Source organism: Camelus dromedarius, chromosome 28 (genome assembly GCF_036321535.1).
Source record: "Camelus dromedarius isolate mCamDro1 chromosome 28, mCamDro1.pat, whole genome shotgun sequence".
Taxonomy (NCBI): domain Eukaryota; kingdom Metazoa; phylum Chordata; class Mammalia; order Artiodactyla; family Camelidae; genus Camelus; species Camelus dromedarius.
The window spans coordinates 18,630,239-18,700,917 of NC_087463.1; the positions used below are offsets into that span (position 1 = coordinate 18,630,239).

General features: G+C 43.4%; 3 protein-coding genes and 1 long non-coding RNA gene across 12 annotated transcripts; 3 read left to right on the forward strand and 1 right to left on the reverse strand.

Moving 5' to 3' along the window:
* The first annotated feature begins 1,581 nt into the window (after positions 1-1,581).
* On the forward strand, positions 1,582-14,998 carry SERPINB2 (serpin family B member 2). Its single transcript, XM_010993458.3, has 8 exons — positions 1,582-1,608; positions 5,038-5,214; positions 8,502-8,621; positions 9,890-10,018; positions 10,212-10,329; positions 12,529-12,671; positions 13,285-13,449; positions 14,034-14,998. Exons 2-8 carry the CDS (start codon positions 5,047-5,049, stop codon positions 14,436-14,438), a joined length of 1,248 nt encoding a protein of 415 aa, XP_010991760.1. The 5' UTR covers positions 1,582-1,608; positions 5,038-5,046; the 3' UTR covers positions 14,439-14,998.
* Positions 12,631-37,531, reverse strand: LOC135319533 (uncharacterized). Its single transcript, XR_010378200.1, has 4 exons — positions 37,397-37,531; positions 35,399-35,586; positions 30,012-30,117; positions 12,631-12,715 (listed from the first exon to the last, which is right to left on the reverse strand). It is a non-coding gene; the product is annotated as an uncharacterized LOC135319533 (long non-coding RNA).
* On the forward strand, positions 19,245-33,870 carry SERPINB10 (serpin family B member 10). The gene is made up of 8 exons (XM_010993465.3): positions 19,245-19,285; positions 23,224-23,400; positions 25,208-25,273; positions 25,725-25,862; positions 27,701-27,818; positions 29,991-30,133; positions 30,954-31,109; positions 32,675-33,870. The coding sequence occupies exons 2-8, from the start codon at positions 23,233-23,235 to the stop codon at positions 33,077-33,079; spliced, it is 1,194 nt and encodes a 397-aa protein (XP_010991767.1). The 5' UTR covers positions 19,245-19,285; positions 23,224-23,232; the 3' UTR covers positions 33,080-33,870.
* LOC105100463 (serpin B8) lies at positions 36,178-51,883 on the forward strand. 9 transcript variants are annotated; one of them, XM_064480421.1, is made up of 8 exons: positions 36,178-36,341; positions 38,404-38,572; positions 42,463-42,640; positions 43,854-43,991; positions 45,701-45,818; positions 47,506-47,648; positions 49,010-49,162; positions 50,733-51,883. In XM_064480421.1, the coding sequence occupies exons 2-8, from the start codon at positions 38,487-38,489 to the stop codon at positions 51,135-51,137; spliced, it is 1,221 nt and encodes a 406-aa protein (XP_064336491.1). In that variant the 5' UTR covers positions 36,178-36,341; positions 38,404-38,486; the 3' UTR covers positions 51,138-51,883. The 9 variants fall into 9 exon arrangements, with proteins under 9 accessions (XP_064336491.1, XP_064336492.1, XP_031297641.1 ...); XM_064480422.1 differs by lacking the exon at positions 38,404-38,572 and adding an exon at positions 39,799-40,078; XM_031441779.2 differs by lacking the exons at positions 36,178-36,341; positions 38,404-38,572 and adding exons at positions 37,487-37,603; positions 39,799-40,078.
* Positions 51,884-70,679: the final 18,796 nt, after the last annotated feature.

Sequence of the window (70,679 nt, forward strand, 5' to 3'; positions counted from 1 at the left end):
GTGAATGGGCCCTCCCAGACCTGGACCAGTGGGAATAAAGGTGGCTAAAGTTCTAGGCATGTTTACTGCTGGCTTAGTGGGCTGTTGTGCTGCCTCTGGGTGGTTAAAGAGCAGAACAAACTGGTTGCATCGCCAGAGGAGGCCCTCCAGGGGACGAGGCTGAAAAGGGAGAGAGACCCGGACCACCGAACGACGGCACCTGCCGAGCCCTCCCTGAGGCCGAGAACTGGCTGAGTCCAAGGGACGCGGCTGCCTGAAAGGTTTCTTTGGTCCAATGGAGGAACTTAGGATTTGAAAGAGCATTGTTGATGTGGAATTCCAGCTTTTCTTCTTTATGTAACCTGAGATCTGCCAGAAAGTAATAAATCAAATAATTTGGCTTTTGTCTGCCAGACAGAGATCCTGAAGAACAAACCTATCTCACTGTCTCCTTCATAATGACAAGGGGTCTGGGTTAAATCAACCTATTCCTTTTCGACCAGAGAGTCACGTTAGCAAGGATGAACCTGGCTCTGTGGACCACAGTCAAGCTAAGAGGCTCACGCAGGGCTCAAACCCCCAGGCCTGCTTCAGTGACACTCTGGATTGTCAAGCCAGCTCTCCACACACAGCCAGGGAGCTCGCCACACCAGCAGAGAAGGAACATGCGGCTTTTATTTCTCTTCATCCCTATCCCTTTGGGGATGTCCCATTCAGGAAAGTAAAGCGCACTGAAGGGAAGCCATCTTTACGTGTCGCAAACATTTTTCAATAAGCTCTAACAATACGAACCTTCTCAGGCTCAAACTCTATTTCATCATGCACCGTCTTTGACCTGTTTTTACTCCTCCAGTTCCTTTGGTTGTTGTCTAAAAATCTAGTGCTTTTCCGAATAAAGTTTCGACATCACAATTTCCAATTTACACCTATAATTTACCCAGAGTGAAAAATCAACTTAAAGTACACAGTGTAATTTCACTGTTTAATTAAAGATAAGATCTGTGTTCTAAATAGGGCAAATGAAAAGCTCTTTGGGTGTGGTCTGTGACAGGAGATTAGGGTGGCACTCAGAATTATTTAGGAAATTATAGCTTGGGAAAATGTAAGACAGTTTAAAATAGAGAATTTCTAAGGAAAAAAAGCTTTTCTTTTTTTCCCCTTTCTGTGCCCAAAGGGTTGCTTGGGGGCCACCTCGATTCAAGAGAGAAAGGATTCCATTGCCTTTAAGTACTGCAAAGAGCTCCCAAGCCATCCTTGTCAAAAGGTAGAAGGGATATTTTGTAGGACTTGGTACTAAGAGCACAGTTACAGAGGGGACTGTTGACACTGGGGCTGAAAGTTTTTAGCTAATTTTAACAGGCATATGTGGATATTGCCAAATTCGTAGGTTTCTCAATGACATCCTCCTCCCAAGAAATTTCTGAAATGATGCCTTAGCAAACAAGCATTTCTATTCAAGTGATGTATTTCTGAGTAAAATGTTGAATCACTCGAAGGATACAGATTAGAAAGAGGCAGGGAAAAAAATGGTTTGTGGGAGGGGCAGAGGTTTATAAAACCTGTCATCTCCATGTCTGACTCTAACTCTCTGAAGACCTTCCGCCCGGCAGCACCTCAGAGAAGTGCCAGGTACTCCAGTGGTTTCCACGTCTTTCTCTTCATTTTTTAAAGTATGTTATTCATTCTCAGTTTGTTTCTGAAACATTACTGAGATAATTTACACTATTAGTGTAATGAAAGTTAAAATGTGGGGTGATTTTAGAGGATGAGTAAAAATTTAATGGTGTTTTCTTGCTTAGTTGTTTGTTCAGTTGAAAATATTTTAGCTGAAGATTTGAATTAAATTTATAGTAAGATTTATAGTAATCGTGAATGGCAGAAGCCAGCAGACGCCTGTGTAACATTCATCAAACTAAAATGTACATTTAAGTTGTGATGTCAGTTTTATCCAACAGCTTAGTTAGTATGTGTGTATTCTTCACTAGCTAGTGTTTGCACTTTTGATGAAGACAGCTGTTATCTATTAAAATATATTAATTTAGCAATAGAAAGTAATTCATAAATTGTACATAAATATAATAAAGGTAAAGAGATGGCTCAGTTTTCATCTAAAACAATTAGAAATTAAGCAGGAATCTGGGTTGGGTCAGTTCAATACCAGAATATATTTATAATCAGTCAGTTTAGTGAATGAGAAAAATCAGCCGAATCAGTCACTGGATTGACTGACTAAAAGTGCAATAAATTATTTAATACCCTACAAACAAACAATTATTCATTGTGAAAGTTATCAAATACCAGAAAATGTTTTTAACTTTGTGGGGGGGAAAGTTTGGTAATTTTGAAAATGGGGAATTTCCTTGAAGTTATTGTTTTCTCTTTGTTCTCATTAATTTTTTTGTGGTCAATTTCAAAATACTTGCACTGTATCACTGCAAAAAAAAAAATTCATTTTAAATGCTATAGCAAAAGTAAATCCTACATTCAGTGCCAGCGAGCAGAGGGACTGTGGCTGTGAGCCTGCAGCACCTCCCGAGTTCTTTGTCACCTGTGCCAAGTTTCAGTGACACATTTGTCAACTTGTGTTGCAGGAACCGACACAGACTCACAGAGCCCAGCCCCACACATGCCATTCTTCTAGAGATAGCATTAAACACGGATTAGCAGTATCGTATCTGAACGTCAATGAGGAAATTCTAGTGTGAGGAAATTCAGGACAGGTGTTACCTGTTCTGAGCGATTATGCTATTTGACTTCAATTTTACATCTTCTTAGGCAGATTCCCACCCAAATGTAAGGCATGAACTTATTGGAAAGTGAGGGAACACTGCATACCTATATATATGCATATATACATATGCCTTCATAGATTTCTAAAAATATAAAAATTTCAAGCCTTATTTGAAAGGTCTGTAGAAAAAGAGCTAGAGTTGGAATCAGAAGGCTGAGATTCAGTCTAGGCTTTGAAACTGGCTGTGCAATTGACATCATATTTTCATTGGTCTAACAGGAGTTACTAAGTTTACGGGGCAAGTAATTACGCAAGTTAGGTAAAACAGAGAGGCTGAAGGAATTTGGGAATGGCACTACAGACAGCAGATATTATTTTTTATGTTAAGTGTAGTTAATTGCACCTTAAACATAAAATTTAGACTATTTTTAAAAGTAAATGCATCTGGGATGACTAATTCTGTCCTTATTTACTTATTTCTTTATAAAGTCAACTGAAATCCTAACTTGGCATTAAAAGCCTTCTGATAGTTTGTCTTGACACAAATTTTAGTGTCAAAGTGAATGACTATTAGACAGGTCACTATAAAGAATTAGGTATAGAAATCTACATGTATTTTTCTGGCTCTGATCCCTTACTAACTTTTTTTCACACGCAGTAGAGAAATATTTTATTTATGTTATTAATTCTCTGTTTCTGAAACATTATGGAGATAATTTACAAAAAAAGATCTACCCGAGATTAATTAATGTAAAGACGATTTTAAATTGGTAGGAGGAAGAGGAAATGAATTTCTGAGTCACCCGAGCGAATCTGAAACTCAGTGATGACGCAAGAGAAAAAAATAGTGATACTTTAAAAAAAAAACTTAATAAGCCTTCTAGGAGTATTACAAATTTGCTTCCTTCTTCATTTCGTTTCCTCTTTCTAGCATTTCTCAAACAAGTAGCTTGCCTAGACTCTTGCACAGAGTAGTGAAGTTAAGCAGCAGCAGGCGGGGCAGGATGGGACACTGGGTATGGTGGGTTTCTGAAGCAGACCTAGGCTTGAGTTCCTGCATTATTACATTCAAACTCTGGGACCTTGTACAAGTTACTTAACGTCTCTGGGTGTCAGGACGTAACCTACACCATAAAGATCACAATAGTGACCTCATACAGATCCTGTGACTATTAAGTGAAGAGATGAGAAGATGTGTCAGAGTTTCAGGGACAAGGTTTCCTCAATTTACTATCTGGTCTTGATAAAATACAACTGGGTTGGTATTTCACATGGCAAATTTTGATACCAATTGCAATCACTTTCTTAGAAAGAAATGTTCATAGAAGACAGCCGTGCATTAGGGAGAGACGAGACCGGGAAGCCCTTCTGCGTGAGCTCAAGGCTGTCGAGCTACAGGACCAGGCTCAGCCGGGGCCTCTCCCAGTGGCTCCACAGCCACTGTCTTCCCGTAGGATGATGAGAGTCAGAGTCGTTTGATATATTTATGTATTTTGGTAATTGTAGGGTGTGTTGTAAGCCATTAGGAAAGCATAAGATACTGTCTGTTGGCCTGAACCAACAGGTACCCACACACATCTCGGGTGTGTCCAAGTATTTGGCTGCATGCGGAAACTTAGGTCATGGAAGGCGTGTCTGTCATTCATCTTCAGATGGTTGATAGGGTGTGGGTGTGTGTGTGTGTGTGTGGTGTGTATTTGCAGGTGCAACATACAGTCCTCATGCACGACCCTGGAGGCCACCCCCCCACCCATCTAGCTTCAATTTCCAGTCCTGCCCCTTATAGTTGAGTGGCCTGGTCACTTTTCAGATTCTCTCTAGACAGCAGTTTCTTCCTTTGTGAAACAGGAACAGCAATGCCTTCCTCATTTCTGTAAGGATTAACTGGTTAGTTCAGGTGGAATGTTTAAAGCAGCAACTGTTGTACAGTAAGAATTCAATACAGACTATTTATTGCTGTTGAGGTGATTATCATGATTATCATGTGGAGTGTCACTATTCATCATGTAACTGTTTCCTCTATCTTGGGACAGGCTACGTAATTTGCAGGATCCAGTGCAAAACGAAAATGCAGGCAGGGTCCCTTGTTTAATATTATTAAGACTTTCCAGACGTTGACAGCTGGGCATTGTATCGAGCATGGTACCCATTATGGGTGCACAGGTCCCAGAGTGTTGCTGCCCCTGCTCTGCTTCGTGCTGTTCAATGAAGAAAGAACGGAGAGGGAACCCCTTCCCTACAGGGTACAGCTTGTGATACTCTGCTGACATCACCCAAAATGTTGAGTCATCTTTTAGAGTTTTCTTTCCCCCTCACTTTCCTTCTAGATTGAAACAATGGAAGAACTTTATGTGGCCAACACCATCTTTGCCCTCAATTTCTTCAAGCACCTGGCAAATGCAAGCGCCACCCAGAATCTCTTCTTCTCCCCGTGGAGCATCTCATCCACCATGGCCATGGTCTACCTGGGTGCCAGGGGCAGCACAGCAGACCAGATGGCCAAAGTAAGTGTCTGTTAAAGCTCCGAATTAGAACCGGATGATTCCTAAACTGATCTGTAGAATTGCTCTGATTTTCTGCTTGTCGTATCTGGACTATAACAAGGTCAGCCATCATCACAAGCCATTACAACAAGAGTGCCTTAGATTCAAATCTATAAAACAGCCAAACCACGGAAGCCCTCAATGGTACACTTAGCAGAAGGCGTATTGGAGTTTCTTATCCTGCAAGGTTAGAAATAGTTAATAGTGACAACATGTTACATTTTGATAACATAATGTTCAGACTTTTCAAAGTATTTGCATGCTTTGTCTCTCGGTTTTAAGACAAGTGTCGTTTGACAGATGAGAGAGTGGCAGCGGGAACGAAACACCTTTCCCCGGGGTTTCACATGGTTTCCTCCTCCTCGTCCAGGCTCCTTCCATCGCTCTGCCACGGTGATGTGTTTGTTCCCCATTTATGGAAAGAATTCCTCCTAGTGGTTTTAAGAGAATGTCACCGAGAGGGAAAAAAAGTGTCCCAGAGCTGTGGTCTCTGCACTCTTGGAGACTTGAGAGGGCCTCAGCCAGTGTTCTCAGCCCTGTGAGGTCACGCCAACAAAATGGGGCCGGACGTGATGGCAGGTCTTCAAAGCCAAGGAGGACAAGGTGTGGGGCACCATCGGGAGGTATTTCTGTCAAGGCCACCGGCTTCCTTCCTTGGTGAATGGATACCAGCTCAGTCAGGGCACGCTTTCTCTGAGTCTGGGGCCATGAGAGTTCAGTGAACTACTTCACCTGTACTCTGCAATAGTCCTATGGTATAAATCCAGCACAATTAAAATGCACATGAGCCTGTATGTCCTGGGTCAGTGACCAGACAAGGCAATCATATAATTAAAATTCTTTCCTATTCCCATGCACGCAAACATGAAAACTGAATGCTTTAAGTACAGGTTCTGGTTCTCACGAGCATGGATTCTGCTTTCAGTCACACCAAAACGCCGCTGGCTACTTTCGAGTTTCCCACAAGAACTGTACCTGAGTGTGTGTATGTAGACAGATGATATATATAGCCTTCCAGGGACAGGGTGAACTACTTGAGACAGGCCTTGTTTGGAGTGGCTCACAGAGTGCTAGCCAATCTCATCGCAGGAGGAAAAGGGATGGGAGATCTACTCCCGGAGTTTGTGGCGGTTTAGACACCAACACTTAGAGCAAAACTCAGTTGCTCAACTCACTGATACCAGCAACATTTTGCAAAACTCCTTTCCCTTTATTTCTTTGCCTTGAAAGAATAAATGCAGTGGACTGCACTGAAAACTAGAAAACATCAGGGTCTTCATTTTTTAATGTAAAGGAATCAGAAGCAATATATTTTGAGGACAAATGCTAAATGAAGGGCTCTGCGTGCTTCAAGTGAGAAAGCTGACTTTGATACCAAAGGAAAGTTAACTTAGTTGTCACTCTGGGCACCACACAGCTTTTCTCTATCTGGAAAGCACTTTAAGCATTTTCTATAGTTTTCTTGTAACTCTGCTGCACGTGCGGATGTTAACGTTCGAAGGCGAATCTGGTTAATTCTCTCCTATGAAAAGAGGAGACACTCTCTGGCTTGGAGGCCGAAGCACGGACCCCGGGGACAGACCTGCGGAGTTTGAGTGGGGGCTTTGCCGCTTACTAGGGGTATGAGTGAAGCCATTTCAACTCTCTGAGTCTCAGTTTTCTCATGTTTAAAACGAGAATGAAAAAGCATAACCGGCAAGATCCTCATGCAGGTTGGAGGTGACAGGAGAGGCACCTGGTCGCAGTCACTGTTACAACAGTGGAGACGTTTTAGCACCCTCGCCAGGCACCTTTCTTCTCTGACTTACGAATTTACCCACAGAGCACAGAGTCCTGGGAGGCAGGTGCTGGGATGACCATAGTCATTTTACAGATGAGAAAATTAGGGCGAGACGAGGCCACGCAGGTGGGAATGGATAGAGCTGGTAAGGCTGTCGTGGAAAGACAGGGGTAGACAGAAGGGATAAACTCGCACGGAGCGTAGGCCACGTGCCACCAGCAGGGGGGTCTTCACCCAGCTCCCATCTTTCGGACACACCCACACACCTGCCCAGGTGAAGCTGCCCCTGTGGGCAGGGTGCCTGCCTTGCTGTTTTCTCCGTGGCCTCAGCACGGCCCAGGGTCACCTCACATCCCCCACTCCCGCAGGGACTTTTGCAGTGATTCAGGAAGGCTTTAGTGCTGGCCAGGAGACCCCCCGACTTAAGGGTCAATAAAAGGGAGGAAAAGCAGAGAAGCTGTTACAGGAAGTTGTCTCCCCTTACATGGGGGCAGTCGGACCACTTGTTTTCAGAGAGTATTAGGTACGACTTACAATGTATGCTCTGAAGAGCAGAGAAAGACCCCACGAGCCCTAACGCCTCTCCTTCCAGCCTAGAAACTGCCTGCCTGGCTGGACAAGTCCGCCTTTCCTTCTTTAGCAGAACCTCCACCAAAAGTCCATTTACCAGACAAGCTCCCCCTTACCTGAGGCCCCACAGGGATGCACTGCAGGGACCTAGGGGACCCAAAGAAGGTTGGAGGTGAGAGGGTAGGTGGCAGGGCCAGTCTGGGGGTGCTGAGACTGGCTGAGGCTATGGTGCTCCAGGAGGGGACCTGAGGCACCTTCCAGGGCCAGCCTTCATCTGTCAGCCTCACTGTTATCTGGACCTTCCACCTACAACATAGAGATTTGTATTGTCATCTGGCTTCTGCCATCTGCCCCCCACATGGACAGTGGTGTGGGGTTTCTTTATGTGTAAATAAGGTACGTGCAAATATTTTAGGTCACCCCCCGCTAATATTAAGTGATCTGTTTTTATGCTTAAGCTAACTTTGGCTTGTAGTTTTTGACAGATTAGAAGTGAATAATATATAAGGCCACTGAAAAGAGAAATACAAGGTCAGGAGTTAACCTTATTACTTCCTTCAAAATACTGACATGTTTTCAAGGTAACTTATGAGTTGGATGGTAATTTACATAATTTAATGGAGAGGTTATAAATCAACCCATAATAACAAATTGTTGTCAAAATGGCCAGTATATGAGTTATAGGCAGTATAAAATAACTCATGCTGTCTCCTACAAGGGGAATTTCAGTTGGCTGGCACTTACATATTACATATGAAAAATACCTACCTAAGCTTGCTGCCCAGACACCAAAGCAGGGAACTAGGCATACGACCGTTAATAGGTACCTGATAGCCACTGGCTCAAAAGTTAAGTAACTTAGCAGAAAAATGTCCCCATTTTCTAATTCTGATTGTAGGTGCTTCAGTTTAACAAAGTTGGAGTCCGTGAAGGCACCCCAATGACCCCAGAGAACGTCACCGGCAGTGAATCCATGCAGCAGATCCAGAAGGGTACCTACCCTGACGCTATTTTGCAGGTATCTGACTCATCCATCCCTATTTCTTTGGTGTTTTGTTTCCAGAATCTTCTTGTCTTAAAGTCACAATGCCAGACTGGAAAGGAACCTAGTAAAACTTCCCTCAGTCACAGAGAACAAAGACCCACAGTCCTTAAGCAAACATCCTAGTCACCCTGATAAGTCAGCACAGAGCCAGGGTAGAATCCTGACCTCCAGGCCAAGACTATTTCTAAATTCTACCACACCACTTGGCCATTAGCTGGGTGTGGATAATTTATTCTAGAACCAAGCATCTAGAAGTAGAGATGCTTTGACTACATATACAAGGAGGCAGATTTCCAGAGGGGAGAGGTTAAGGAGTGGAAAGCAATTGAGAAATGGAGATGGCCAGGCCTGGTGACAGCATGAGAGGTCACTGCCCCTCAGATGACCCTTCTCTCCCCTCCTCCTCTCTCTTCTCTATCATCTATCTATCTATCTATCTATCTATCTATCTATCTATCCAATCTACCTCAGGTAGTAATATCTCTTCTCAATCCTCCACCTCCTTGAACACCAGCTCCCCAGGTAAACCACAGGAGCATCACACAGATGCACTCTTATCGGTAACAACTCCCACAATCGCACTCCAGAGTCAGGTTATGGGGAGACACCTCTTGGGAACACTGGTGCTCCATCTGCCTGTCACCCAGGGATTCTGGACTCAGGAGCAGGAAGGACGTTTGGCCAGGTCTGAATGGACAGCTGGCCGTCCCTCTGCAGGGCTCTGACCTCTGCTTCACCCAGCCGCCGCCGCTGTCACTAAGCCCTGTGTCTGTCATCGTGCTCACAAATTTCAGTCTGGGGACTGGAATTCCCCTCACTTTCGTGGCTTTCTAAAAACCCAGATTTTCCACTGTACAGACTACCCCTTAATTATAAAATGGTATTTGTAGAAGTTACATGAACTTAAAAAAAATTTCTAAGGTAACATTTTATTATAAGAAAAATTGCTTAGAGACTTTGGAGTTTAGGAAACTATAAAAGGAACCTGACTTTCTTCTAGGATCTTGGTTCCTTCATGGTTAAATCCAATCCAGAGGCACAGTAAGATATGAAATAAGTGAAAAATGACCTGATTAGTTTTCATGTATCATATCCATATCAAATTATTTCCTCGGAGATTCCTCTGAAGCGCCAGAGGAAAAGCATCCTTTAATACAGCACTTTATGGATGTATTGAAAAAAAAACCCTTTGCTTAAGAAATACTGTGTTATACAATGAGAATCCCTCCTTTCTGTTTAAGGCACAAGCTGCAGGCACCATCCATTCATCCTTCCATTCTCTCAGCTCTGCAATCAACGCGTCCACAGGGGAGTATTTATTGGAAAGTGCCAATAAGCTGTTTGGAGAGAAGTCTGCAGGATTCAAGGAAGTAAGTGAAGACTGCGATTTAAATGACAGGGCCCCAGACTTGCAATGATGACACTTCCAAAGCTGTTCCTTATGATTGGCTCCCCAGTCTTGATAGAGAGCTTATAATTTACCATTACACTAAGGCTTGTTCAGTACAAATTCTATGTAACCCTTGGCACTTTTTTTTTTTTTTTTTTTTTTTTGCTTTAAAGGAATACATGCAACTCTCCAAGAAATATTATTCTACCGAACCCCAGGCAGTTGACTTCCTAGAATGTTCAGAAGAAGCCAGAAAAAAGATTAATTCTTGGGTCGAGACTCAAACCAAAGGTAAAACCAAGGACATATTTTCTGTTCTTCTTTCCAGTTAGATAACTCTGATCTAGTTTTTAAAAACCATCCTTGAACTGAGTCCTTATTCCCTTGAAAATCACCCAACCTTAGCTTTTGGGTTAATATAACCTCATTCTTGTTGAGCCGTGTAGTGTTTAAGTGAGAAAAAACAACTGAGGTCCGCTAATAGAAGACATATATTCAGTACTTAAATAATTTGATTTTGGTTATTACCTTAGAATATAAGAGGAGACACTTGTTTTCTAATATAGGAAATACAGCCTTGAAATAATTGTGACTCTGTGTCCACTGTGGACAAAAAACAAAGAATAAAAGGCTTGACTTTCAGCTGAGCGATGGGTGTGAGAATACTGGCAATGGACGAGGGGGATGATAAAATTATTTTAACCCCTTCTTCTATTTCACCATTCATAGTCAGTTTATTGTTGAGTTCCTGTTTCACCTCTTTGTGATTGTCTAAGCTCCTGCTACCATTGGAACTCACATTCCTGATTCTTAACTGACTCATCCAAGATCCCAGTAACAGTGGTGAAGCTGGAGTCCCCTCTTCTTCTGAGCTTTAGTCTAATTCTGGGATTCTTCAATTGGATGTTTAAAGAGTTTGATAACTTAATGCAAACCATCTCCCTCCCCCAGGTTTTTATTTACTTCTTACGTTTAAAACATTGTTTCAAGCAATAGTGTGGTGTCTTGTTTTCTTAGCTACAGTAATGCAAAAAAAAACCAAAACCAAAACAAAACAAAAAACACCTAAACTAAGTTCTATAGAATTAAAAAAATATTTTTGTTTCTCTGAAAATAGTTGATCTACTTTGGTTTTTCATTTTGAGATTTTTAAATTACTGCTCTGAAACACTGACACAACACTGACAAAAAGGAAGCAGAGAAAGAAAAGATTAACAGAAGTGAAAGTAAAACTGGATTGCAACATTACAGACGTGACAGTTTCCCTTTTTTGAGAACAGCAAGAAGTTATCTTCTCTTTGCGCATTTGTGCTGAAGAGCTGTAATTCAATCAGTTAAGTTGCCAAAATGCCTGGTTGCCATTTGTGTGCACTCTTTTACCAAATTTTATAATAATCTGAGAAAATTTTGTTTCGTTATGATCAAATACTAATTTTGTCACATGCATCACAAAGTTAAATAAAATCTTAGTAGATTTCCACAGCAACCAAAAATTTAAATTGCCTAGGGGATATACTGAATGGAGATACTGAATGAGTATACTGAAAACAGTGACCTTTTTATTCGAGTCCTATGTCTGTCAGCAGGAATGGAAGACGGCGGTCTTGCAGAGACAGAATTCTGACTACTTTATAAGCACCATGACCTTGGGAAGATTGCTAACCTCTTTCACCATGGTGTTCATTTATGCAAGATGACACTAGTAACAGTCACCTCCTAGAGTAGTTGTGAGGATTAAATAAAATAACGTATTTAGTGGTTGAAATACTGCAGAGCAGGCATTCACTATAAACGGCTGTTTCTTAAACCAACTTTTTTTTTTTAAAAAATGGCCACACTCAGATGTTACCATTTCTGGGCAGCGTCCCTGGCTCACTCTCTGTGTTGTCATAGCTCTCTGAATTTTTAAGTTCTCTTGTAGAACTTGTCACATGTTGTTTCCCAACTGATTTAATAATCGATAATCTCAGCCCCATCAGGACGATTCTCCCTTCTCATTTCATGAATCTGCTCTACTCCCAGGGTAGGTCTAGCATAACTTCCAAAAAACCTGTTTTTGAATGAATCAGTGGGTCAGACCCATAGACTCTCTGGAGCAGATCTGGAAGGAGCCCGAGTGACTTACTGTGGAAAGGCACCCTTACGCCCCTTAAGAGACTCATTTTCACTTCCATCGGAATTAAGTAACTTTATACAACTACAAAACTTTGAGAAAACAATATAAAAAGAAAACACAATTTTTTCCAAGTCTGATAGTAATTCTAAATCTTAACTGCATTCCTTCTCTTGGATTTTGCAAACCTGAGCAATTTGGCCTGAGGTTTACCTCTGATTTAAATAAATCAGGAGAAAAACTTGAACTTGAAGATCAGCATCTCTGCAGTTTGACAAATGTGGATGCTGAGTTTGATGGTGACTCAAAAGATTCAAGAAATCATAACTTCACAGTTCTTAATCATAAAACCTAAACATGTATCATATTTTCTGCAGGCAAAATCCCAAACTTGTTACCTGAAGGTTCTGTAGGTGTGGACACGAAGATGGTCCTGGTGAATGCTGTCTACTTCAAAGGAAAGTGGAAAACTCCATTTCAGAAGAAATTAAACAGGCTTTATCCTTTCCGTGTGAACTTGGTATGAGACAATGAGACAGATTTTCTTAATATACATTTTAGGGCCTTTGACAAGAGACAGAAAGAAAAATTAGGGACCACTCACTGACGCCCATTCATCTTTTGCTAGTTGTAAGTTATGCACGCTGGACAGTTTATTGACTCTTTCGAGCTACTGAATAGCACTCAGTAATTCCACATGAGTAGTGGTGAAAACCATGGGCTTTACAGTTACACAATCCTGGACTCACATGCAGGCTCTACCACCTACCAGCTATGATGTTACTCGCGGTCCACGCATTCCACCTTGTGATCTGTAAAACTATGGTAACAATAATACCCAACTCAAGAGGTGGTTGTAAGGATCCTGTGGGGTTTTGCAGTGTTCTTGGCCCCCAGTAGGCACTGAACAAACGTTCTAGTATTGCTATAATTGTAACTGTCCATCTTATTACTAATGGATATAATCTTGATAAAACTAAATAGGTCAGAGAAAGGGTATACAGGTATTATTTTCTGTTGATTTTTAAAAACATAGTTTTTCAGTATGAAAGCAGAACCCATTCACTTTTATGTCTGTCAACCTTTTGACCTTTTAGTATCACCTTTCACCTTTTACTGTTTAATAACTGCAGACTCAGAGCACACCAGTGCAGATGATGTTCTTGCACGAAAAGCTGAACATTGGATACATAGCAGACCTAAAGGTTCAGATTCTAGAACTCCCCTACGCTGGTGATGTCAGCATGTTCCTGCTGCTTCCAGATGAAATTGCTGAATTCTCCACTGGCTTGGAGCTGGTAAGGTGTTCCAGCTTCAATTGTTCCGAACTTTTGGAGCTAAACTGACCTTTGCACGTGTCTACACCTTAGGAAATGGTGTGCAACTTCTCACAGAAAGATATGAATTGGTTGAGAGTAACTGTGACATGTCTCAAACTTTCATTCAAAGCCTTAAACATATGTCATACAGGCTACCTTTCTTGCAAATCTTGACCAATCTGTTAAATTATGGTTACCGAGGGGAAACGGGGTGGGAAGGGATAAATTGGGCGTTCGAGATTTGCACATATTAACCAATGTATATAAAACAGATAAAAAACAAATTTCTTCTGTATAGCTTAGCAAACTATATTCAATATCTTACATTATCTTATATCTATAATGAAAGAGAATATGAAAACAAATGTATGTATATATGACTGAAACATTATGCTGTACACCAGAAATTGACACGTTGTAACTGACTACACTTCAATTAAAAATTTGCATATCACCCACAATATAGTAAAGTTAAAGTCACTGATTTTCAACGTTAGTCTTAGAAGTTGTTTTCCTTCTCTTTTAAGCACTCATTGATTTTGTTTTGTCTTTTGGATTTGCAGCTGGAAAGTGAAATAACCTACGACAAACTCAACAGGTGGATCAGCGAAGACACCATGGCCGGAGACGACGTGGAGGTGTACCTTCCCCAGTTCAAATTAGAAGAGCATTATGAACTCAAACCCATTCTGAAGAGCATGGGCATGGCTGATGCCTTCAGCAAGGGCCAAGCCAATTTCTTAGGGATGTCAGAAAAGGATGACCTGTTTCTGTCCGAAGTGTTCCATCAAGCCACTGTGGATGTTAACGAGGAGGGCACTGAAGCAGCTGCTGGCACCGGGGCCATTATGTCTGGGAGAACTGGCCATGGAGGCCCACAGTTTGTGGCAGACCATCCTTTCCTCTTCTTTATCATGCACAAGATAACCAAGAACATCCTCTTTTTCGGCAGATTTGCATCTCCTTAAGTTCAGAGGTTCTGTTTCTGCACAGGACTTTGTAATATGAGGTTAAACCTCAGAATTGCTACAACGGCCAAAACTTTAGAGATCTTTTCTACATATTTCTGTTTTTTATGAGCATTTTTTCTTACATACTGAGTATAAACACAGACATAGCTTGACAATTGTCAAATTATAACATTACCACTCTATTAATCACTTCGTCTCCTAAAATGGGAGGATGTTCCACTTAGATCTTCCTTACTCTTGACTTATTTTATAGCATTAACTTTTTTGGCATTATTTATTATTTTATATAACAGTTTTTTGTTATTGTTCACTGTCTACTGTAGCGGGTACCGTTACAGAAGCAGGTCATCACTTATTTTTCTTTCTAAGGAAATGGACTTATTTGTTCTTATAATGAAGGGTGACTAGGTGTCTTTCCATGCCTTTCTAGAATAAGAACCTAGAAGAAAGCACTGAACAACAGGCACATGTATGCTGTGTGCATTTTTAGCATTAGGTATCACACAGATGTGTCTGTAACTTACACAAGATTGCAAATATATGAAAAATAAATGTATTTTCACACAACCATTTGTCTGTTGCCATTCCATTAGGTCTTTCGATCATAAGACCTGTTTATCCTGATTCTCAGGAATCAGGCATCATGGCTCATTTGTGGGAAACATGAAGAAAACAGATAGAATAAAGGAGCCAGGGGAATAAACAATCCTCTTGCAAGGAGCCCCAGTGTTGGGGGTGGGGTGGAGTTGTGTGAAAAATGGATTAGAGCCACCTTCTCACAGCAGCAGAAGCTACAGCAACTCACAAGAACAGTCTGGGTCAGAGTCCTTTGCGGACGTCCGTGTTTAAACCTCAAGGACATCGAGAATACACATCAGGTCTAGCGGTCCAGACAGAATCAAGGCTATAATCACTGATCAGGGTGAGAGTTCAGAGTGGGTAGAGATGGACTGGGTGCAAGACAGAAGGGAAACATAAGATGGCTTCAAGTGTGTTTGCTTCAAATAGCACGGAATGCTTTTGAGCGGCTTAGAGGCAGAGAGCAACGTAATTTAAGCTGAGAGAACTAAGGGAGATCTGAGGTTCGGGGAGTGTGAGCTGGCTGCAGATTCTGGCTGGATCCTGCAAATGTATTCCAGGCATCATCCTCTCTGTGACGGAAGGCAGGGATGATGACCCTCCGGAGCATGGTGGCTAAAGAGGTAGCCTTGTCTCTCTGCATCCAAACCCCAGTTCTAACAGTTATGAGTCATCTAACCACCGGCCAGGACTGGTGCTTCTTCATGCTTCAGTCTTCTTTCAGTGTAAACTAGAGAAAACATGCTTTTCTCATAAAGTTGCTGTCATGGTGAAATGAATTCATACATAACAAGCAGTGAAAAGAAGGCTCAGCATACACAGTACTTCATTGCTAGTGATTATGATTACTATCTCTGCCAGCAATAAAACTGCCTCACTGTCAGCTGGTCGAACAGAGAATCCTAGAAAATTTTTCAGTTAATTTTTTTAAGGCTTGAATTGTGGTGTATTTCCTCCAAATCAGACATTCTTGACAATTAAGGGTTCTTCCTTGCATTTTCCTACTTACAATTAGATTCATTTTTAAAATGTACTTTAATAATTCATTCAGCAAGGCAGTAAGTAGTAACTTTCTGAACTGCTGTGAGTCCTAAGATAGTCATACTTTGCCGTCATTATTGAATTAGAGCACAGGTGTACAATTCTAGGTTCAAAGCATCCCTCAGCACTTTTTAAGGGTACAATTTTATTATTCTGGTACCAAAGTGGCAGATGAGAAAGTCGATATCCAGGTAATTCTTGCTTCTTGTAGTTTTAATAATCTTATTTTTGTTCTTGATGGTGTTCTTGATACTTCACTGTATTAAGAGCATTTTAAAACTGTTTTAAAATTTTATCTTGCTCATCAGTAGATGCTTGTCACCTGGAAACTTGTATCTTGCTTCAGTTCCGGACAGTCTCAGTCATTGCTACGGCCTGAATGTCTGGGTCCCTCCGACGTCTGTCTTGAAATCTCAATCCCCAATGTAATGCTATTTGCACGTGAGGTGTTTGGGAGGTAATTAGGGTTAGAACTGGTCATGAGGGTGAGTCCCCATGATGTAATTGGTGTCCTTATAAGGAAGTGAAGGGACCAGAGCTCTCAACCAAGTAAGCACACAAAAAGTAGGCAGCGTATGTGAACCAAGAAGAGAGCCTTCGCCAAGAAACCAGCCAGCCACGCTGGTGCCCTGACCTCAGACTTTCAGCCCCCAGAACTGCGAGAAAGAAACAATGTTTGCTGTTTAAACCACCCCGTCAGTGGTGTCCCGCAGCCCAAACTGAACAGACAACCATTATCACTCAGTTGTCTCTGCCCTATGGTATTTACTCTCTTCTTCGGGGTCCCTATTAGATCATATTGATGCACCTGGAGTTCTTCTTTCTGTTTTGGAAGTTTTTTTGAATACCTAATAAATTCATGCAGTCTGAACATCAAACATCATAAGAGACTAGCGCAGACACTCTCCCCCCAACCCCTGTTCCCCATTCATATGGTTCCTGTTCCTCCATCCCCATTAGTAACGTCTGTACATATTGCTAAACAGACAGATGGTAGGCCACAACTAACGACAGCAACACACAGAATTGTGCCAATACTATTCTATTATTAACTTAGGACACAACTACCTCTTTCTCTTTTTCTGCTCCCTTCAAACAGGCAACAAAATAATGCAGAACCAAAAGTTTACCAACATAGGTAATATATCTGTATATAAAGGTTTTATTTTATTTTTTTACTGAAGCAGAGTTGATTTACAATGTTGTGTTAGTTTCTGGTGTACAGCACAGTGATTCAGTTATATATATATATATATATATATATATATATATATATATATACTCTTTTTCATATGCTTTCTCATTGTAGGTTAAAGATTTTAATCAAGAGGTAAGTATGAATGGAATCAGAAGGTTTGTGGGACAAATGAGTAAAACTAAGTCTGTGCTTTTAGAGGGGATGAAACAATTTCTTGGCTGGTTCCCCAGAGTCTACATCGAAGCATCTGATGTAACACAGATAGCCAGAGCTGTGCGGTGACACAGCCCAAGTCACTGTCTGGTGAGCCACTGTCAGTCAGGTTGGCAGTCCCTCCTTCTGGAGCCTGCATGCGACACTTTCAGCTAATAACAATCTGGAAGCCTCCGTGGACAACAACCTCTGCCCAGCACATGTCAGGCAGGCTCCACGGAAGGTCCAGACACAAGGAGCACTGCCCAGCGAGCTCTGGAGCAACCCTCTGCTCTGGGTTCCACATCAGCATGCGAATACTACACTCCGAGCCAGTCTACCAGAATTGTGCACCCCACTCAGAGGGTGTAGGGCGCAACCATGAAAAGAATGACACAGCAAGTTAGCCCTGAGTTAGTAGAAGATTCAGCTCCCAGCAGACCTGGAACTTCAATATCCGCTAAGATACAATAGCTGTTAACTGGCCCTCCCACAGGTGCCGGGACAGTTGCAAGGTTGCCCAGCAAAGGTCCAACAATGGGTGATGGCCGAGTCCTGGGATGCCTGCCCCTTCCCCAAAGCAGCTGGAATAACCCTCCCACCTGTTAGCATATGAAGTTACCGAGCCCATAAAAACGAACCACCCCAGCTCTCTCCCCCCCACCCCGCCTTCTCTCTTGCCCGCCTGCACTCTGTCTCTGGAGCGTGTCAGTCTGCTTTTGCTTTACCCACCCCCAGGCCTCGTGGACTCTCTGGCCTCTGAGACGGCCTGGGCTCTGTCTATGGAGTACGTATCCCCCGGAATAAAACTGCCTTCACTGTACTGTGCCTCACTCTTGAATTCTTTCCTGTGTGAAGCCAACGACCTTCACTTGGCGGGGTGCGTCCCAGGGACTCGACTTAGACCTGGGACACAGCCATCCTCTTGTGCCCCATTTTCCCCGTGTCATGAAGAGGAAAATAGAAACCGCGTGAAGAATAACACACAGATGCGTTACAACAATCTCCCCTCCCTCAGTCCCCTCTGGACTGTCCTCCATTCCCATCTCTTCTCCGCTCCCGTCCTCATTCCTCCATGTACCTGCATCCCGTGACAGATGACGAAACCATTACCTGCTGTTTCCTCTGACTAAAAATAAGGAGGAACATTCACTGGGAGAAATAAAAGAGAACCAGAAAGTGACGAGCCAACATTTGACCCAGGAACTGTGTCTAAACCACGGACGCAGACCCCATGTCCCTGAGGCGGGGACAACAGACGTGGAACTAGCTGGAGTTATGCTTGGGGTTCCACGCCAACATCCAAGTAAGAAGAGCAGAAGCGTCTGCTGGATGCTTCACTTGGTACCTTATGAGAAAGTTTAACATTTTAACAGTAAACAGCTCACCGATAATCTCCATTTCATTGCCCGTTATTATTCCACTAATTTGAAGCTTTCTATTTTTGCTGGGAAAAAAAAGTCTGGCTGGGGAAAAACCACTAACTGCTGCCAGCTGGCAGACGAGAGAAGACATTAAGCCAGGGAAGTGGGAGCTACGATTTGTCAGAATTCAGGTCTCTACCTGCAGACAGACATGGAAAATGTGGGTAATGAAGTCATTCAAGCAAAACCTTGACTATCTTTCTGTCTTTTCATTTAAGCCTCTGGCCAAGATAAATTTGAAAGGAAGAGTGCATGGGCTTGTGCAAGTGAATCAGAGGGTGGGGATGAGAAAAGGGTGGTGCTAGAATTTAAAAAAAAATTAATTTCTATGGTTAAAAGTTACTCAGCCCAGCCACAGTCTCTTACTAAAGGAACCCACCGCCAGCTCTGCTCCAGTGGACGAAAACAAGGTATTGTAAGTATTTATTTGTTTAAAAAAGTTTTCTTTCTTTGTTGCAGTGCCTAGCTAAATAGCAAATGATCGAGACCCCTAGACAGAAATAACAGACACAGACCGTCCCCCAAGAGCTCTGTGCAAGTCTGAGCGATTTAGCCCTGAGCCAGTTTGTACTGGAAAGAGGGCTAAGCAGGAGAGAACATTCCTTTACAAAGATGTTAGAGAAACTGTTCTACTGTCAATTGTGAAACTATGATTGGAGTCACATTTCTGGATTTTGCCACCTCTGTATCTGTCAGCATAGGCAGAGTAATCGGACACTCTTAGAATTACTGAGCCAACACCCTTCAGAAGAGTGCACTTGGCAACGTGAATTTCACCCTATTATTATCATTACTATTATCTTTAATGTAGGAAATTGATGATTTGACTGTCTCCCCTTCACCTCCCCCACCTTCCAGTCTGGGCCCCCACTGCATGGGCCATTAGCTTTCTTCTCTTCCATGGAATAATCTAAGCTCCTAACTTTATACTAGATGCTCATCATAAAACACCCCGAACTGTGAATTCCCTCTGAAAGGGCTTTAGGGGAACAGAGAAGTGCTGGGGTTGGGGGACGTCATCCTCTGACACGCACAGCTCCATGAGCTAGGCAGTGTCATCAGTATCTTCGGGCAGTCGGGACGCCTTGAGTACCCTGTAATGGCAAAGTGGATGAGAATCCTTCCCACTTCCTCCTCCCTCTCTCCTTCCTCCTCCTGTTCATCCTCTTTCATTGCCCAATCCTGCCCTTCTACCACTAAAACCTTAAAGACAATAAGCTATAATGACAAAGGCATTTGTGTTCAGAGTCCAGAGAATGGGACTGCAGCGATAACTCTGCTGTGACTTCACTGTGTATGTTACTCAGCACTTTTGACCTCTCTGGGCCTTTGTTTTCCAGCAGATAAAATGAGGCAACCCCACTAGAGGCATTCCAAGGTTCTTTCTGACTCTGATGTGCTGGGAGTATGTGTATCTAGGATGAGACATTCTGATGAATGAAGCTATTCTTACTTTCATGTTTCTCTAGCTAAGCCCCTTTACAGATTGAGATTTTAGATACTTCACACACACACACACACACACACACACGTAACTGACAGATCTATGTAACTCCTGAAAACTGCAAAAAAAAATTCATTCTGAAAATGGCACAGCAGGCTTCTGATCTAGATATTTATCGCCTTCTCTGAAAAGATCACTGTTCAATCCCCGTAATGGATACACTATTTCATGTAAAATCTCATCCTCAAATCTGTAGCCTTCAGAAAGCACTTTTCACTGCTGGGTGAAATTTTTTCAACAGCCAGCTTAGCACTTATAAATTTCTTTCTTTTTCTTTTTTTTTTTTTTAAGGCAGGAATTGTTTTCCTTGTATGCTCTGAGCTATACCTGGTATATTAATGATGATATTAATGAGAGAATTATTGACGCTGAAGAGAACTGGGTATTAATTTTCCATAAGGAGTGATCTCTTTCATTAGAATCATTCTAGAGAAATTTGTTGCAAGTAACTAAACTCTAGAATAACCATAAATCGTAGGTAGAAAGATAAAAACCCTTAGCCCTGAAGCAGTAGTTTCTCCTTCCCTGGTGAATATGGTTTGACCACGGAGGCAAGCGTTTTCCATATGAATATAATTCATGAGTTCTAAAGAGACAGAGCTTAATACATAGACAGCAAACGAAGCATCATTTGAATAAGTATAGCTGTAAAGAATATAGGGAGGTTATTTCCAAGACGGCACTGGGTTTGTTAAGAAAAGGTATTTGCATGCGTTTTGAATATTTTATGAAGGTGTAGAATTACTACAGAACTAGAGTTGTTGCTTTTTTCTTTAATCAAACAATGTGAGCCTAGCCTAGGGTGGTCGTCAGCTACTGGAGTAGCTGGGAGCTACGATTAGGCATGGTTTCGAGGCTGGGAAGCTGTCTGGTTAAGCGTAAGCCTATGACTAGGAGGGATTTCAACAGTATTACTGCTAATCCAAGTCACGATGAAACCAAAACTTTGTCTACAGACGCCTCTGCCTTGATTCAACCATTTGACTAGAGAGAGCTCCTGACTTTTCTAAAGTTCTCATCCTAGGGTTTTCAGAGGGCCAGGTGATGTCAGCGCAAGACCAAATTCTACACAAGTCTGGAAGTAATGGGAGTTTCTCGGCCTACGAATTTGGTCTCTTTTTAATCATTTAAACATTTATAGAAATTATTTGGGTATAAAATGATAATAGATTGAACTTGCTATTTCTTTGATAGAGACTCAATCTTAAAGGACTTAAATTAAAATATCAGGGTAATTAGAGGTGAAATTTAGAAGTTGAATATAATGTTTTAAAAAATGAGAAAGGCTGAGTTCCTCTGTTCACGAAGACTGGCTTCAGAGGGTCTCAAGTGAGTGAGAATAAAGGCAATAGTCTTGGCTTCTCTACTTCTCTGAAAGCATTTACACTAAATTGTGAAAGGTTTTAAGTTCAAATAGATTAAAACACTGTGGCTAGAGCCCAAAGAATTAAAAGAAATAAAGAAGTATCTGTAAGTCTCCATTTTACGCAAAGTCCCGATCTAGGCGCTGCTGGATGCACTGAGCAGAGTGAGAAAACTGAGCTCTCAGACAACTTACCTGGAGTTGCAAATGTTAGGTGCACAAGCGGGGGCACAAGGCAGATAAGGTGGAGGAGAGGGAGGACGGTCCTGAGGATGGCGTTTTCCCGCCTTCAGCAAAAAGGGGCTTGACTTCCTCTAAATGAGTGTCAGCAAGAAACCGATTAGAACCTGACAGCCACGACTGCGCGGCAGCGACAACCTAACGGGACAGGATGCAGCGCTCATTGCGACGTGCTCATCACTGCGGTCTGGGCCCCCGCGCTGGGTTTGTCTCGGTGCATCATGGGTAAGGACATGCGCAGAAGGGGCCCAGCGTGACTAAGCACTCCAGGGGCAAGAGCTGTCAATCAATCAAGAGACCACCTCTAAGCGAGGGTGCAAAATGGTACCAAGCAGAGACCGCTGCGCATCCTCCCCTGGGTCAGCCCGCCTCCCGCTCTTGGAGGGGTACTTTTCCTTTCCGAAACAAATCCTTTAAAATCTTTCGCTAGACAACGCTCCAACTCCTGTCTGATTTCTTTCGGGTGTGACAAGAACTGGGGTCTTTTCCCTGCCCCTTTTGGGGTAACAGAAAGATAGAAAGATGGCAACAGAACCAGCAGTGTGGTGAACGCCAAGCAAGTGGCAAAAGCTGTATTGTGGGACTTTGGTGGTGGACATACTGCACCTGAAAGGTCAGGACAAGCCTCCAAAGGAAAAGAGGAGCGGAAATGGAGCTGGATTTTAATAGAATCACGGAGGATCGAGGTATTCCAGGAATCAGGATATCACATACCAAGGTGTGAAGGAATAAACAAGGTTAAAAAGTGTGAAAATATGGATGAAAGATGAGTGAGAAAAAGTCTTATGTTGAGAAGATGTAAAATTATTTCTCATTTACTATGTAAAGTCAGCAGGGATGTGGTGTATGGAAAACAAACACTGGGCTGAGAGGTGGGAGACCTGGTTTTTTAAAATCATGGCTTTCTCAACAAGGAGCCACTAACTCACAAGAATCTAACCGTTCCTCTTGTGCATTAGCTTTAGAATTTGAGGCAATTCTCTTAAACTCTCTGCACTCAGTTTTCTGGTATTTAAAATAATGTTGGAATGAAATTTTCCTAAAGTTCATCCAGCTCTTACGACTGTGTGTGTGTGTGTATATATATATATAATCAAATTGCATAATATATTCTTTTGTTATTTTAATGAAAGGTGATTTACAAAAAGATAATTGTGGAAGCTAACAAATCCTTTTACAAAAGTAAAAATAAATGGGAGGGATTATTAACATGTCCTGTAACTCTGCTTTATTTTTCTTAGATTTTCCCAATGGACTCTCTAGCAAAATCAATCAACCAATTTGCTCTGGAGTTTAGCAAAAAGCTAGCTGAATCTGCTGAGGGTAAAAATATCTTCTTTTCTCCCTGGGGCACCTCAACCTCCTTGGCCATGGTGTATTTGGGCACCAGAGGTACCACTGCAGCCCAGATGGCCCAGGTGAGTAGAAAGGTCCATCATCCTTCTGTTGCCTTAAAACGAAATGCTTTTCTCGCCTTTTATCTTCATTTCTCTCCTGAAACCCAAATAGCCCACGTTTTACAACTACATCCTCCAAAATAAAAGACATACTTAAAATAATTTCTAGACCATAAAAAGAAGTCTGAGAAAGTGAGTCAACTTGAAAACTGTTTCTAGGAAAACCATTGAAGAACCTGTGTTCTCTAGCAAAATCAAATGGAGAGACGATGAGATTATTAAGTTTGACTCAACACCAAAAACAATTTTATTTTGATTATTAAAATATTTCAAGAAAGTAATGGCTCATATTTTAAATAACAGAGTTAGTCATCATTGTTCTACTCTCAGAAGGATTTTCTTGAAGACACAAATAGAAAAATCAGGTGAATTCTGTTCCTTCTGCTTTTTTTGGGTTTTTTTTTTTTTTGTTCAATCCTTGTTTGGATGAATTTAAAGAACCCATTAAGAGCATTAATAGAGCAAAACAAAATTAATATAGTGTGTATATGTGTATGTGTGTGTAGCCTTAGCAAAACATATAGTAGCCATATATGTGTATATACATTTGTGCATGTGTAAACATGTAAGTATGTGTGTGTTAAATAAAAATAAAAAAAGAAAAGAGTCAGCGCAGTTCTAAATCACACAATAATCAAAAGGCCAAGTGACAGAATTTCCACCCAAGAGGGTGCCCTCTGTGCCAAGTATGGAGATGAACACAGCTAGGAATTCAGAATGAGGCAGCCAGAATGCATGATCTGTCAGTTTGGGCCTAGCATATCCCCCTTATTCTTGTAATTTATAAGATATTGAGTGGTTTAAAAACAGCAAAAACAAAATTCTGGTTCACAGGAAAATTCTGGTTCACAGCTAGTTAAAAACTGGCTGATTATTATGAGGCTAATTATTAAATTGGCTAATTATTAAGGCTATCGCCATGCAGGTGACAGACTTAATCTTAAGATGGATTCCAATTTGGGTCCACTATGTATAAACATATTGCTGGGTGTTGCTCGCCCTTCTTTTATTTCAGTGTTTCTTAACAGCTTCAGTGTGCAACTGAGACTCAGTTGCCTATGCTCCCCTTTATTTCCCTGGGCAAGTGGTTACCGTCTGTCACCATGTGTCAGCAGAAGCTTTGGTAAAACACACTTCATTCCTTATTCTGAATCTGGGTCCAGGATGCATGTGGAAGATGGAATTACTGTTGTGCTGACTTTTCTCGTTGTACAATTTAGAGGAAACTAAAGTCCACATCCTTCCTGTTAACTTTCACATGAATTGCTGGGACGAAGACAAGGACTCTGTCTCCATATGTCACGTAGTGGTAGGCAGTGAGAACTGAACACTTAAGTAGGAAAAACAACTGAAATTTCTGATTTTTCCCGATAATTGGGGCAATGGTGGCTTTTGCTTGAAGTGTCTAACTGATGCTCTCAGTCGAACACCTAGCTTTCTTTTCAAAACAACTACAGATAAAAATGAAACAGAAAACAGGAGACTCTTACCTCTAAGGTTATTCCCAACAACATCCTCAACATCCCATAAAAAGTATTAAAGAGACTGGCAACTTACATTCGACTTAAACATTTATTTAAAAGCAGCTCTTGGCTTACTCTGTTAGTTCATGTGACACACCATCTCAGCCAAATCAGAGCCCCCTTGGCTCATTAATCATAGGTTTTGTAGGTATAGGGATGGCTGGCTTGTAGTTACTGATGTGTATTTCATACGATTACATCACTGCAAAGTGTGCTCACATATTCCCTCTTTACTAAAATTACAGGTTCTACAATTTAGCAGAGACCAGGACAGCAAATCTTGTCCTGACAGTGAAAAGAAAAGGAAAATGGTATGTTTTATTTTTTAATATCTGTTTGATATACAAGGAGAAAGTACTTTTAGCACGTATATTTTAGTGGCTACTTTTAGCAACCTTCAATAGGTAACGTTTCTTAGAAGCACATGCTAAAATTATGGAAAATTTCCAGAGTACAAAATGTCTAGACTTATTGGAAGGGTCATGGGTCATGTTCTTCCCCCTTAATCTCTCCTTTTGCGTCTCCTTCAAAACTACTCCACTTTCAACCTCGCTCTTGCCTTTGCAAACTCAACGTGAAGACGATGCCCCAACGACTTTTGCATTCCTGCACGGATAATATTTAAGAAAAAAATTTTTATCTACCATACAATCGATTTCAACTTCTGTTTGTAGTAGGTCAAATTGTTTCTTTTACTATAAGTTGTTCATAGATACGTAGTTCTTGTTCAACATTTTTATTTGACCAATTTATCTTTTAAAGGAATTACACTCAGGCAAGGTTGAAGAAATACACTCTGATTTCCAGATGCTTATCTCAGAAATCACCAGTCCCAGCAACGCCTGCCTACTCAAAACTGCCAACAGGATCTACGGGGAGAGAACTTACCCGTTTCACAAAGTAAGTGCAAACATTGTAGGCTGATAGGAAAGAAAGAGCCATATGAGACCGATCAACAAACTCTACACTTCTCTAGGGATCCCAGGGACAATCTTAATGTATATGGTGTATGTGGTCAGTATTTCTGATAAAACATTTAGACCAACCGATGTGTCAAGTTGTAATGGAAACCAATAATGTATGTCAAACCAGATCTAGTGATCAGATCTTTCTGCTCAGAAGAAGGGGGTCCACCCCAGGAACAACCCACAAACATGCATAGAAATGTGGTTTAGATAATCCCTGGGCCAACATTTGTTTCATGGGAGATGGAGCAGAAGTTATAGAATAACCCAGTACTGTAAGTCTGAAGGGGCAGGGGGTGGTGTGGTCACAGGAGCGTGGCTGGAGACGGCGGACTCAAGAGGAAAGCTGACTTTGGGATCAGATGAGTCACTTCACATCATGATTTTAGCGACTTTAGGAAAGATTCTTCACGTGGAATAATATCAACTTTTCTTTTCTGATGGCTGAGATCCCGCAGTGCAAACCATGCCTTCATCCTCAGTTCAGACCCAAGGGGCTGACCCCAAACCAGGCCAGACATTGACTTCTTTCACATTTATCCATCACACCCTTTGGCACATTTCAGAAGAGAGCCGGATGACCCAGATGCCCAGTGAGGAGAGAGTAAGGAAACTGAATAGGGTAAAGGGACAGCAATAGAAAAAGAAAGCCATCTTGTGACTTAATGCAGTGTCATCCTGGCCCATACCCAGCTAATTCTGGGGAGTTCAAGACCTGGGCTTTGTTATTACTAAAGGCAAAAAAGCAGCCAAGTCAAGTCACAAAGACATTGTATATACTGGGAGGAGCCTCCTGGACGCAGGTTTGGTTCAGAAGTAGGAGAGATGATTGAGCTGGGTGGGCGCTTGGTGAAAAGAAGCGCACAGAGATACAAAGTGGCCTGTCGTTCAAAATATCCACAACCCTGGACGCGCTCAGAGAGACTGATCAGAACCCATGAGTCAGGACGAGGAATGGTACCTTGAGAAGCTTTAAGTTTTCTTTTTACTAGATTATAAATTCTACAGAGCCGAGGCTTCATAATCTCCAAACAACTTTCTGACAGATAAATTAACTCACCATTTTTTACTGCACACAATTCCTCCATAAAGTCATAAACTGAAGGAATCCCACAGCTGCTCTGAGGAACAGATTATGTTCCAAGGCACAGTCCTCCCACGCAGTGACCTTGGTTACAGCCCCTCAGGATGACGGCCCCCGGGGACAACATCAGAGGGCCGGGAGGAGGCCTGTTTCTTTTCCTTAGAATGCCCCATGAAACCTTTCACCATTCTTAGAAATCAGTTTTCATGGCGGCACATATTTTCCCTCAGAAAGCCCTCCCCAGGTTCTTGGGTGTGTAGAGTCCGCAGCCAGCAGTTGCCGGACCCACAGGTCTCAATCTGGCTCCATCTCTGCCACAGAGAGCGAAGGACAAGTCCCAGGGCCCCTTAGCTGGGGACACTCAACTCCTGGGGTTCCTAGAACGCTCCCTTCTCTGCATCCCCAGTTCCCGGGGACGAGTGAAAACAGGCGAGGCCATGGAAGCTCCAGGACTGTGGGAGGCAGGCCTCCCCTCTCCACCTGGAGCTCTGCATGGCTGGGCAGTGCTCAGCTGAGTTTACAGAGGCTGTGTTTAGTTTTTAACCAAAGCTGGAGGGAGTGAGAAGACTTCAGAGAACAATAGGTTTGCAACTGTCCATCTAGCTGGTTCTTTTTGATAGAATGAAAAAGACTTGATTTCTCAGTTTGGGGAACATTCTACATAAAGAGATTTTACTTGTATCTTCAAGAAATATTTAGAAGACATGAAAACCTACTTTGGTGCAGAGCCACAGTCAGTGAACTTTATGGAAGCTCCTGACCAAATCAGGAAGGAGATCAACTCTTGGGTTGAAAGCCAGACGGAAGGTAAGCTCTCTCCACGGGGCTCCCCAGTGTGCTTCCTACCCCATATCGTTTTATTATTTTGGATTTGTGTTACGTGTAAGTGCATGCCCAGCATGACCGTGGAGACTTGCCTGCCTCTCCACTTCAACGCTTGTCATTCTCTGATTAATACTGACACTTCAGGAATTCCAAGTGGCACTGAGTCCCTGGAACTCCCTGTGCTGCCTCCTGACCCCAGGACTTTGCGCATGCATTCCCTCTGTCGGAAACACTTTTCTCTGCCCTGCCCCGCCCAGCCATTTCACTGCCACTGGATAACTCCTCAGGGCTTCACTCAGGCATAATGTCCTCCAGGAAGCTGCTGGCTCCCGGGCTGGGCTCAGAGCCTTCCTCTTGGCCCCACAGCACTCTGTGGGAACCTGTACCTTGACACTTACCACACTGCCACTGAAATTCACTGTGGGAGCCCCTGCCTCCCTCACTAGACTCAAGGACCCCGACTGCAATAACACTACCTTATAGACCTTCAGCTTTGAATCACTAACGCAGAACAGTCCTGCTCATGGTAGTTGCTCAGAATGTTGATGTTTATTGAAATGAATTGTAGATGTTGGCAGCCCTAAATTCTCAGTTCCTTTTTCACTGAATTAGTGACTCAGAAACCATGGTGAGGCAAGAGTGACCATCATACTTAACTTATGCCTGATTTGGATTCATCCAAAAGTAAGTCTGGTTTGAGAATTACAGATAAGTCAGCATTTACTGAGTACCCTCATTGTTCCAGTTTGCAATCACCAAACCTGGGACCATTTGAGCAACAAAATAAATAATGACAGTAATGAGTTATAACCCATAAAGTGAAACAAATATCCATGAGTCTATTCTGACATAAATCAATAATTGAATACCCCAGTAAGTGGAGGGGAAGGAAAAGCTCTTCCTCACGGTAGAATTCAAATTAATAAACGTAGAGGGAATGATGGAAATGGAAAATCACCATTTGGCAAACACCACAGAAATCACTGTTTCAGGCAAGATTATCAATGGATGCTAAACTAAGCGGGCAAAAGACTGATGAGAAACAAGACTTTATATAGTCTCAAAGTATCTCCCCACCAGATACTTATTAATTATGAAGGGAAAAAAAAGTAATTTGACAGTGGAGAAACCTGGAGACATCAAGTCATCAAAGCTAATGTCACCAGGAATGGGACATATGGATATCCTATACTTCCTGATACAATTAATTGAGAAGGACACCAAGTTACTTCTGTGGTTGCATTAGATTCTGAGGGCCGCCATAACAAAAGACCACAAACTGGGTGGTTTAAAACAACGGAAATACATCCTCTCATAGTTCTGGAGGCTGCATGTCTGAAACTGAGGTGTTTGCAGGGCCCTGCTCCCTCTGAAAGCGCCAGCGAGCTCCAGGGAAGGAACTGCTCTGCGCCTCTCTCCCAGCTGCTGGTGGTTGCTGGCCATCCTTGGCTTCTAAACACACCTCTCCAGTCTCTGCCTGTGCTGACACAACTTTCTTCTTTGTCTCTCCTGTGCCTCTGTGTTTTCACATACCTGCCTCCTCTCTGTGTGTCTCTGTTCAGATTTCCCTCCTCTTGTAAGGACACCCGTCACTGAATTAGAGCCTACCCTAATCCAGGACGACTTCCTTTTGACTGATTTCATCTGCAAAGATGCTATTTCCAAATATGATCACAGGGCATTCACAGGTTCTGGGGGTCAGGGCTGAACATCTATTTCTGGAGGACACAATTGAACCCACAACAGTAATATTGTCACAAAAAAGCATAACCTCAGTGTAATCTTGAGGAAGCATCAGACAAATTCGAACCAAGAATGGAGGGACATTCTACAAGTTTTTTTTCAAAAGTCATGAGAGAAAAAGAATGAATGAGGAGCTGTCTCAGAGTAAAGGTAACTAAGAGGAAATGACAACTAAATGCAACTTGGGCTCTTGGATTGATTTCTGGTCCAGAAAAAGGGGTCTTTATTGCAACAACATACGAAATTTAGGATCTTCTTACAGTATTCTATCAATACCAACTTCCTAGTTTGGATCATTGGCGGATACAAGAAGTTACCATTTAATAATATTTCATAATCACCATCTTTCTAATGTGGTGCTTCACCAGGCTACAATTGTGTCATTTGAAATCTGTCCTTTTGTTCTTATAGGAAAAATCCTGAATCTCCTACCTGACGATGCTGTGAATTCTGCAACCAGGATGGTTCTGGTGAACGCCCTTTACTTTAAAGGAATCTGGGAACATCAATTTTTGATCCAAAATACCACCGAAAGGCCCTTCAGAATAAACAAGGTAAGAACCTGTTAGTAACCAGTATGAATTTCTACCTGGCATTGTGAAGGGAATTCTATTTGAAATTCACTCCTCTTTCTGACTACATGTTCCTGTAAACTCTGGCTCTTACTAGGGCAGGGGTGGCTGAATTAAAAGCCCCAGTTCCATCTCACCTGGAAATTCCCCTTTCATTTTTTTCCCTCTGAGAATGGACTATTCACATTTTACATTCCTCAGTCCTTGCTGCAACCGTGGCAGGGTAGCTAGGGTCGTTACTGCACTTACTCCCCAGGTCAGAAATGCAGTGTGGCGAGGTGACTAGCAGCACGCTGAAGCTAGAAGGCTCCCAGACCCAGAACCGCAAACTCCCCGCTTTCTAGTTCTGTTCTTGTTCTATTAACCTAGTACTATCTTCTGCCAAACTCTCACCTTTCCATAAGTAAAAGAAAGAGAAATGTTAAAATCTTGTATCTTTCGTTAAGGTTTCTCTCTGTGCGAGGACATCACACACCTGTTTTTGTCATAGGAACTCACTTCAGCAACAAGGGAGATGAATGAAGGGTGAGGGATGGGTCTAAGGGCTGGGATGCAGCTGGGGTTTGGTCTTGCCTGGAAATGAGGATTCGAATGTTTTCGGGATTCACTTCCTATCTTTTCAGCTCTTTCTCCCATCACTCTCCTCTCAGACTGAAGGCTAACTTTCTCCGCCTCCCAGTCCTCAGTGGCAGAACATGACCACCCACCCATTCCAGAGTCCGGTCTGCTCGGTCTCAGTCCAGATTCCGAGGGGAGGAACGGATGGGCCAACGTTTGCTAAAATGCTCCTTATTTCCTACAGACTACAAGCAAACCAGTGCAAATGATGGCGATGAAAGAAAAACTTGAAATTTTTCACATAGAAAAGCCACAAGCCACGGGCCTTCAGCTCTATTATGAGAGCCGGGACCTCAGCCTGCTCATACTGCTGCCAGAAGACATCAGCGGGCTGGACCAGGTAAACGCATCTGTCTGTCTGACGTGAGGACCGTTCCAGTGTTCACCCTTCCCGGGAAACATGAAGACATGAGCTCCCAGTTCTTTAATTTCGGCACAGGAAGCACCCAACACACCTTGAGCCCCAGGCACTGCATTTCCACAGGATCATTTAAGAGTTGCAAAACTCTGTAATTCCTCAGAAGGGTTAAGCAATTGACAGATACTTTTAGCATCCGGTAACCACAAAAACAGCCACGTAAACAGCAGACCGAGCTATTTGCTGTCAGTCACAAAGCCATGCGGATTGATCATAGGTGAGCTTTCAGTTGGTGTAGGCCTTCGCATTTCCTCTGGTAGGACCTACCTAATTGGACATTGATTTTTTTATTCATTTGCATTAATCTAGCCTTCGGTATACATTTTCTACTCTTCAGGAAATACAGTCTGTATCAGTACACCTTCAAGTATTATTTAAGTTGTTCATCAGTCAAATTTCTCTTAAGCCTGGCATAACTTTGGTGAGACCACATTTCTGAGCAATTCGCATGTCTAAATTGAACACTAGTTTCCCATGCAATTAGTGGTCTGTCTTTCTTTGCACAGTGTCTGATTTTTTACGGGTGCCAGGTTCTTTTGTAAGTTTCCATTGTCCTATTAGTGCGTAGAAAGGATTTCCAAATGGAGTCATAAAATTTGTGAGGCTGGAGAGGATGGTAAAAATAAGACCAAGTGTGGGTACTAAACCATTAGAGTTACATCCTTATAAGACTTTCTTTTTAACAGTTCAGGTTCCTGACCCAAAGATACTGTCACATTATTAATGTACATCATTTACAAATATCTCATTGATAGCAATACTTGGATCTAGAAAACTGCCCAAGTAGCCAAATCCTGTACTTTGAAACAGATATGTTATTAAAAAAAATTAAACATTGTTTTTTCACACATACATATGCATATGTGTATGTATATGTATATTTATTGTTTTAAAAAGTTAAAATATAAAAAGGAGAAAAAGTATCCTCAAAACCACTACTAAAAAAGTCATTACTCTTAATAAGATTTGAGGGTTTTTCTTTGCTTTGCTTTCTGTTTTTTCATTGTTTACAGTCACTAATTTCATATTGTGATTATAGAGTGCAGACATGTTATTTTTTCTTAGATTTCGTTTTCAAAGAATTGTCTCCTATGTTAATAAAATTAATGTTTTTTTGTGCCCTGGCATACAGCGTGTCCTAAAGTAGATGTTTTTGCGTACACAACATCTAAATGCATGTTCACAGTGATGTACACATTACCTCATCGATGTGCAGTTGATGTCTTGCATATTATCAGAGGATTTCCATTTTGAATCAAGGTCTAATTCTCCTATATCCTGAGAACTATTTATCTGCAAAACTACAGGGCAACAGTGTGAAGGAGCTCATCATAAACAAAGAATTTCCAAATGTGTGTACTTTGTTACCTTCGGTAATGGGAGTGGTTCTAACTCATTTGTGTAACACCTAAAAGTCTCACTCACCCAGTATTTCACACCCCACTTTGACATTTCTGATGCTTTCTCCCCTTGGCTCCAAACTGCAGCTGGAAAAGGCCATCACCTATGAGAAGCTGAGCGAGTGGACCAGCGCAGACATGATGGAGTTGTATGATGTGGAGCTGCATCTCCCCAAGTTTAAGCTGGAAGAGACTTACGATCTCAAGTCGACCCTGAGCAGCATGGGGATGAGCGATGCCTTCAGCCAGAGCAAAGCTGATTTCTCAGGAATGTCTACGGAGAGAAACCTATTTCTATCCAATGTTTTCCACAAGTCTTTTGTGGAAATAAACGAACAAGGTACGGAGGCTGCAGCTGGTACCGGCAGTGAGGTGAGCTTTCGAATGAAACTCCCCTCCATGGAATTCAACGCAGACCACCCATTCCTCTTCTTCATCAGGCACAACAAAACTAATAGCATTCTATTCTACGGGAGATTCTGCTCCCCTTAAACCCTGCATCTCTCTCATCAAATGGGAGCATCCGACAGTGTGAAAAATACACACAGGATGGAAAAACCCAATTACAATGAAAACGAGTTTGTCGCCTGCCTCTTCTTCACATATAAATATTAGCAAAAATACCTTGAAATAATGTATTCTCGTGATCCTATCGTCCTATATAGCCAGAGAGAATGGCAAATTTTATTTTTTTTAACAGTTTATCTTAGGGTGGCCTTTATTTACATTTCAGAAATTCAGTTATTCAATTGAATGTCTTAACAATTCTTGAACTACCTGCTCACTGTATTTTCACTGTTGCTTATATTTCACATGCATCATTCAGTAAAGAAAAAAATTTATAAAGGTGAACATTGGTAAATAAGAATTTTCTCAAGAATACTATTACGATGCTTCATAAATGATCACTGTAAAATTAAACCCCCTTTTCCTGCTAACTATTTAAAAAATACTTATGTTGACGTAAATGGAAAAACTAGTGAAATCCAAATGAAATCTGGAGTTTTAAAAAATTTACCATGGTACTGCTAGATGTTTGCATCAGGGGAAACTGTTAAAAGCGTATGGGAATGCCCTGTATTAACTTTGAAACTTTTCTGTGAATTTAAAATTATTCCCAAATCAAAATTTTATTCAAAATAATTATTATGTGTAAAAGTTGTCACACTAACGTCCTTGGTTTTAGAAATCTTACGAACTAGAAGAGTAAATTTCTAATTTGTATAAATATGTACTGTTAGTTATAAGAAGATATTCTTAGTAATGCTGTATCTCCATAAAATTGGCTGTTTTTCTAATTTCTGTTAAAAATGAGCATGCACAAGGCTTACTGGTAGTCTCAGATGTTATTCTAATTTTAGAGATGGATTGCATCATTCTAGGTTGCTTTTTCCATTTTCGTCTACTAAAGAGAAAGCTACCTCAAATGGATCTGACATGAATGGTGTATAAATTAGTACAAGAAAATGTGTTTTCTATATCAAATCTCAGTTTGGTATCATAGAATTAAAAAAAAAGTGATCCTATGCTTTAGTTCTAAAGATAGGAAACTGTAATACAGATGACATTCAATAATACCTTTATGAAACATTTTGTTTCGTAACATCTGCCATTAAAAAACAATGAAAGAAATCCCTCGTGTCTGTGTTCTACTAAATTAAAAGTCCTTAAATGCAAGGTATCATTGCAGGCTCAAAAGGAAAGTAGGTAAGTGAACTGGGGGCATAAAAACCAAGTCAAGATAAAGAAAGACCAGCATAACTCTGTATCAGAGGCTGACAATCAGATTATATTAAACACAACGTTTTTCAAACAAATGAAAGAGGAAAAAGGATGATACTAGAAACTTTAAATCAGTAAGATTCAACGGACATTCATTTAAAAATGTTTAATGAGCATCTATGCTGTATCAGTTGAAATTCAGGGCAGGGAGACTACATTTCTCAGCAGAAACAGACCCTGGTCCCCTGGTCTTTTGGAGTCATGGAACTTATAAACTCGTGGAGGAAATGGACTCAAACTGGAAGTTAGTGCAAAGAATGATTTGTATTTGCCGATGATACAGTGTTTTCCTCTCACTGCAAATGCATATAGCATATAGCCTGTCTTTAGAAGGATCAATGATCTTAGAACAGTAGATAACAATCATGGTCTGTTCACCTCCCTTGTTCTCAGGGAAAACAAAACTATTAAGAAACTTGACTGTGAGTGGAAAGATGAACAAGCAGGGTGACAATTACAGGATATGGAAGTAAGGCGGTTGGGGGGCTTTTTGCCTGTTTGTTCATATGGGGGAGATTAAGTATATTTATGAGATAAGAAGACCCCAAAGAAGGAGAAGAGATTAAAGACACAGGAGAGGAGGCAATTCATGGAACCATGTCCTAGAGAAGGAAGAGGTCTGCTTCTTTCCTTGAAAGAGAAGGGGTAAGAGATATGGTAGGTTCAGAGAAAGGGACCACTGGCCACTCCTCCATAATTGGGGGTACAGAGGAAGGCACATGTGTTTCAGACAAGATCTTCCCTTTGCCACTATCTGCCAGAGATCAGGAGAACTCATCCCTGGATGTTCTTTGTCCTACTCATGTTCAGTTAAGGACGTGTCAGGGCTGAGGTTCCTGTAAGCTTTCCCAGAATAAGAACCCTCTGAAAAGTAGGGTTTCAGTATAAACCTGAGATGGCAAGGACACTCATCAAAATTGTTCTGTGATTTAGACCTGAGAGTCTGCATCTCTCTCTGATTCCCCATTACCATTCCCAGTTCCCCTCTAGGAGCAGAACAGCACAGACTTCTGGGTGAGGGTTACTTACTTGGGTTTGAACTTCAACTTGGTTCACTGAACCTCTGCACAGGTAATGAGCCCACTGTTTCGTAACAGTGGGTTTTGAGAGTTGCATTCGTAGGTTTGAGAGTTGCATCCTCACATGTCTGCTTTAGGAAACATATTTCGAGGGATGTGTGCTACCAGGTGGTTATCACTGTGATTAAAAACAGCAACCTAGAACATTAAAAAGGAGACCTTTTATAATATTTTGTAACAAGCGGTGTAGCGACCATTAATATCTTTTGAAAAACACCGAGGCTTGCTTATTATTTCATACCAAATTACTTTAAAAAAGAAGTTAATTACTTTCATGTTTTGGGGGGGGGGCAGGTAATTAGGTCTATTTACTTATTTATTCTTAGAGGAGGTACTAGGGATTGAACCCAGAACCTCATATATGCTAAGCATGCACTCTACTTGAGCTATGCCCCCCCCATTTTCATATTTTTTTAAAAGGCTAGTGTTCCAAATGTGCTGACCTTTTCTGTGTTAAGTGGCTATTAGTAGTAAACTTCTAGCAAGTAAAAAACAAAAACAGAAACAAAAAAACCACAGTTGATTGCCTTTAGGTACATCTGATCTATGCATGGGAAATCACCTGCTTTTGAAAGAGTGTACAGTGATCATTTTGAGAACATCTGTTCGGGCGGAGTCTTCCCAAACTCCCTCAGGGGACCTACACTAGCCTTCCCCGCCAAGCCATCTGCTCTCAGGCCGGGGCAGGAGGATGCGCACGAGGCTCCGCCTCTGTCCGGGGCCCAGCCTGGGGATGCGGAGTCAGAGATTGCACAGACCCGAGCACAGATCCGTGCAATCTCGGGGTGCTGAGTCAACGCCGGAAGCCTTGCCCGAAATCAAAGCGGACGTGAAGCATCCACCAAGCAGGACTAGCAGCAGCAGCAGCAGCCGCCGCGGCAGGAATCTCCCAGGTACCAGGGCTGGGGGGGGGGGGCGCTCGAGCCCTCAGGTTCCCGCGGCGGCCGGCTCTAGCCCAGAGCTCGGGCGCAGCGCGGGAGGGAGGAGGGCAAGAGGCAGGCGCAGAGCGAGGAACAGGAGGAGGGGACGAGGGTACCCGGGCGGGAGAGCTGCGGAGCTAGGGTCGCCCTGGCCCCTGCCGCACCCTGGACCCCCAGCCCGCTCTGTCTGGGGCTCTAAAGCGAGTCTCCAAGGCGGGGAATTGGAGCCCCGAGCGCGGCAGCGCGGAGCGCGGCCCCGCCCGGGTCAGAGGCGGGTCCCGGCGGTGGGCGTGGCACCGCGCCCCCCGACGCCGCGGCGCGGCGACTCGCTGGCTGCCAGGGCGGGGCCTGCAGTGCCCGGAGCCGCAGTTCCGCGGGCGGGAGTGGGAGGGGCGCGGGCTGCGGCCGGGAGGCGGTGGCGCCGACGGCAGCCCAGCCTGGACCCTTACGGAGCCCTGGGCGAGATCCGGGACGCGCTGCGTCAGCGTCACCTCCAGCTCAAAGGCCGGTCCCCCCTGCGATCCAGCTCTTTGGTTACACCTTTCCTTCTCCTCCCTTCCCTTCTCTGACCGTTCCTCCTCCTCCTCTTCTCTCTGCTCCTCCTCGTTTCCCTCCCTCCCTCCCTTTTTTCTTTCCATTCTTTTCCTTTTTTCTTTCTTTCACATCTTTCATCTCTTCTTCATTGGCTGCTTTCCCTCAGCGTGGGAAAAAACAAAAAAATCCCAAACCCAAAACCACCCCCCCCAAAAAACCTTCCTCACCCGCCTCCCCCTCCAACACAGCCACAGTAGTTAATTTAATCTAAGAGATCCCACACTTCCCAGATAACCCCGGCTCGGCTCCCACTCGGCTCCCACTGGTCTGCTGAGGGCTTGCAGGCCCCAGCTGCCTCCTGCCGGGATCCAGCCTGGGCCGCTGCCTTCCTGTCCCCCTCCCCAGACCTCCCCTCTTCCCTGGGCCCTGCACAGTTCTCCCAGGACATCTCTGATTGCTGGGTCTCAGTCTCTTTGTCTTTCTCCTCTTACTACCTGCAAAAATGGAAAACTCCTTAGAAGGAGGTGGATATTTTTTCTCTAATGCCTCCACCGTGTACATTCTGAGTAATTCCACCCATTCATCTAGAAGCTCGTGCAGTCAGGATTCTCAGGATGGCTCCCGGTCTCTGGCTCTAGAACTTCTACTCATCTGTTTACAAACCTCTCTTGGCTGTGCCTGTTACAGGATCCCTGGGCATGGTACGTTCCACACACCTCCCGCGGAATGTGGTATCTTCCCCAGTCCAAGCTGGCTCCTCCTATAAACTTCCTGTGGTTCACGGCCCACCCTAAGTGCGAATTAGCTAAGAATGTCAGCATCATCCGTGACCCTCCCTTTCCTTGTCCCTCCTGTGATCAGTCACCCAGCCTAGCATTTCATCTCCCTCTCTAGTGCAGGTGTTTCCTCTGTATACGGCAGTCGCTGGTCTATGGCCCTGGTCTACCTGCAGGGTCCCCAGCCCTTGTTTTCCACACCAAATGGTAAACCATAATATTTTTCTATAACTCATATAAAGCGTTTGTTTAAAAACCGTACCTGGCTTTCCAGACCATGGCTCAAGTCCAAATCTGCAAACCTGTCATAAGGGGCATCCTGTCTCTCCTAGGAAACCACACACTCCCATTCCCCTGGGTCCTGCACAAACCTTGCTCTTCCTGCTACATTCCTTGCACCTGCCAGTTCCACAGCCACAGCCACAGCCACAACCCTAAAACTCACCTCCATCTCTCGCCACCTTCCAGAACTCCTGCCCAATCTTTTAGAACCAACTCACCACTTACCTTCTCCTGGGCTTCTAAAGAAGACTCATTCTGCTTACTGGGGGCTTCCTTAGCATTTCTTCAGTTACCCCGTTACAGAGTACACTCCCAGCTGGAAACCGTTCATGCCTCTGTCTTCCCTGAGGTGGGAGATCCCAGTCAGGAATTATGGAACTTATTTTTAGTTTTTTTCTCCAAAATCATAGAAGGAAAGTTCAACATAAATGCTCTTTGAACAGATGGACTTCGGTATGTGCGTACCGGGTGGGGAGTGGAGCAGCGATCTGGCAGCCATTCAAGGCCCCCAGGAGAATGATGCTGCATGCAGTCAGCCCTCCCCTCTGTCAGTGGTGCCACATCCACAAATTCAACAAATAGCAAATTGAAAATATTTGAGAAAAAATTCCAGTAAGTTCCAAAAAGCAAAACTTGAATTTACACTCTCTGGTAACTATGTACATAGCATTACATAGCATTGTGTTAGGTATTATAAGTAATCTAGTGATGATTTGACGTGTACAAGAGGATGTGTGTAGGTTATATGCAAATAGCACACCACTTTATAAAAGGGACTTGAGCATCCTCTGATTTGGTATCCTCAGGGGTCCTGGAACCCATCCCCCATGGATACTGAAGGATGACCACTCGGAAGCAGAAGGCTTGCTTTTGTGGCTAACTCTGGTACTTTTTTCCGAGACCTGATGACAGTATTTAACTGTCCTGACCCTGTTCGTTCACCTGTAAAAGGAAAACTAGTTTAATGCCAACCCATTTTATTGGCTGGAAATAAATAAAATCTTTTCGCTGGTGTGAGCGGGGACACATCTGAGAGGTGTGTGCGTGTGTGCGAGCGTGTGTCACTGCTCTGATGGAGATACTGGTAGGAAATCCTGTGCTACTGATCAGCACCTGGATGTTAGAAAGGAAAGGAGGTGAGGAAATGAGAAGAAGAAAGAGGGAAGATGGAAGAAGTCAGCAGTAGACATTTATCGGCAAGAGCAGTTAAAATGTAAAGATGAAATTGATGTGGTATTTCAGTTCATTCCTTTGCCTGACCAGACTTGGCAACCACACGCATGCTCTCTCTCTCTCTCTCTCTCTCTCACACACACACACACACACACACACACACACACACGCTCGCACTCACCAGCCTAAGCTTATGACTGCCTCACCCTGGGTCTCATAAAACGAAGAATGTTGCCCAGCATCCAGTTCTACAAGGAACAGATCAGATCGGTAGCCACTGCAGTCGCTGACCCACAGTGCACCCTGAAAGGAATTCAGGACGAGAAACAGGATAAGGTACTCTGTGCTTTGCAAAAACAAGCCCCTTAGAGAGTTAGAGATATCTCAGGAAAAATTTTTAACAAACCTGGATTCTCACACCCTCCTCTATGTAGGAAAGCCCTAAAATCCTTAACTGATGCCCGTGACTAGCAGTGACTTTTCCCTGAGATGTGTGCTTGACTGCACACACTCCCTCCCCCAAATCACACACGTACTGGCTTCTTCCCCTGCCTCTTTGGAACAGCTCCTCAGAGCTGAGAGGCGGTCTCCCGGCCTCTAGTCCTCAGTAAGACCCTGAATGCTGCTTAACTCACAACTCTCACGTTGCGCATTTTTTATTTCAGTCGATCATCCAAAGCGCTTATGCTGAAGTGAGATCAAATCCCAGCGTGTCGCTGTCCTTCATCTCTTGTTCACCTAATCCTCTCCTTAGGGGCCCAGTGCTGTGAAGTCCGAATGTCCCTCAGGGCTCCTAGGGTTTTATTTCCTGAAATATCCTCATATGTAAGGGGAAGAAGTGTGGAGTGGGAAACGGCCTGCTCTGGGGCAGCACCTGCCTGCGGCTGAGGCATCAGCCTTCAGGTCCAAGCCGTGCAGCTGAAGGCTCTGGAAAGGCTTCCCGAGGTGAGGACAGGAACGAACTTAACATTGTGTCCTCAGATCAGTGACCTGTGGAGTGCAGAGCGCAACTGCGCAAACTATGCCCTGGGGTCTGGTCTTGACTGATGTTTTAATACTGTTTTTTTTTTTTTTTTTCAAACTTTAAAGAAGCTGCCCTGGATTGGGCTCTTGTACTACATTTAACTTGTGAATGTCACACTGTTTTTTTTTTTTCCCACCACACTTTGTTTTTTCCTTTTTAACCAGAGACATCTCCTCTTGGGAAAATCTTTTAGAAGGTAGCTTCAACAGAACGGTTCAGCAGTGGGGAGGCTCTGGTTGGAACAGCTGTCCCCACGAGCCCCACCTTCCCCTCCTGACCCTCCAAAGCGTAATGAAATCCACTTTCCAGCCTGCTGCAGGTGGCTCTCCTAGTCCCCTGGGGAATCAGAAGAAGAAAGATCCCGGGGTGGCCCATCTTTATAAAAATGAACACAGGCAAGATGACCCTTATCTCTAGCTGAAGTTTCCAATACTTTCGGTTTTGCTTACTTGCTAATGTTCCAAACTGAAATGTATTTTTCTTGTGTAGCTTTACAATTTTTGAGTTACAAATATACATACAAGTTTTAAAAAAAGGCTAACATAATAGATAAAATAGCTTAGAGGGTCATGGGATTATGAGTGATAATTTGTCCTTTTATTTTCCAAAATGTCTTCAACTGTTAACAGCAAAGAGACTCAGGGAAACTAAGATGATGAACTCAAATAGCTTCGTAAGGAATAACCTAGATTTCTAGACAGTTTAATAAGAATAAGCAATTAATGCAGGACTTGTAAGATTTTTTCTAAAAATTCTAATAATTCATAAGCTGCAATGACTTTTGACAATTTGGAGCAAAGTGCCTGCTGAGGATTTGCCCCTGCCTCCATGGGGCTGTCTTCCCTGATAATTACATTTTAAAGGGATGGCCTCTAAGGACTTGAGAAAGACTGCTCTGGGTTGTAAAACAGAAGAGAGACTTTCCAAAATGTTTACCGCTCAAAGGAGCAGAACAAGAATTTGCAGTGACAAGTTGTCGCTCAAAGGAGCAGAACAAGAATTTGCAGTGACAAGTTGTCTAAAGTAATGCTCTAAGGAAAGGGAAGTCAGGACCCAAGGGAAGAAAGAATCTTAGGGGGAGGTCAAGCCTGGCTCTGTCAGGCTGGAGCCGAAACAGTGCCGCTGACTCAGAGTGTCTACCAGATGACTTGAGGTTTGGGCTTCATATTTTTTCTCGCTGCCCATGGGCTCCATTCCCAGCTCCCAGCTCAGTTTCCGCAGCTCTGATGGAAGTATACTTTGCAGAGTCCTCCCGATTCAAAGGAAATTGTGTCTTCCCAGGAGTCCAGTTTTTTGGGCAGACCATCCCCAACAAATGCTCCAAATCTTTTGAAAGCCATCCAGCTGTTTTTCATGTGACATAAAGACAGAAATGTCATTTTTATTTACAGAAAGTTATTTCTAATGCATAGAACATTGCTTCTAAATTATACTAGAGACGTTAAACTGAGGGGAACTACCCCGAATAGGGGGACTTTGTGTAACAATGAAGACTTCAGGCTCAGGAATAAAACCACGGATTCTGATCGTGGCTTCCTCGATGACTGTCAGGAGCTCTGGAAGAACTTCCCTGGGTCTCCTGGTCTCTGGGGTAGGAACTGCACTGACTGTGCATGTTCTTGGGATTAAATGAGATGGTACGGGTGCAGTTGAGAACAGCGCCTGGCACCTTGCTGGCCATCCTTACCCTAAGGGAGGGAGTCTGCAGGTCTCAGAGGGTCTTTGAGCCCCTGCAGCCATCCTGTTGCTAAGAGTGGTACCAGTCATGAGCGCTGGGATTGGCTACTTTGTGAATAAACTGGTGTATTAGTTTCCTGTTGATGCTGCAGCACCTTACTACAAATTTAGTGCCTGAAAACAAACAAAATGTATCTTACAGTCCTGGAGGTCAGGAGTACATGAGTGGTTGGCAGAGCTACATTTTCCCCCTGTTGCAGCTCCTGGAGGCTGCCTGCATTCCTTGGCCCGGGGCCCCACATCATTCTGACTTTTGCTTCCATCATCACATCTCCTTCTCTGGCTCTGGCCCTCCTGCCTTCCTCTTATAAGGACCCTATGATTACACTGAGCCCATCTGGAGGATCCAGGAGACGCTCCATCTCAAGATCCTTAATCCAATCACATCTGCGAAGTCCCTATTGTCATGTAAGAGGATGTGGTCACAGGTTTGGGGGATTCGACATAGATGTCTTCGAGATGCAGTTATTCTGCTGACCCCACGCAGTGTCCACAGACAGGGGTGCTCATGAGCAGGTGACGAACGGAGGCCTGGCTCACGTGCTCCTGTGTTGTGCTTTTGATACAGACCTTCACCGATGGAGGATCTCTGTGAAGCAAATGGCACTTTTGCCATCAACTTACTGAAAATGCTGGCTGAAGAGGACAACTCACGAAATGTGTTCTTCTCTCCCCTGAGCCTCTCCTCCGCCCTGGCCATGGTCTTCATGGGGGCCAAAGGAAACACTGCGGCCCAAATGTCCCAGGTATGCGTGCCCGTCCCAAAGGAGGACCAAGGGTGTGCTTCCTTCTGGTCCTTCCGTACCTCCCTCCAGCTGATGAAAGCCGGGGAGGTTGGTAGGTGGGAGGGGGCAGCAAAGTGACTGGGAGAAAGCAGGCAGGGCAGGCAGGGGTAAAAAGGTGAATTGTGTAAGACAGAATCTCCCCTTAGTGTTTATGGGGGAATTTATCGAGTCGTTATGTTATTTTCTGTACATAAAACATCACTACGTTATAGCAAAATTGCATCTTTGATAAGTAAGGTGAACTATATAATTCAGTATAATTTTGTTCCACAGAAAGGCCAAGAATTTCAACTGTGTTATATTTTAAACTTTTGCTAACATTACATTGCAAACTGAAATGCAGCTGTGTAAACGAACTTTTTGTTAAATGGATTGTTTGTAGCAGATGATTACGCATAGCGGAAGAGGAATGCCACACACACGGGGAATTGTATCTTCTGGGTTATTTAGAGGATGTGTATAACCTGATTGATCCGAAGTGGGTTATGCGTGGCCTTAGCTACGGATGAAGAAGTTGGATAACACTTCAGGGGAGTCATCCTTCCTCTCTTAGTGGCTTAGTTTCATTGACATTCTGGTGATAGTGTCCCAGAAAATTGCCACTAACATCAGGCGCACGGATGCTCCCCGGGAGCGAGACCGCGGCCACTGTTGAATCCACCGCGATTGCTTCTCCCCGGTCACCGGAGGAGGGCGGCCTTGGACTGGAGAACTGTGGAGTTGCACATGAAATATTTTTCTGTTTATTTCTGCTCCTTATTGTATCCCGCGGGTCATTCCAGCTACTTTTGTCCTGTCCTGTCTCCCTCCTGAGTTGCCGCTCGCTGCCTTCCTGGAGCAGTGCTTTCCACCTGGGGGCGGTTTTGCCTCCCAGGGCAATTTGGACGAAGCCTGGACAGTGTAGGTTGTCATAACCGAGAGGTGCTACTGACATCTAGTGGGCAGAGGCCAGAAGTGCAACTAAATATCCTATGATGCGCCCGACAGCCCCGCAACAAAGTTTCTCGGCCCCAAAAGCCCACAGTGCCGAAGTGAAGTCCTGTACCAGACGGTTAAGCCCAACTCCTTTTACGATAGGATCCTCTGTGATATTCGGCGCAGAAATTTGTTTGCAATTTCTTCCGGGAGTAAAATGCCAATGTTAAAAGGCCGCGTTCTTGTCTCCTCTTACCAGGCACTTTGTTTGAACTACGGTGGAGACGTTCACCAAGGCTTCCAGTCACTTCTCACTGAAGTTAACAAATCTGGCGCCCAGTGCTTGCTTAAAACTGCCAACAGACTCTTTGGGGAAAAGACGTGTGATTTCCTGCCGGTAAGCAGTGCTCACCTGCTGATGATGAAATTGCAAATAAAAACCACAGATGAGCAGAGATATAAAGTGTAGCTCTACTGCCTTAAAAACGTGCTTAGAATTACACTTCTGGGATGATAATTTTGAATTTTATGAATGCTTCTGAATTATGTCTTTTTAAAAAGTGATTGTTTTGGATACGTCCTGCGGATGTCAATCTCCATTTGTCCATCCGCCTGCATCCGGGACCTGCCTCTTCCTCTTGATCCCCACCTCAGTGACCTCATTCTCCCCAGGCTTGCCTCTAAGTGTTGGGCTGTTCCTGTGGAGCTGGCCTCTCAAGGTCTCTTAAATTTGTCCTCTCTTCTGAATCACCACTGCCACTGCCTGGGTCCAGACTCACATCTGTTTTAATTGTTGCCTAACTGAGCTCTCCAAGTCCAGCCTGGTCCTTCCACACTACTGACAGTACAGTCTTTCTAAAGTTAAAATCTGTCAATTGAAATGTGGTTTTGATTCTGAGTTGTTCCTCTTGACTGCAGCATATAATTTCAAAGTTCCCTAGTCCAGTAAAAAAAAAAAAAAGCCTGTCATTATTCAATATGTGAGTCCTAAAAATTATGCCATACAATATGCAAAGTGATGCTACCTAGAGATTAATGAAATGATCAGGGCAGGCGTGGCCATTTTATGGGTTGGCAGATTCCAAGGATTATTCTGTAAGACTCAAATACAGCCCTGTCCTGGCTGCTGTTGGGTGCTACCCCATGCAGGTTGCCTGCTCTGGGCTTAAATGTCATTGGAGTTGATTCTGGATCCTTCAGCTGGCTAGAACTTCTAGGATAAGCACTTGTGATTCCACAGATCTCCTGGTTAATCAGATGTTCATTTTTGCCTATCAGCCTGCTCCCTGAATACTGTAATTTGGGGAACACTGAAGATCCCGGGAACCAGGCTCTACTCTTCTTGGTTGCTGGGGTCTTCTCTCTACATCTTCTTTCTTCTGTAGAAGCTAAAATATTTGAGAACAAGAGATGGGCGGAGGATGGGACTCAATTGCCAGGCACATTATATCAGAAAACGAGTTTTCCTGAGGTGAGTTATCTGTGGGTTTTAATGTATTGCATATGAGGACCTTCCTGATTGAACCCCAACTTACATTTCAAGGATCATCTTTTGCCACTGTTTTCCCTAATCTCCACCCCCCACCCCGAACACCTGTAAGATTTCTTGATCATCTAGTTCAACCATGGAGTCTCTCGATCATTCCTCAGATACGTTTCAGACACTGTGATTGGTGCCGGTGATACAGAAACGAGTAAAAGAGAGTTAAACTGCCTGGTAGGGGAGACAGAAAATCAAACACAAAGTCTATATGGAGCTGAAGTGTTCGACAGGGACGTTCACGGGTTGTTTTGTGCAGGGCTGCCATCATCCATATTCTCCAAACATCATGAAACTCTCTGTGTCTGTATGTTTCTCCCTCAGCAGATTGTGAGCCACCTCAAGTCCAATGTCACATCTTTACCCTGGTGTCCAGCGCCTCACACAGTGCCGGGCGCAAAGTCAGCAGTCAATGTATTTTGGTTAATTGCATAAATGTCTTAAAGTGCAGGGTGACCTGTGCAAACATTTGTGCTAGAAATATGTTAAGAGAAAAGAATGTTTTCACAGTTTTAGAAAACACTGCCAAATAGAATATGGCCAAACACGGTATTTTGCCTCTGTAGGCTTTTAAGGACTCCTGCCAGAAGTTCTACCAGGCGGACCTGGAGGAGCTGTCGTTTTCTCAAGACACCGAGGGATGCAGGAGACACATCAACAACTGGGTGACAGCAGAGACGGAAGGTGAGAGATCTCGTCTCTGCAGACTTCGCGTAATGAAGGAGACAGAGCTGGGACCGGCTGGGAGGTGGCCTCCACGGTGTTGCCCTGTGACCCTGTAGCCAGTGACTGTTTCTGTGTGTTTGCTGGGCTTCCAGGCCAGCAGTGTGACTCTGATATTTTTCCTGGGCTATGAAGTGGTGATTTCTAAAAAAAACACAATACACCTAGTTTTTGTCTCTCAGATGCCCTCTCTCCTGGACTGTGCTGGAAAATCCTTGGAAACTGCTTCCTCTTTGGTGCTGTTTCACTTCTTCCATTGTGGAGGGCAGAGTGACACTGAGTTCAGGTCACAGCCGAGCAGGGGAGCACCTCCTGTCATCTCCCGGGGGCACCGGGAGCTCTAGCCGCCCGCAGTCCCTCCTTCCCTCTCAGCGTGGCTGGGGCTCAGCTTGCCTTCCCAGAGTGTCACCGCTTCTGAATTTGCTGCAGATTCTGGAGGTGCGGCTGGCGTGAAGCGTGCAGGGTTCCCCCATCCAGACGCACGAGAAATATTTCTGCCGGTCCTTGACTAGAGAGCAGAGAAAAAGGACATGACTTTCAGAACCGTAAATACCCAACACGTCATTTAGAGACTTCCAGCGGGTGGGGAGGCTTCTTCACGTGCCCACCTGATATTCCAGCGTTCAGTTCTGTGTGTCGGGCAGCGACAATGTCAATGAACACACTGGAAGCCGATGAGTACACTAACGCCCATCAAAGGGAAGGGCCTCTCACATCCTCGTCTTCATACGTCAGGCCACATGTGCAGGGGTCTCCGCTCTCCAGGTGACCCAGCAGCGCCGTCAGCCAGGCTCCTCGCCTCCCTCCTGACCACTCACTTCCCCTCCACGGCGGTGGCTCGCACCCTTCCCTCTGTAGGGCTGACCACCCACGTGCTTTCCCAGAATGGGAGATTCTGGAGCTGGAGGGGACGTCGGGGATCCCCTGTCCCCGCTCTCATGGGACAACTCAATGGGGGCCCCTCCACGGCAGCCCCCCAGTTCTGCTGCCCCACTCCCTCTCTTCAGGAAGCTGCTTTCTCCCACTTCCAGGTCTGTATCCCCATCTTTCGGAAGCCTCTCCTGGCCTCAGTGAGACCTCAAGGTTGGCACAGAGCAACGACTCTCAACCAGAATCAGCCTCCAGGAGCCGTCAGGCAGTGGCTGAAGACAATTTTGGTTGTCACAGTTGGGGACGTGCTACTGTCTGAACACCCTACAGTGCACAGGACAGTCCCCATAATGAAGAATTACTTGGCCTCAAATGCCAGAAGTGCGGGGCTGAGAAATGATGGTGCCAAGTCGAGAAGCTTACAGTCAGAATCAAGACTCTTGGGTCATTTTCTCAGTGCAGCCACCTGCCACCTCTGTGACCTTGGCAAAGCAGTCAGGCACATACTCTGAACCTGAAATTCTTATATCTATGAATTGAGGGCAAAACGATAGTTGACCTGCCTGCTTCAAGAGTGTGGTTTAAGGACAAACACTTCACTGTGTGTGTGCACAGCACGGAACACCATCACCCTGATTCCTCAGGTGGCCAGGAAGACAGGAGTCCAGCCTGGCTCTCAACCAAGCCTTCGCGTTCTATGTCGAGAGGACTTTTGTAAAAGAATGTTTATCCTCCCCCCACCCCCAATAGCAATAACTTTCTCTCATACTCTTTACAGGGAAGATTTCAGAGATACTAGGTGCTGGGACGGTCGATCCACTGACCAAGCTGGTCCTCGTGAATGCAGTCTATTTCAAAGGAAAGTGGAATGAGCAGTTTGACAGGAAGTTCACAAGGGGGATGCTCTTTAAAGCCAACCAGGTAGGTTGCTATTTTGCAGATATGCTGCGACTTTCTTAAAGTAATACATTGGGAAAGATTGTGAATGAATGGAAAAAATAAGTAACGTATTTCACATCGACTTGATTCTTGATTTACTCCTAAATGAATTTCATGCCCCCTACATATCTTTTATTGGAGTGGGAAAGAGAAAGACTAAAATAATTGTTATCTTGATGGTTTTGTTTTTGCATTCTTGGTCAAATCGATCTTCTCTCTTTGGTCACGTTATCTGGATTGAAAGAAAATTCCTTCTAAGCCTTGGAATTAAATTTCTATGATATGATCACTGCCTGCATTTAGACACTTTCTTGCAAAGTCAGTGACAACTATGACTGTTTTTTGTCTTCGAATACATGGCTTTATGATTCCAAACAAGAAAAAAAGTGTTAGCAGGTGTTCAAGCCAGCTTTGTTTTTATTTATTTTTGGATCTTTTTAAAAAATAAAAATCGTACACACTGAAGGTGTAAATGATGATGATTTGCTTACATGTATGGAGTGAAGTGATTCATGTATCTAATTAATTAATGCTAGTTAACATATCTTTTCCTCAAGTGTTACCTTTTTTTTGGTGATGGCAGCACCTGAAATCTACTCTTCCAGCAAATTTTCAGGATTCGATACTGTATTATTAACTATAGTCATGATGCTGTGTATTTGAGCTGTAGACTTACACACCTAACTTCAAAAACACTTTTCTCCATTCACTTTTAAACATTATAATGGCTGGGGTCAATAGGTATTACCTTGGAATTTGACCTCCATCCACTTGATAATAGCATATTGCACAAAAATTTAGAAGTCTAGAATATATTTGAAGCAAACTTTAAGAATGATGGACTCCAGACATCTTGTCGACTCACCGTTCCAGGAAAACCAAAGCCATAAAGCCAATTACACAGCGGAGCAACTTTTCAGAATAGAAGTATTACTCCCTCTGGCCTATCCACCTTTTCTGACCTGGTCTTTCCGCCCAAAGGCCTGAATATTCGTTAATTTTCCTCTTAACTCGAAAACATATTTTTTTAGTAAAATGTCCCTGGGACTGCTTCTCTATGCATCTTCTCAAAAGAGAAAAAAAAAACACCATTTCTTCCAAAAATAATAGAGTTTTGTGTCTCCCTCTATTCATCAGTTTATTCTCTCCCACCTGGTAATGCTTGATCTGCTGGGACAGCAGAATGTCATACTCAACACTGACGTGTAATAATGAAGGTTTCACATCTGTCAGCATAAATGCACAGACACGGCCCTTCTCTTATATGTACCCAGGGGTTCTGCAAGTCAGACACACGGTGCTCACTTGCCAGTCACCTCATTTTAATTTCATCTCCTTATTAGGAGAAGAAGACGGTCCAGATGATGTTTAAGCAGGCGAAATTTACCATGGGGTACGTAGAGGAGGTGCACACGCAGGTCCTGGAGCTGCCCTACGTGGGGGAGGAGCTGAGCATGGTCATCCTGCTGCCCGACGACGGCACTGACCTCGCCGTGGTAAGCCCTTGGCGTTGAGTCTGAGTCTCTGTGGATCCAGCCTGAGCCCATTCTTTTAAGTCCATCCACCAGAGAGCATGTGAGGAACTTCCAATTCAGGGTTATCATAAGGAGTGCTAAATGGACACCAGTGCGTGCTTTTTGGTGACTATGCGTCCGCATTTCTGTTGAGTACGTATCTAGGAGTGGAATTACTGGTAAAGACACATTTTTGATGAAGCTTAGAGGAGAGAGTTCCAAAAATATAAGGAAGAGTGTTATTATTTATCTTCAAGGGAGGGGCTAGTTGAGAGCCCAGTAATTACCGAACAAAAGTGCAGGAAAGGACAGGGGTCGATCTGGGAGGTGGCCACAAACGTTCATGTGCATATTAATCTCACGGGACCTTGTTAAAACGCAGATTCTGACGGGGGTGGGGATGGCCTGAGAGTCTGCATTTCTAGCAAGATTCCAGCTGGCGCAGGTGCTGCGGGTCATAGGCCCACCTGGAGCAGCGAGAGTCTGAAGTACAGGCGAGGCGCTGATCTTAGACGGGGGGAGGAGGACACTTTCCCACAACGGAGAACGCGGGTTCAGGAGAGGGGCAAGCACGTCTGTAGGGTGGGGGCGCACTGGTTATCTGGCTCTCTGAGCTGTGGGGGGCGCACTCATTTATGTTTGCCGAGTCCTGTGGTGTGAATGCCCCACCATGGCTGAGTTCAGGTGACCAAGGGTTTAACAGCTGAGTCTTGCTGGAGGTCCAGGCGCCGGCTCACCAGTGCACAAGGGCACACCGCCGTGAGGGTGGGGCCTGCCTGATGGCCCTGCTTTATCTAGGGAATCAGAAAGCTGTTGGCATAAGTCAAGGATGGGAATCTGTCTTGTGGTGACTTGAGAAGGAAATGAAGCGAGTCTGGGACCAGAGCTGACGCCCTAACAGCTGTCAGAGGAGAGGAGCCCTCACCTGGACTCCACGTGGTATATGGAAAGGGGAGATGCAAGCAGAAGACCCCGCTTCCTCCTTCGTTTCTTCTCTGTGGATAAACAGAAGGAGTGAGGGGTCCTGGAGGTCACCCCAGGGCAGGCAGAGGGCAAACAAGGATGCCAGAAGCAACAGTCCTGTTGAAGTCCCCATTTCTGCTCTCCCCTCCCCAAAGCCACATCTCCCTCCTTGCTCAGGTGATCCCTGATTCCCCCTCTTTCATCCATCAAAATTCTGAGCCTCTCTTGGCCTTTTGTCAAGCAGTCTCTCCAACTCAAGGTGACGTGTATCGCATGGATTATAATCCATTGGTTTTGAGACTTTTCTAAACGAAAAAACATTTGAAGTGAATTTGGTGCAGATAGGTAAACATAAAACCCTACCTTTAGCTCAGATGTTTTCTAGCTGTTTTACTTGTGTATCCATAAAATGGGGAAAGGTAAGAATTTCAGGGAAAATCTTGGTGTGCTTTCAAGAGGAGGTGTCCCGTAGATTATCTTGAACCAGAACTCAGCATCTAGCTGCGTGTCATGTGGGAGGAGTTAATGAGTGGGTGGGTACCAGGCTGTTGTCATATAGCTTCTAAGATTGAACTGTTCATTCTTTCAGGTGGAAAAAGCACTCACATATGAGAAGTTCAGAGCCTGGACAAATCCAGAAAAGATGACTAAGGATAAAGTTCAAGTTTTTCTTCCCAGATTAAAGCTGGAGGAGAGTTACAACTTGGAGTCTTTGCTTCGAAGTTTAGGAATGACTGATGCTTTTGAGGAAACCAAGGCAGACTTTTCCGGAATGTCAGCTAAGAAGAACGTGCCCGTGTCCAAGGTGGCCCACAAGTGCTTTGTAGAGGTCAACGAGGAGGGCACGGAGGCAGCCGCTGCCACCGCCGTGGTCAGGAACGCCCGGAGCATCAGAATGGAACCAAGGTTTTGTGCAGACCACCCTTTCCTCTTCTTCATCCGGCACCACGACACCGACAGCATTCTGTTCTGCGGCAGGTTCTCCTCTCCATGAAGAGTTGCGGTGGCTGTGCGTGCTTCACCTCTGCCCGCCCTTCCGCCTTCGTTCACGTTCCCGGTGACCGCCGTGGTGTGGTGGTTTGAATGCCAAAATAAAGGGGGCGCACTGGGACGTCTGTGCGTGTCTTTGCTCAGTATTGCACAGCCCTTGGGACTAACCGGGCTTCACTTGTACAAAGGTGGGGAGCTGCTTCCTGCCTTTCGGGGACCCTGCCCGCACCTCCTACAGGAGGACCGCCAGCTCCACTCACGGTCTGTGCCCGCTTTTTGGGGCATCTTTAGGAACATGTCGGGGCTTCACAAACCAGACCTCTGTGTGCACTTCCGTCCTAAAAAGACAGTTATTTCTTCCTTTAATGTTTGATGGAATTCATCAGTGAAGCCATCTGAGATTGGCATTTCCATTGTGGAAAGGTTTTAAATTACAACTCTAATTTTCTTTAACAGACACAAGGCTATCCAAATTATCCTTTTTTTTCTTTTTTTTTTTTTGAGTGAGCTTTGGTAGTTTGTTTCTTTCAAGAAATTTCTCCATCTTGTCTGGTCATCAATGTTAGCAGCATAACAGAACTGTTAACATTTCCTTATTTTTCTTTTAATATCTATAAAATCTGTAATGATGTATCTCTTTTATTTCTGGTAATGGTGATGTGTCTTCTCCTTTTCCTGACCAGTCTGGCTAGAGGCTTACCAATTTTATTGATCTTTCTTAAAGAATCAGGTTTGGTTTTATTGATTTTATCTTTTGTTTTTCAGTATCATTGATTTCTACTCTGAACTTTATTATTCCCTTTCTTCTGGTTACTTTGCATTGAATTTTCTCCACTTTCCATGTTTTTTGTTTTGTTTTGTTTTTAAGTTGTTGAAGGTAAAAACTGAAGTCGCTCATATGAAACTTTTCTCGTTTTCTAATATAGGTGTTTAGTGCCCTAAATTTCCCCCTAAGTACTGATTAGTGACACCCACAAATTTTGATGTTTTCTTTCATTCTTCATCAACTCAAAGTGCATTACAATTATGGGCCCCAGAACTGAATGTATTGTTGGTGTAGGGGCATTGTTTTTATGCGCCCCCACTGGCAGGAATTGCTGCGGTCAGGACCACCTTAGTGGGGCATGGGGAAGACTGAACCCCCCCCCCCCCGACTACTGACACCTGAACCATTGTCTCCTCCAAACAACATCAGCTGCCTAGGGGAGAAGAAGAAATAAGTGCCCTCATTGTTGAGTTTGGGGGAGCCAACGTTCTCTTTGAGTCTATTTCTCCATCCAAGAGCCCCACGTGGCCTGTCTGGGGAACCTGAAGACTTAGCATTTATCATAGGTGGCTCAGTGCCACCGTGTTGCTCCAATGGTGGCACCTGACATTTTGACTCTTCCAGAGGCTACTGAAGGGAACGTGGTCTGTAGTAACTGACATTGTAAATGCCTTTTTCAGCAGCCCTCTCCACTGTGATGATCAGGATAACAATTTCCCTTCAAGTGGAACGGATTGCAACACTCTTTCAAACATCCTTCTATAAAGATAACTAAATTCTTTGGCTGTCTGCCATCAATGAGTAGGTCATGATCTGTAACAAGTCCCGGGCCGGGAGGAAGCACGAGCCTCGCACTGTATTAATGACATCCTCCTGCAGGGCCCAGACAAGGGCACTGCCCAGCAAGGACCAGGCACCGTGATGACCCACCAGCAGCAAGATGGCTATGCCATCGACACAGACAAGGTACCCAAGTGAAATTCCTGGTGGCAATCTGGAAAGGGGGCATGATGTCTCATTCTAGAGATGACTGCCAAGCTTCGGGCCCTCTCTGCTCTAAGGAACAAAAAAGGGGGCCCAGTGAGTGGTGGGCCTACTCAGCTCCTGTTGCTCTCACGTTCCGCATGCGAGGGCCTTGATGGCACCCATCTACTGGGTGACTAGAAAAGGCTGCCATCTTTGAGTGGGGCCCCAACTACAGGAGGCCCTGGAAGCCCTTGGTGGGCCACCAGACCACCCGTCCTTGGGGCCCACAGGTGTCTGAGCAACCACTGGTTTCCCTGGCTGGAGCCTGTGGCAGAAGGACACCACTACAGTCAGAAGCACCCACTGGGCTTTTGGACCCATGAACTCCTGGAGTCAGTGGAAATGTATACACTTTTTGAAAGAAAATTACTCGTCTGTTATTAAGCACTGGTAGATTGCATGAGCACATGAGCATATGACCAAGAAAGTCTTATGATTCCAAACCCCGATCACGTTCTGATCGAGCAGATGGTTTAAATCTCTGGGCAGGGGGTGGCTCAGGAGTCCTCTCTAGTGAAGTGGAAATGTTAGATACAGCAGCAAGTGGAAGCTGGCCCAGATAAGTTCTCAAAACTGTATGGCGAGGTCTTAGAAGTGCCCCCTCTGCCTCCCAGGCACACGGCCCAAGGAGCGAATAGAAAGGTGATTATGATATTAGGACCCGCCTCATAGAGTGGTTGAGAGGATTTAATGGGCAGATAAAGAGGTTAGTGCAATACCTGCTCCAGCAGCACACAGCATGTAATCGGTAACCGTCATTACTGGACAAGGGCCAATTGCATTTTTATGCATCTAAAAAGCACTGGTTAGAAAAATGTAATTAATTTTGCACTAAAAATACAATGTTCTTAGGAATGATAATTAACAAAACATAAGCAAGACTGTTAGGTTGAAAATTATAAAGTGCTCCTGCCAGCCATTAGAGAGGACCAAAACACATGGAGATAGTTCACATCACAACTAGACCTTGAGTTAAAAGATTGTCAGTCTTCCCTTACTTGTCGTAAAGATGCAATATAATTCTGATGCAAATTCCAGCAATGTTTCTATGGGACTTGACAAGTCTATTTAAAAATTTATATGAATAAGCAAAAGGTGAAAAATCTAGCACATTAGCACATTTCTAAAGAAAAAGATCAGGCTGCAGAGCTCTGTCCCACTAGGTATGGGAGCTTATTATAAAGCTCTGTAACAGAGCGTGATGCGCACACAGGGGCTGACACACAGATTAACAGCACAGAATAGAGAGCCCAGAAGCATACCTATTCATATATGGACACAGGACAAGACTAGAGGTCAGTAGGGAAATGGCAGCCCAATACAGTGTGCTGAGATAACTTCGTAATATAAAATAGGAAAATAATCACTGAGAGATTTAATACTTAATATGAAAAGGACATTTTATATGTTTTACAAGAAAATATAGCAGAATATTTTATGACTTCAGGGAAGGGAAAAATTTCCTAAACAATCTATAAAAAGCAAAACAAAAAAGGCAAACTGCACAAAATTAACCACACTGAAATACAGGTACTTAATAAACTATGTTTACAATCCAACGGAAAAATTGACAAAAGACTTGAAACGGATACTTCACAAAAAAGAAAACAGAAAAGATCAATGGATACATGAAAAGATGCTCACTATCATTCATAGAAGAAAGCAAATGAAAATAGAAACTACAGGGCAGAGGGGGATGTGACCGTGGAGAGATGAATGTTACTTCTGAAGACAGAGGAAAGGGCTCAAGCTCAGTCAAGGGATGTGATGGAGAAGCTGGAAAGACACGGAAAAGGATTCTGTCCCGGGGCCCTGAGAGAGGACTGAAGCCCTGCTGTGTCCTGGCTTTCTCCCTGAGACTCGCGTAGGACTTCGGACTAGCAGAGCTTTGAGAAAGTGGATTTGTGTTGTTTTAGGTCATTAAGTTTGTAATAATTTGTGACAATATCAACAGGAAACGAATACAGCATTCAGCACTGATTCTTCTCATTTGCAAATGACAGAAGCACATTTCTGTCTAACGTAGAAAAAAGCAATTCTTATCCCTTATCAAGTTTAGGAAAGTGTTTGACATATAACTAGAATCATGGACTCACGTGCCTTAGGCTCTTTTTTCATCTCTGGTTTTACTGTTTCTCTGTACCAGCTTCCTTCTCTTTCCCCACAGAACTTGACAGGCTGCTCCACGTCTCAACCCCGAACCATAGTCTCGGGTTGGCCAGATTTTATTACACGGCTGTGCATCCTGGAACAGACAACAAGGGCAAAGGGGCTGGGAAACCACACAGGTGAACTAGAGGCCGCTACTATAATATGCCGCCTGGAAGATGGCTCAGGTGTCTGTTTTCCACCCAATCTGTTTCGGCCTTAACTGAGCAGTGATGGTGTCTCCTAGTTTATGGCCTCCTTCTGCCAGTTAAAGATAGACATGACTAGAAAAAACAGTTAATTTAAAATAACGTTGATCAGGTTATTTAAAAGCATTCGGATCAACAAAACTATCACAAGCCAAGCTCATCTGTTGTATTGGTTTTTGTTACTGCCTAAGCAGATTACCACACACTCAGTGGCCTGAGCAAGGGACCTTTTTCTCGTGATTCCACAGGTCGGCGGCTTGTCTGCCCCAGACTTCTCAGGTCAAAGCCAGGGTGTCGCCAGGGCTGCCTCCTCTGGGGGCTTTGAGAGGGAATCCATTCCCAAACCGTTTGCAGAGACGTTCAGGTTCCTGGCAGCACTGAGCGCCGTGGGGTGGTAGGAGTGAGGTCCCTGTTTCCTCGTCACCTGTCAGCTGGGGTCTCTGGTGGCCTCTTTCTTCCATTTTTAAAAGCCAGCAATGGCAGTCCAGTCCATCTTACGGTTTTGTAAGGAAAGGACACTTTACTTCCATCCACCACCTGAGGTTTCCAGCTGAGGCTCTTTAACAAAAAGATTAACAAGAGAAAAACAGTTTATTGATACATTAATACGTTAGCGCCTAAATGCATTAACACATGGACATGTATACGCTGTGACCGGGTATTCCACTCCTAGTTAGAAACCCTAGAGAAACCATATATTCAAGAGACATGTAAAATAATGTGCTCATGGCGATACCGCTCACCACAGCAAGAAAAAAAATGTGGGAAAAAAAAAAAACCCTAGGAAAAATGCTGAATTATTCAAATGAATAAATTATGCTGTATTCGTACAAAGGAATCAGTGTTATCACCTTACTCAGCTCTGGGGCACCGTTCACATTGTCAGCACCTTTAGTACAAAACACAACGTACAAGGTTGTACAAATTGGTATAGAACACCATATTTTGGGGAAAATGAATTAATCACAGCTCTCAGCATAAAATGTAATGCAGGGCAAGAATAACAAGTGTCAATTGCGTAAAGTTTGCATTAAGTTAAATAGTAAGTAAACTGGTCCTTATATACATAGTGAAGCTATGGAGAAAAGGCAAAGGAATTGTTAACACAAAAATACAGAAAAATACACAAAAATAGTATTAAATCGAGGACAGGGAAAGAACGCGATCAGCTAGGTCAACAGGACGCTTCCAAATTACTCCTGATACCCTGTTTCTTCAGCTGGATAGTGGCTATTAGACGCTTATTCAACTTACTATTAACCTTTAGTTTACATGTACGTAGAGCCATTGTGTTGTATCCATGATACATTTCCCAACAGAAAGAAATTTGACAAAAGAATGGGGAAATCATGGTATAATATGATGCAGTGAGGACTACAACCAGCTAAGAGAAATAAAACAAAATACTGTAAATTTCATAATGGAACTAAATGTAACTTCCCTATTAAAAGATAAAATTTTTTTAGATTGAAAGTGAAATATGGTATTTTGTTAAACGTGGCTTTCAATTAGCATATCTCAAAGTGACCTAAAATGAGCAAAGATATAGCAGGCAAATTTAAACAAAGGGACAGCGGGAGTCACACTATTAACACCAGAAAAAGTAGACTTTAAGGAAGTGAATTAAAATGGAGAAATGCGGTCATTTGATAAAGAAGAGGCTACAATTCATAGTGAAGATAACATTTGAACTTCAGTGTGTCTTTTTCAATACTGGACAGATGAACATAAAAAAAATAAATTAAAACATTTGATAAAAAAGGTCAAAGGTTTACTGTACTTCACAACAAGACCCATCGTGTGCATCTTCACACCTCTGAAAATAAGACATGTCTTGGTGAAACTGTCATTGTTCACACGTCCGTTTTTAGTCATAGGCGTCTGTATTTGCTTCAGTTCAAGTTATTATTGGCGTTGTATGTGTTAAGTATATTTGCTGTTAATTTTTAAGGATTATGTTATTTGACATTGAAAAAAATTATTGCGAATGCCAAAAATGATTGAAGTTAATATCTAAGCTTGAAGGAATGAGTGTAATTCCCAATGTTCTTGCAAAGCCACGACCATGATTCGGACCTAAGAAAGGACATGTGGAAGAGGCTGTGTGGTCAGGCCACCTCTCACATGCCAGCCTCGAAACCTGCAGAGTGTCAGCAGCTTGGAAGAAAGTCCCAGAGACGGCAGTGCTGCATCTGCTTACGTCTAGTAACACCCGCACGCAAAGATCTTGCCGGCAATAAGTGAACAGCATTGTGACGCAAAAGGAAACCTTTGCAGTTTCACCCCCCCCCTTGACTATTTGAAAGAACCAGATTCTGAATATGTTTTTAGGCTATTTTGCAATTTATTTGGCAAATATTGCATTTTACATAAGGGCAAGAACAAGAGATAACAAAATGTATATCTAAATATACCCAAAGGAACTCTTTACATATTAGTAAACAAACATTCAAGCGAAGTAAAGTATTGTATTATAATTCAGTTGGCACAGCTTTTACTTCCTTAATGGCATGTGAAATAATAATGCATTTTAGAGGTACGTCATTTTAGAACTGATGAAATGATGTACAACTTACTTATTTATTTCTCCCTCTTCTGCCTTTACTGTCTAAAGTGCAAGGCCACCAAGTGTTGGACCCTCTGAGTTGATCTACAGCTCAACTTTTCTCTATTTTTCTATCCTTAAATCTTGAGTGATTTCTTGACTTTTTTCTCCAAGTGCCTCTACTGATTTTTATTTTGGCAATAATGTGTTAAGTTTCACAACCACATTTTTTTTCCTTTTGAGTATTCCTTTTTTCATATCAGTTGGTGTGTGTGTGTGTGAGAGTGAGACAAAGAAGAAAAAGAACGTGTATAAATTCTTGAATTAGCTAAAAATACTGATGGGAATTTTTAATGTTCTTGTCTAAATTATTTCCTCCAGATCAACTCTTCTGAGTGTCATCATTGTTCCCTGTATAGTAAACCAATGATATTCTTCAAGGTTCCTTGTGCATTGTGATTGTCCATTCCTGTCTAGCAATGACTAATTCGGATGGATGAGTGACGCAGGCAGCCCACCTGTGTCACCTGTCCTGTTCCATGTGTGTGTGCAGGTGGGTCTCCTTCCGCAACAGGCCTCTCTGTGAAAGTGTGCTTACTTGAGAAGCCTGCTTTTTACGGAGAAGGGTGTGAGCTGCTTTCTGCAGCAGAGGGCATGCAGGCAGAAGAGCCTGGCTGGCCGGCCCTCTTCCACACCTGCCTCCACCACCTTTACCCCGACCTTAACTCTCTGTCAAGTCTCAGGGTAGGATGAGTTCTACTCTCAGGCTCTTGTATCCCTATTAAAAACTCCTTCTCTCTTAGGCCAGATTTTTAAAATTTCTTTACCAAAAAAAATTCACAATTTTATTTCTTCCCTAGGGAGCAATTCTGGATTGCCCCTCACTCTGCCAACAGGATGATGCGAGGCTTGGAGCCAACTGGAGCCACTGGGGTTCCATCTCCTCTTCTGCACTCTCTCCCCCAGTGTCTGCTGACTCAGGATTCTGAGCCTGCCTGGGAATTCCAGTGCCCACCAGGACCCTAGCTCTCTCCTTCACGTGTGCTGAGCTGTGCTCTCCTCCACCTTGATTTGTCCATCGAGATCCCGCCATATGCGCTGACTTCCAGAAGTCAACCAGAATCTCCTGCCCACCAATGAACTCCCTCCCTTCCTTCTTATTTACATTGGTGTATTTCTTTTTCCCCTTCTATATATGGTCATTAAAATAGACTATTCAGAGGAAAAAAAGGCAAGTGCAAGTTCCTCATGGATTGTATGCCAGACGATTGCTGTTTATGGACTGTCTTCTTGTGCCATTACCTCTTCTGGAGTGAAGATCTTAATAAGCCAAAGGGATGCAAAAGAATATAATTATAAACTAGCCTAAGTATTAGGAAAAGAAGTAACATAAAGGATGTTATGAGAGCGTCACCTGGGAGACTTACTTAGATTGGCGATAAAGGAAGACCTCCTTGAGGAAGTACCACTGAAGATCTAAATTTTGAGTAATACTAACCAGACTGCCAATGGGGAAGGCGCACCAGGAAGAAGACACAGCATGTGCAGACTCCCGATTCTGAAGGATGCTTGGTGAAGGAGGACTGAAGCAGTGCAGGCGTGGGAGGAAACTTATGAGCCAGAGTGGGAGGGGTGGCAAAGGAGGCTGAAGAGACAGGTGGTGTCGGGTCATGAAGGGTGGGTATATTTATATGTAACTATTAATACTACTGGTACTATTAAAGGGTTTTAAGTTGAGGGAAACACTTAAATTTGCAGTTTCTCAGGATTCTTGGGAGTGCTCTATGGAGAATAAAATAAAATAGGACAAAAGTAGAAACAAGACTCCCAGTTGGAAGATTATTTTAAAAGTCTTGGCAAGGGATAAGGGCTGTTCACAGTAAAGCAGTAGAGGAATACATTTAGAAAAGGAAATGCATTAGAGACATTTTTTAAAGAAGGAACCATAGGTCTCAGTGCTAAACAATGTACCAGGATATGTGTGGGGGTGTTGGGGGCAAGTTAAATTATGAAAAATTTCGGGATGAGCAAAGGAATGGAAGGAGGTGCTTTTCCTACAATGGGGAAAAGCTGACAGGGGAGAAGGTAGCTTTCGGTGGGATGGGGACCAAAGGTCCCATTTTGAACTTGTTAACATTGAGATCCTTGCAGCATATACCTAGGTCGGCCCTCTGTACCCCCGGAACTCAACCTGTGGCTGGTTGAATCCATGGACGTGGAGCCTGAGGACATGGAGGGCCAACTGTGCATGTTATTTCAAGAAGGTGGCCTCACAGCTGGGTCTGGAGCTCAGAAGGAGTTTCAGATGGACGGCAGGCCCGGGAAGTGGCAGGGAAAGCAGAGGAGCGGGGGTCCAGAGTCCTTCCAGCAATCTTTCTCTCTTCACACCGGCCCCCTCTCCTTGATGGTGTGACATTAACTCATCAATAACACATCGCGGTCTTGATGTCTGTTGCAGGTGCCAAACAGCTTCTACACATTCTCCTTAGATTCTGCAGGAGATGGCTCTCAGATTATATTTCTCTGAGTATTTTCCATGCTGCTTCTTTCCTTTGGATCTGAGGGGATTTACCTCTATAGGCTCCATGACTTTTACTTTAAAATTTAAAGACAAACTTTTACTTATTCTTGAAAAATGTGTGACCTATACATCTAGAAGGCAGATTAAGTCATACAGATCCAGATCCTTTGCCACTTTCTAAATGGCTGAATTTTCTGAATGTCTCACCTGTTAAGTGACCTCCAGGACCTCTCATTCTAAGCAGTGTTTGAAAAAATATTATTTTATATTTTGGATTTCCTATCTTTTCATTTATCCCTAAAATTTTATGATGTGGGCTTCAATGTCTAGGATGCACTCTGCCTTCACCAGCCCTCCATCCTCTTTGTCCAGTATTTTTCTGGAATTTATAGGTTTTTGCCACCATTTTCGACGTCATAGATCAAACAGATGTCATAGATCAAACATTTTCGATGTCATAGATCTAACTGCAGACAGTGCAGGTCTGCACACAGACCCCTGACTCCGTGGTTGTGGGGCAGTAGGGAGGTGGGTTCCAGCAAGTCTCTGGTTTAATGAGCAGAACATAGAACGGATCTAGGATAACAGGACAAATATCAGGCCCCAGCACCAGCTGAACTTGAACTTCAGCCCTGATCAGGGCTGCCTCCATAACCTGGCAGAGGTAGATTTACAGAGAGAAGAGATCGGCTCCATGGATGTGGAGAAGGCAGTGGCTAACAATTCAGAAGTCTTTCACTAGTTCTATGACCTTGAGCAAGTTACTTAAGTCTTCTGGGTTCCGAGTCTCCTCCTTTGTAACAGGAAGGAGTTTACCCAGCTCACCCCTAGGCGGCTCCCGGCTCTAACATTGTCTAACAAATGTGCAGCCCAAGACTATCTGGGGCCGTACGCGTGACTTTCCGCATCGAGATTTTTCATTACTTTGTAAGCTTTTGTTATTTCAAAGATGACTTTCGTTGTTAGAAATCTGAGTGGGCTCTTGTGGGCTTGTTACAGCGACACCTTTTTCGTTTCAGTTAAAGACTTCGATGATAGTTTCCAGTGAGAGCCTGGCAAAATAAAATCATGTTTCCTGTTCTAACATTTGTTTCATCTTCATCTTTTGTCAGCGGAAATATTGCTATTTGTCATTTCAACATTTTCCAGGGACACTTCTCTTCTCGTTTGGGGCCTTTGAAGTTTCTCTTAGCAGAATGAAGGCTTTTGCTAATAGTTCTCCGCAGGCTCGTGTCAGAGGAAGGGGTTTAGGCAAGCCTGCTAAGTGTTAACCCAGGTCTCCAGGCAACCGCCTTCTTTTCCTGAGAAGGAGCCGGCATTCAACGAGAGGACCAAGCTTTGGAGGAAAAAGTGCCACGGGGCTGGGGGCCCATGTCACTTCAGCGCTGCTGTTTGGAAGTCAGTTTATTTACAGTCACAGACCTGCTGAGCCTCTTCCCCAGGTGAGGCCTGGGAGTTCTGGGTTTAGGGGCAGTGCAGCTGGCACAGTTATTACTTCTTGAGAAGCAAAACTGGTGACTGAAGCTTGCCAGAAAGTTCTTTACCTGGGAGGGAACTGTTTATCCAATGGTCACCAAGATTTCCAGAAGATGCTTTTAAAAGCTTTCTGGCGGTCTCTGCTGAGGCTGTTTTTCCCAAATTCTGAATCAGGACCCAATGTAAATATGTTTTCAGAAACAACAGGTTTGAAATTAGTGTTTTGTTTTGTTTTTTTTTCCTGGTTTGAGTTCAGGATTGGTCAGGTTGTCATTTTTGTTACGGTTTGAAATTCGGTTTGTTCTGGTCTGAAATCAGGTTTGTACTAGAAAACCCAGAACCTCTGATACTTCTGCTTTCAAGGACAGCTGAGGGGAGGATGATTTCCTTATCTTTAGGTTAGACATCAGAGAGAAATATTAATGGTGATGACTGGAAGGGCTAAATACATTTGATTATTGCTAAGGGTGACAAATGAATAAGAAGGGCTTTAATGGAAAGTCATAGACATTCAGTATTTGAATAGGGAGGGATGTTAGGAATAATCTAAACATCATCCTTATTTTGTGGAACTTAAGACCCGGAGAGTTCGTGTGACTTACCCATCACCCAGTACATTGCCCTGCACGTTGTAGCAGTTTATTAAATATTTTGGATTAAGTGTCCAGGAGCATGAATCTTGATGGCAGGTCTAAACTACAGACGTGGAAGGAGAATATTGGGAGGCACCAGCCATCTTCTCAAGAATCCTTGAGTTTAAAACTCCTTCTTTCTTATGGACTGTTCTGAACCTTGTTCTAAGCACTAAGAATTTCACCATTGGAAATAGTAACAGAGAGCCGTTCTGACCCACTTTTCCTTTTATTTTTCCAGAGCATCATCTGCCAAGGAACAACTAGAGAAATCTAGGCACTATCCTCGATTTCTACCTCTCTGGTACCCAATTCATTAATATCCAATTAATTTAACACCTTGCCTTTTCCACAACTCCAGGTGCTCCTACCATCCTCCAGCCCCTCACTAGTTTTTCTCCAGTCTTAGCTAAAGACTGACTCTAAACTTCACACTGTTATTAGGGTCATACTTAAAAAAATGGCAATATATTTATACCATTCTCCACTTTTCAATGCCTTCATGATAAAACCCAAACTTGTTCAAGTGACATGACCTGTTACCATCTGCCCCCTCACTAATTCTTTATTCTTCTTGTTCCCCATTTTCTTTCACTTGAATATAACACTTCAGCTGTAGGGAACCTGGTAGTAATTTATACTCCATGTGGCTTCATAGCTTCACGCCCATGGACACTGGCCAAACAGGATGCTTCCTCTCTGCCTCTTGCCCACGGGGTCTGCCCATCATATACCTTACAACCTGGAGAACTTCTCAGGAGGTTCCCAGGGAAAGGTGAGAAAAGAGGAACCAGCTATCTGAAAGTGATAACAGGTTCACTGTCTGGTCTGGATCCTCCCGTAACTGGCCTCTCCTTTTACCAACGAGTGTAGGTGTCCCCATTTTAGAGACGGTGAGAAAAACTCATTTATGAGAGATTTAAAATAATGGGCTGCAAATCATATGCCCAATAAGCAGCAAAGAAAGATCTGATCTCACTTGGTTGAATCTTCTCATCAGTATCTCTCATTACCAGGGGGAGAAGCTACCTCTGTGGCAGGCTGGCGGTCACCCTGCACAAAGCCTGTCTCCTCCTTTCCAAAAAAGATAAGCAACATGACTTATGCTCATTTATAAACTGATCATGGTTGTCCATATGGAATTTCTTATTTGAATCTGAGTCTTGGCTGGAAATAAAAATCTTATCACAGAAGTACTGGTTGTAATTATAATAAAAAACCCATTTAGAGGCAGATTGCAGATAATACTGGTCACAATAACCATTTCCCCAGGTTTTAATTTCTCTCAGGTGTTTAAAACCAGACTAAAAGCACTTCCAATATGATACCACTCGGTGTCGCTGTTAGTCTGTATGTAGCTGACTGAACCCTGATTTCCTTTCTGTATATTCTAGACAAATGACAACTTGTTCCTTTTAAAGAAATACTTTGGGGCTAAACTGGAATTGATATATTAGAATTCAAGTGAAATTCTTGCCTTTTAATTTTATTTTTCAAAACTTCATAGTAGCCAACTTGGGCTTTACCTCAGCAGACACATTCCTGAACAAATACATCTCCAATTAAAAGTAAAAATCTTCAGTTATTGCATCCTTCATCCTGGTGCGTTGAACAGAAATAACAGAACCAAAAAGGAAACTCTTAAAATGTTGTCAAGGACCAATCAATGCAAAGTGAACTGGAACATTCAGAATCGATTTCTTACAACTAGAGATTTGATGATCAGTCCCGTTCTAGTTTCCTTGTGCTGAAGCTGGTGAGCACTTGGGTCCGTTGAAGTGCGTAAGGAAAATAAGATGGATTGAATAATCGTGGTGTGAAGTGATTTTTACATGTATGAAATCTAATCATCTTCATCATTATGACCATTTGAATTCTTTACTTCTGTTTAATGTTTTGCAGCCTTACAAAGCGTTTTATTTTAATGGCTCTCATGAGGCGGGCAAATATCAAACATACGCAGAGAAACAAAGGGAAGATAGAGAAACATCTGTGAGTTGTACTCTGTTATTAAGGATTTATAAAAGTCTATTAAAGTTTATTAGACACATCTTGATATTTGACTGCATATTTCCCCTAGTCCTCACTAAGATCATCAGCTTCTCATGGCTTAAACAACAACATTAAAGCCAAAGAGAAAATGAATGACCACCTATTGATTTTCTGTTCTTCGGGTTATAACCGTCATTCAGGATCAGATGCTGGCTGGGTGAGCATCAGGGCCAGCCAAGATGCATGAGTGTGGACTACATCACGGCCGTCACACTGTTACGTAGTGCAGAACTCTCCTTGAGAGCTAGACCTGTATAGCGAACTGCTTACTGGAAATTGTCCCGACGCCTGCAGGTGTTTCACACGCAACACATTTCAAGGTAAAGACATTTCTCATCTTGCATGTCCTGCACCCACCCCGGCTCCCACCTAATTTGCCTCCTGTGATTCCAGTCTCACTGAATGGCACCCCGTCCTTCAAGCCAGAAACCTAGAAGTCATCCTCAACTTCCCCTTTCTTCTTGCTTCCTACCTCCAGTCACTCATGTCTTCCTGTCTGTTTGTCCTGTGAATACTAAATTCTCTCAATCTACCTTTGTCTCCCCATACCCAAGACTAACGATCTAGTTCAAGCAGTCATCATCTCTCGCTCAGAAAAGGGCTATTTCCCAGCTCCAGTTTCTCTTCTACTCTGTCCTTCTGATTGTTGCCAGAACCAGTCAAGAAAATCTAATCAGGTCACACCCCTGCTCAGAATCTTCCAGTAGCTCACCATCAACCACACAATAAAGTACTCTCTTTTAAGTCATATAAGAAAGCCCTCTGTCTCCGCCCCCATCTACTACCACAGTCCTCCGCTACTCTATTAAGATTTGCGCTACAGCAACACTGAACTGTCCACTAAGTGCTAGATACACTTGCTTGAATTGATAAAGAAATAAGTGACAGTAATGTTTTGCAGCTCATCTTAACGACTCCCATCGTGGCGAATGAACTTGCATGTCAACCCTGCCAACTGTCATATCACCATTAAAACTTTCTTCTTTGGGTCCTGAAGTTTTTATTGGGTTCAAAAATACTTGGAAAGGAATGATTAAATAAATGTGTGATTGCAAGTGAAAAACGGTGGGAATCTTAAGACTTCCGAGTTAATACATAAATTGTTAGTTACCCAGGTAAGGGGCGTTACCACGCAGAGAGGAATCCTGTGTTTAGCATCTGGGATGTGGCCAGAGGATGCTGCAGAGATCCTAGACTTTCCTCACCAGGTAGCTGGGGGCCATCGCCGGGAGGAGCTCTGCCTGTGTGACTCTGACTGCCACAGATGCCTGGATAACCTTGGCTAAGTTATCTGACTTCAGTTTCTCCCAAGCGAAGTTAAAACAGCAACATTAACCTAACCCCCCACAAGCATGTTAATAAGTACATTTTTCCCCAAAGTGCAATGTATGACTTTTCATTAGTCATAGGGCTACAATAATAGTTAATTGTCCCTAGTTCTCCTTGTTATTTACTGCTCACTCAAGCACAAGATGTTACTAAAGGGACTGAGGTGGTGGTGGTGGTGGTAGGGGGTTGGGGGAGAGGTTGCAAAAGACGCTGATGTATTAAATAAGTTGCAAAGATAATAAAAAATGTAATCCAGCCTGCAGAAGACCTTCTGATTTCCATCCCAACTAATCAGTGGAGATTCTATTGCAAACTCATTTTCTTATCTCTTATCTCTAAGCTCCTCTGCCAAGGACTTAAGGACTCAATTTATCATCTCCCTTAACAGGCACTTTGGCTGCCAGTGAGCCTTGGCTCTGGCTCTACCCCACTGATTTAAAGCAAAATTGATCCTGACTCACAGTATTTGTGCTCTGGGTTTTAAATGCAAAGGCTTAAATACGGAAGTAATAGACAATGCGACACTTATGTACATGCAACTTTGGCTCTGGGTCTCCTCTTTGGAATGACTAATATTGTCTTCAGAATCAACCAAGCATATGCCACAAAGGATCCTTCCTCTCTCTTTCCTTCTATCAGGACATGAGAAGAAAAAGATAAGGCAAAAGAAATGTTCGGAAGAGTCTCTAGACTATCAAAAAACCAAAGCAACTTACCAAGGTTTATGTCTCAGCTGGCCCACCTCACTCTTTCCAATACGCTTACTGGACATTGAAAGAACAACTACACTGTGTGGTTCTACACAATAAGGACAAAGAAGCAGATCAGCAACTGTATTGAGCTGCTCAACAGAGATGAGTCATCACGGCACCAGAAGCACTATTCATTTTATGCAAACTGGACAGTGTGCATCTCCAGAGATGTGCTACGAATGTGTCCTTCAGGTCTGTGCACGTGTTGTTTATTTTGTCTGGGTTGTACTCCCCCATCAAAACCTTGCACTTTTCTAAATTTTATACATCCTTTAGTTCTCACCTTAGAGGTCACTTCCTTCAGGAAACTTTCCTTGACCCAAGTCTGCAATAAGTGTGTCTCCCATATACACACATTGAAAAAAAAAAAAAAAAAAACGGATCTATTGTCACACTGTGTTGCAATATCACCCTCTCCCCTGGAGTATAAATTATGAGGGCAGAAAACTGTTTATTTATCACTGTATGCTTGGACGTGTTATAGAAGCACAGATTCGGAGGTACTCTAAATATTTGCTAAATGGGTCCATGTATATGTTAATACTTTGGGAAGGGGTACAAATATGATCTAACCAGAACAGCAAAAATAATAACTAATGCATAAACACTTGAAAATTTGTGAAGAACTTTCCCATCTGATATCTCATGCCATTAAGCTTCATACCTTAAATAGATCTTTCAAAAAAAATCATCTCTATATCACAGCTGAAAAACAGAAAACAGAGACAATAAAACTAAGAGATTTGTCCAAGATTGGAGGATAAATTAACATAATGTTAGTTTTTTTTTTTTTTTTTTGTAGAGAAAGTCCTTTGTTTGAAGATGCAAAGAAAGCTACTATTAGCCTTAAACCAGAAAATAATCTTCTAAGAATGTGATTTGATACTATGCAAGGTGGGGCTGAATTTACATCTCCATAGCATCTTTGTCTTAGGTGATCATAGGTTACTGTCTATCTCAACAATATGAAGGTAATTCCCCCAAATCTGCCACAGTCTGACTCCCTTCAAGGCTGGGCCCAGTGAGCATGAAGTCAAGGTCAGACACAGCCACTGCTTAGCCAGTAACTACAGAGTGAGGAGAGGACGGCTCCCAGCAGCGCTGGCCATGGTTCTAGTGAATAATTCATCGGCATTGCCACTGGCTGGGGAACATCCTTCTTCCACTGATTACTCACTTTTATCCACCCATTTATCTTCATTAAAGACTTTGTTTCCTCTACTACTTGTCTCCGATTTTCCCATTTAAAGTTTTTTTTTTTCCCTTGGCTTTGAGGTTTCAGATACACTCTTTTTCTACCCATGCCAATGCTAACCTCAAATTTCCAGGGCAATGAAAGTTAAAACTTGAAAGTTACTCTCACTATTGAGACACAAACAAATGTCACAATGTTCAGTATTGACATCATTAGCATAGGGTATAGGCTAACGGAAATTAGCCCTCTGGTCAACTTTTGTGACCCTTCACTGGAGACTTCAACACGAAGATAACTAGCAGTCTCTCCTTGCCAAGGACAACTTGCAATTTACATAGCTCAAATTCTAAACAAGTCAATTAAAAGCAATTTGGCAAGTGAATGCTTGATTTCTCACATTCCAAAATTATTAAAAAAAAATATTCAGTAGTCAGTGCAAATTTTATTTTCCTTCCCTCTCTATTTCACTGATATTTGGGGAAAAATAATAAAGGTTGTTTTGTTTTGTGTCCTTAATTTTTTAAACATGTTCATGATTATTATGATTCTGATTCTATGATCTTTTTGTTATGCACTGAATTCTAACCTTATGATTTTTACTAGTAATTAATATAATTAGTGGAAAACCTCCCACCTGGTAATTTCTGAGCTCATTCTTTCTAATCTTTTTCTGATAATGGGTACCATGTTGCCAGTATCCAACTTACTATGAATTTTGAAAAAAATCACTGTAAGTTAATTAAGTTTCTTGACTAATTTCCTTAATAGCCCAGGGCACTTGTCATTCAGACCTATTGCTTGATAAATGTCCATGTTTCCCAAGCATTTTCTCACTTATTCTTTGTAAACAGCAATTTTTACAAAATCTTCATTAGTTCCCAATTGTTCAAATTTATCTTCTTCATTACACCTGCTAAAGACCAATTTTAAGATGAGTTCATTTTCCCTGCTATTTTAGGGTTGTTATTATATCTTACATCCTTTGTTTATTACAGGATTTAAATTATTCCAGTATATTTTGCCTTTGGTTTTGGAAACAGAAAAAAAAAATACTTTGTGTGTATTTAGTATAACCCATAATAACTGAAATTGGGCATTTTGAGAATAAAGATTCTTTTTCCTTCATTGAAAGTGATGTAGTAACATTACATCTACAACCAGCTAAATAAAGCATTAGACAGGTTTAGCTACTGAAGCTTATATCTCACTCAGCTTTGGTTTTAGACATTTTACTACCAGTCAAACCAAGATGGTTTACCCCAGCTTCTACACCAGAAGTCTTTCCTACTGCTCACTTCAGAAAATTTGGTCCTAAATAATTACACTTTAATTCTTTAAAAAATTACTTAGGCTATTTTTGTCTGGATAGAAAAGTTTTAGTCTTTCATATTTTAATTTTTTAAATCTATAACTTGTGTCTCTATTGCAATATTTGAACCCCAAATGAGTCTGAGTAAGTGTGACTTTCATATCTTAAGTAATAGTTTCCAGAACCCCCAGAAGTCCAGGTGTAATCGACAAGGTTTTGTAATAGTGCTAAAAAATGACGTCAAACGTCAGAAGTTTACAAACAGAACACTAACGCACAATTACAAAGCGCAGAGAATCCTTCTCCTGTGTCAACTCCTACCTCTCATCGACTAAGAATAAGGCGTTTGGGGCCACTCTCCATCCTGCTAATCTTCCACCTCCCAATGTCAAGCCCAGGGCGACGGCTCTGCATCACTGGACAAGACTTTTTCTCTCTTGGAGTCCCCTTTTGGCTGCAAGTTAACTGTGTTACCTACTGCTTCCCCCCCGCCCCCCAACACCCACGGCTGCGATTTCCAGCGCGAGCCTGTCCGCTCGGCCGTGTCCCCACTCCACGCGCACCCCCAGCGCCCCCTCCTCGGTCCCCCGCGCTCAATCCCACGGCCCCGCCTTCCCAGCTGCAGGAGCAGATTCCGCCCGCTCACAGCTTCGCTCAGAACTGACAGGTTCACGAAAAACAAACAAGAAAGCCCCACGCTCAGAACAACAAATGCAAACAAAACACTTCATATCTTCCCTCACAGAGGACACGTGCAAGGCGAGCCACGCGAGCCGGGTCCCCCGCTCCCCGCCCGGGCGTGGGACCGCCGTCCTGTCTGCGTCTCAGCGCGCGCGTGGCTGCGCTCCCCTGGCCGCGGTGGCGCTGAGCCGCCTCCCCGCCGCCTCTGGCTTCAGCTGGGTAGCTGCTCCCCTCCCAGAGCTGTGATGTGGTGTGATCGCACCCCCTTCCCCTTTTCCTGGCTCCCCCATCACATCTGATCCCCGCCCCGCTTGCAATCCCGGTTCTTTAGGTTGGCACAGTCCCAGGGACACTTGTAGTCACCGAGTCCTGAGGGCACTGGGGACATTCAGAGTGAGGTCATTTAAATTAAGGGTGTCTGTCCTCCCAGGTGGCACCTGTCCGTCTACTCTCACCCTCCTGCCACTTCTGTGGAGCAGCTGAAGCTACCAGGTGGAGATGCTGGCCAGTCCTCCCCACAGATTTCCTTGCAAACTTTCATTCTCTATCCTTCCTTTCCTGTGTCTGCGTCTAGTCCTATGCTGTTCTTTTTTTCCCCTATCCTCCTCATGCTTTTCAGTGCATTGCAGTTCTTCTGGATCCTAAGTTCTATGACGGTCTGACTGCCGCTGATGGCTGGTTCCTGTCTGGCTTTCAGGTCCACTACCTCAAATGGCTTCCAAATTGTGGAAAGAGAAACCCTGGAGGAAATCTAACCATCACGAATGTCCCATCAGAAGCCTTTCATCCGGGAGCTCAGGAATCCTTGGTGCCAAGGAGGTGGCCCTCACCGCCCTCCTTCTAGGGCACTCTTCTGATCAAGGTTGACCACTAGTGGGGCTCGGTCCTTTGAGTCTCGGTGTGTC

Excerpts from the sequence above, each read along its gene's own strand:
- LOC105100463 (XM_064480421.1), top strand. The coding sequence starts at position 38,487 with ATGCAGTCAGCCCTCCCCTCTGTCAGTGGTGCCACATCCACAAATTCA. Across the intron at positions 42,641-43,853 it reads CTGCGGCCCAAATGTCCCAG|GCACTTTGTTTGAACTACGG; the intron begins GTATGCGTGCCC and ends TCCTCTTACCAG. Across the intron at positions 43,992-45,700 it reads AGACGTGTGATTTCCTGCCG|GCTTTTAAGGACTCCTGCCA; the intron begins GTAAGCAGTGCT and ends TTGCCTCTGTAG.
- SERPINB10 (XM_010993465.3), top strand. The coding sequence starts at position 23,233 with ATGGACTCTCTAGCAAAATCAATCAACCAATTTGCTCTGGAGTTTAGC. Across the intron at positions 23,401-25,207 it reads CTGCAGCCCAGATGGCCCAG|GTTCTACAATTTAGCAGAGA; the intron begins GTGAGTAGAAAG and ends CTAAAATTACAG. Across the intron at positions 30,134-30,953 it reads GGCCCTTCAGAATAAACAAG|ACTACAAGCAAACCAGTGCA; the intron begins GTAAGAACCTGT and ends TATTTCCTACAG.
- SERPINB2 (XM_010993458.3), top strand. The coding sequence starts at position 5,047 with ATGGAAGAACTTTATGTGGCCAACACCATCTTTGCCCTCAATTTCTTC. Across the intron at positions 5,215-8,501 it reads CAGCAGACCAGATGGCCAAA|GTGCTTCAGTTTAACAAAGT; the intron begins GTAAGTGTCTGT and ends TTCTGATTGTAG. Across the intron at positions 10,019-10,211 it reads AGTCTGCAGGATTCAAGGAA|GAATACATGCAACTCTCCAA; the intron begins GTAAGTGAAGAC and ends TTTGCTTTAAAG.